Genomic DNA, 72,089 nt, shown 5'->3' on the forward strand with positions numbered 1-72,089 from the left:
AGGTCTCCGTCATAATGGTCTGCTGACAACAGGTTCTAGATTTTTAGCAAGTGTTCTACAGTTACACTTTCGGGTTTCTTCAAGCTTCTGTTTGAAAATAAAGCAATGGAAATTCCAAAAGTTTGCTCCTCTATAAGATTTTTTTCACCCCCATTTTTTCTTTCATTATTTGAAAGCTAGAAAAAGTTAATATTTCTGTGATAGAAAATTAAACAGATTGTGCTCTCAGAGCGTCATTTTAAGAAATTATTTTATCTAACATATATTTTCATTGTAGTTAAGTTGAAAATAGAGATAAACAGAAGGCATACATAACTGGTAAAATGTTATCATCAAAGGCTTGCAGCTTGCTTTCAAAAGATGCTCATTCACTAACTCTGTCTTTCACTCAGATATAAATTTCTAGTCGATCATTTGTGTATCTGTAAAATGTTTGCAAACAAAGATAATTTATGATGATATGTGCCAATTTCCAAATTACGCTGAATTTAACTTTCTAAAGTATGTTCTAACTACAATGAATCTTTCCATTGATACAATATTCAAAAAATTAAGACAATCCAAAAATCACAGCGTAACTCAAAATGCCAAATTTTGATCTGCTCTGTAGAGTGGAATTAGGCATTAATAAGAACTAATATTTTATGCTGAGCGAAATCAGTCAGAGGCAAAAGGACAAATATTGTATAAGACCACTATTATAAGATCTTGAGAAATAGTATAAACTGAGAAGAACACATACTTTTGTGGTTACGAGGAGGGGAGGGAGGAAGGGAGGGAGAGGGTTTTTTACTGATTAATTAGCAGATAAGAACTGCTTTAGGTGAAGGGAAGGACAACAGTCAATACATGGAAGGTCAGCTCAACTGGACAGGACTGGACCAAAAGCAAAGAAGTTTCCGGGATAAACTGAATACTTCAAAGGTCAGCGGAGCAAGGGCGGGGGTTTGGGAACCATGGTTTAAGGGGACTTCCAAGTCAATTGGCAAAATAATTCTATTATGAAAACATTCTGCATCCCACTTTGAAATGTGGCATCTGGGGTCTTAAATGCTAACAAGCGGCCATCTAAGATGCATCAATTGGTCTCAACCCACCTGGATCAAAGGAGAATGAAGAACACCAAGGCCACATGACAACTAAGAGCCCAAGAGACAGAAAGGGCCACATGAACCAGAGACCTACATCATCCTGAGACCAGAAGAACTAGTTGGTGCCCAGCCACAATCGATGACTGCCCCCACAGGGAGCACAATAGAGAACCCCTGAGGGAGCAGGAGATCAGTGGGATGCAGACCCCAAATTCTTATAAAAAGACCATACTTAATGGTCTGGCTGTGACTAGAGGAATCCCGGCGTTCATGGTCCCCAAACCTTCTGTTGGCACAGGACAGGAACCATTCCTGAAGACAACTCATCAGACATGAAAGGGACTGGACAGTGGGTAGAAGAGAGATGCTGATGAAGAGTGAGCTAATTATATCAGGAAGACACTTGAGACTGTGTTGGAATCTCCTGTCTGGAGGGGGGATGGGAGGATAGAGAGAGTTGGAGGCTGGCAAAGTTTTCATGAAAGGAGAGACTGGAAGGGCTGACTCATTAGGGGGAGAGCAAGTGGGAGTAAGGAATAAGATGTATATTAACTTATATGTGACAGACTGACTTGATTTGTAAACGTTCACTTGAAGCTCAATAAAAGTTAATAATAAAAAAAAAGAACTAATATAAGGCCGAAGATGAAGAAATGGAAGATTTTTACCAACTTCTGCAGTCTGAAATTGGGCAAACATGTAATCAAGATGCATTGTTAATTACTGACAATCGGAATGCAAAAGCTGCAAACAAAGAAGGAGGATCAGTAGTTGGAAAATATGGCCTTGGTGACAGAAACGACACTGGAGATCACATGATAGAACCTTGCAAGACCAGCAAGTTATTCATTGCAAATGCCTTTTTTCAACAACATAAACGATGACTATACACATGGACCTCACTGGATGGAACACACAGGAATCAAATCAACTACATCTGTGGAAAAAGGTGATGGAAAAGCTTGATATCATCAGTCACAACACAGGGGCCAGTTGCAGAATAGACCATTAATTGCTTATATGCAAGTTCAAGTTGAAGTTGAAGAAAATTAGAACAGGTCTACGAGAGCCAAAGTATGACCTTGAGTATCCCACCTGAATTTAGAGACCATCTCAAGAATAGATTTGACTCATTGAACACTAATAACTGAAGACAAGTTGTGAACTGACATCAAGGACATCACACATGAAGAAAGCAAGAGGTCATTAAAAAGACAGGAAAGAAAGAAAAGATCAAAATGGATACCAGAGTAACTAAATTGAAAGGAAGAAATGATGAAGTAAAAGAGCTGAACAGAATATTTTACAGGGCAGCCAGCTGGAGAAGACAAAGTAAAGTATTATCATGACATGTGCAAAGACCTGGAGATAGAAAACCAAAAAGGAAGAACACACTTGGCATTTCTCAAGCTGAAAGAACTAAAAATTCAAGCCTTTAATTGCAATAGTGAAGGGTTCTACAGGGAAAATATTAAATGACACAGGAAACATCAAAAAAAGATGGAAGGAATACACAGTCACTGACGTTGGACCCTTTCAGGAGACAGCATGTGATTAAGAACCAGTGGTACTGAAGGAAGAGGTTCAAGCTGCACTGAAGGCATCAGCAAAAAACAAGACTCCAGGAATTGACAGAATACCAATTGGAATTTTTCAACAAACAGATGCAGCACTGGAAGTGCTCACTCCTCTATGCCAAGAAATTTGAAAGACAGCTACCTGGCCAACTGACTGGAAGACATCCACATTGGTACCCATTCCAAAGAAAGGTGATCCAAGAGAATGCAGAAATTATCGAACAATATCATTAATATCACACACAAGTAAAATTTTTCTGAAGATCATTCAAAAGCAGTTACAATAGTACATCGACAGTGAACTGCCAGAAATTCAAGTCGGATTCAGAAGAGGACAAGGAACAAGGAATATCATTGCTAATGTCAGATGGATCCTGGCTGAAAGCAGAAAATATCAGAAAGATGTCTACCTATGTTTTACTGACTATGCTGAAGCGTTAGACTATGTGGATCATAACAAATTATGGATAACATTGAGAAGAATGGGAATTCTGGAACACTAATTGTGCTCATGAGGAACCTGTACTTAGACCAAGAGGCAGTCGTTCAAACAGAACAAGGAGATACTGAGTGACTTAAAGTCAAGAAAGATGTACATCAGGGTTGTATCCTTTCACCATACTTATTCAATCTGTATGCTGAGTGAATAATCCGAGAAGCTGGACTATAGGAAGAAGAACATGGCATCAGGATTGGAGGAAGACTCATTAACAACCTGCGTTATGCAGATGACACAACCTTGCTTGCTGAAAGTGAAGAGCACTTGAAGCACTTACTGTACTGATGAAGATCAAAGACCATGGACATCAGTATGGATTACACCACAACATAATGAAAACACTAAGCTTCACAACTGGACCAATAAGCAACATCATGACAAATGGAGAAAAGATCAAAGTTATCAAGGATTTCATTTTACCTGGATCCACAATCAACATCCATGGAAGGAGCAGTCAAGAAATCAAACAACATATTGCATTGGGCAAATCTGCTGCAAAAGACTTCTTTGAAGTGTTAAAAAGCAAAGATGTCACTTTAAGGACTAGGGTGCACCTGACCCAAGCCATGGTGTTTTCAATCATCTCATATGCATGTGAAAGCTGGACACTGAATAAGGAAGACTAAAGAATTGATGCCTTTGAATTATGGTATTGTCAACGCATATTGAGTATACCATGGACTGCCAGAAGAGCTAACAAGTCTGTCTTGGAAGAGGTGCAGCCAGAATGCTCATTAGAAACATGAACAACAAGACTTCATCTCACAAACTTTGGACATGTTATTGGGAGGGACCAGTTCCTGGAGAAGGACATCATGCTTGGTAAAGTAGAGGGTCAGCAAAAAAGAAGAAGACCCTCAACAAGATGGATTGATACAGTGGCTACAACAATGGGCTCAACCATAACAATGATTGTGAGGATGGCACAGGACTGGGTAGTGTTTTAATCTGTTGTACACAGGGTGCCTATGAGTCAGAATTGACTCAATGGCACCTTACAACATAACAACAAATGTAAAATGAGCACTTGCAATATGCCAGGCACTCACTAAGCCCTTTTATATGCATTATCTTATATCATTCTCACAATCAACTATGGGATCAGCACCATCATTTTAGCATCCTCTTTGTACACATGTTATGGATTTAATTGTGTCCCCCCCAAAATGTGGGTTAATTTGGCTAGGCCATGATTTCCAGTATTGTGTGATTTTTCATCATTTTGTTATCTGTTGTGACTTTCCTACGTATTGTAAATCCTACTTCTATAATGTTAATGAAGCTGGATAAGAGGCAATTATGTTTATAAACCAGGATTCAATCTACAAGATTGGGCTGTATCTTGAGCCAATCTCTTTTGAGATATTAAAGAGAGAAGCAAGCAGAAAGACATGGGACCTCATGCCGCCAAGAATGAAGAACAAGGAAGGGAGAGCGGCCTTTGGACCCAGGGTCTCTGCACTGAGAAGCTCCTAGACGAGGGGAAGATTGATGACTAGGACCTCCCCTCAGAGCCAACAGAGGGAGAAAGCCTTCCCCTGGAGCTGGCACCCTGAATTAGGACTTCTAGCCAAATTTCTCTTTGTTAAAGCCGTCCCCTGTGATATTTCTGTTATAGCCACACTAGAAAACTAAGACAACAGATTAGGTAATTAAGGAATGGTGAGACTAAATCATTATGCCTTAAATCACACATTAACAGTGGCAGAGAGGACTCCAGTTTTAGTCTTTTGCTCTCCTTCCCTTTCTGAACAATTTGATCAAAAAAACTTTTAGTTAAAACAATTCAAGGTAGGTGCCAGCTCCTGGAGGAGCATAAAAGCAGAACATCAAAGTCAGAGAGGGCAAAGAACTTGGGGGGCAGGCCAAAATGAGGATCATAGTCAGTACAAGTTGAAGGGAGCATCTACACAAAGTGTGTGTGACTAGGTGTTATGGATTTAATTGTGTCCCCCCCAAAATACATGTTGTAAAACCTAACACCTATAGTTGTGGTTATAATCTCATTTGGGAATGGGTTTCCTTTATTATGTTAATGAGGCAGTATTCATGTAGGGTATATCTTAAATCACCCTTGTTTGAGATATAAAAAGAGCAGACTGAGCAAGCAACAAAGCAAGCAAGTACCACTGGGGGAGGACAGATGCCACACCACATGAGATCTCCAAGGAACCTAGAAACAGAAGCTGAAAAGAGACAAGGACCTTCCCCCAGAGCTAACAGAGAGAGAATGCCTCCCCTAGAGCAGGCACCCTGAATTTGAACTTCTAGCCTCCTGAACTGTGAGAAAATAAATTTGTTTGTTAAAGCCACCCAATTGTGGAATTTCTGTTACAGCAGCACTAGGTAACTATGTAGGTTATTTTATGTTAGAGGCCAAGTGGGGTCACTTTCCCTTTGTTCCCTGAGCCCTAACTTCAGAGTTCTTTCCCATCTCAGGGTCTGTTGTATGCTGTTCCCTCTATCTGGGGTGTGATGGATTGGTGTCCCCCGCAAAGAAGATATGTTGAAGTCCTAGCCCCTGTACCTGTGAATGTAACCTTGTTCAGAAATAGGATCTTTGAAGATGTTATCAGTAAGGTTAACATGAGGTTATAATGGAGTAAGGTAGATCCTAATCCTATATGACTAGTGTCCTTATAAAAGAGAAAATGCACAGAGGAGACAGAGGAAGGGTGCCATGTGACGCTGCAGCTGCAAGCCAAAGAATGCCTAGGACTACCAGAAGCTGGGAGAGAAGCATCAAAGAGATTCTTCCTCAGAGCTTTAGAAAGGATCAATATGACCAACATCCTGATCTCAGACTCTCAGCCTCCAGAGCTGTGAGACAAACACCATCTATTCTTATAAGCCACCCAGTGTGTGGTATATTCTCCTGGCAGCCCTAGGAATCTAATACACAGGACACGATACCCCGCTCTTCACTGGACAAACTCCTACTCATTCTTTAGGTTCCAGCTGAAAAGTCACTTCCTCTGAGAGACCTTCCTGATACCTTCTTCACCTACGTCCCCCCCTCCACATTCCAATCTAAGTTAATTCTGTCACTGTTCTCTTCATAGCACTCCTCCTTTTCCTTCATAGAGAACTCAACAGAACTGAAACTGTATACTTGTCCACATGTTTGCTTGTTTAATGTCTGTCTTCGTCACTAGACTCAAGGTACTGAGGACCAGTGATATGAACACCAGTATCAAGGCACCATCTATGACACGGCTTCACATAAAATAGGCACATAGATTTTGTTGAATGAAGGAACGAACCATTAATTCATGAGTTTTTTTTTTTCCGCCAATAAATATTCTTCTAAAACATATTTGTTTATGATGCATACTACTCTACTGCATGCTGGACCTGTTAAAGACCACTTGGGTGCTACCCAGTGGAGATATACTGCAAGAAATGATGCATTTAAAAATTACTTTAAAAAGAAGAAAAATAAAAAGTACATTAACTAGTTAAAATAATTTTTAAAAAACCCAAGTGGCAGTCATGTGCTTAAAAGCCTAAATAAGTGGCTTAGAGTTCCAATTAGAGACACCCTGGCATCATAATTGAAAGTGGCCTTGTAGATCACCTTAGACAAACCATTCACCTTGACTTGTCCAAGGTCCCACAATGAAATACAGGAGTCAATGCTCTCTGAGTTAAACCCCAGTTGTTTCCTTAGCTAGTGCATTTTCCTGGTTGCTCTTCTTTTTACTACTTATGTCTGTCCATGAAAGAGCTTCCCATGCCTTTCTACCAATGAAGGCTGAAGACAGGAGTTGCAAACTCAAATGCTGTGGGGGCAGAAAGTACAGTAAAGCAAGGATGCATTCTTATGGGAACTGGAGGGAGCTGGGTTGGGATGCCCATCAGGAAAAGTCAACTGCTCCTGGGTTCCAGCAGAATTTTACCCTGTGGGAACAAGGTCCCAATACTGTCAGTCGTAGGATATTTCAAAAATCTGAATTTCTGGCTTCTCTAGAAAACTTAAAGTTTTAAATGTTGACAACTAATGTAATTTTGTAAAACACATTTTGAAAGCTACTTAGAACACATCTGATGGTCAAATTCAGCTTTGGGGTTTGAGGTAAAGGAATAAATGTTTATTTAGCACTTACCACTCATCAAGGACTATTCTAGAAGCTTTACATGTTATTTCATTTAAGTAATAATTAAAAAGATGTGTGTATTATATGTATGTATAATTTTATCAAATTACTATGTACATATTTTTATTACTCACATAGTTACTACTAGGCTTACAGTGAAGGCAACAGTTCCCTGCTACCCTATCTCCCCACTCTTAATTTCTTGCTCCCCTCATGCAAACATTGTCAACTCTTTTGGTTTTCTTCTAGCATTTACTTACCTCCAGAGTTCTAAATAAATTATTTAGCTATTTCTTGATTTTTTCCCATTTTGATCAAACACATCGTATGCTTGCCCACCTCCTATTCTTTCAACATAGTTACATCACTTTTGTGATATTAATATAGTGTTTACACTGATATACATCAATTATTCAAAATTGAACCATGTGACACACTTTGATTATATTTTTTCTCATACAATGTTTTGCTTTCCTTTGGAGTTAGAAATTGCCTCTTCATTTTGCTTTTTGTTTTCCATGTAGCAATCACTAACCCCCAAACCCACTGGCAGAGCTGAAATTCTCCTCTGAATATATTCAAATTCACTGGGTGAGCTGTTACTTGTTTTCTTCACAGAGACCTCCCTTCTGCAGCCTTCTGCCTTCCTGCTTCCTTTTGGACTAGCTGCTTTCTAAGATGGGAACTGCCTTTGCCCATCTCCTGTGGTGGAGTCCCTGTTACTATTTCTACTTCCTTCCTTTTTTGGCTTACTCTTTGGTTTGGTGAGAGCTCATCCTTTAGTAGAAAGGGTACATTGGAGAGAAAAAAAAAAAACTGCTTTGCATGTCTAAAAACATCTTTATCCTACCCTCCTGTTAAATCAATATTCTGATTGGACATAGAATTCCAAGCTGGAAATCATTTTCTTCGAAATTTGACTTTTAGACATTTTTCTATTGAATTCTGGCTTCCAGTTTTGCTCTGCTACTATTCTGATCCCCAGTCCCTGTACTGGATTATTTTTCTCTCTGGAAGCTTCTGGGATCTTACCTCCATCTACAATGCTCTGAAGCTCCAGAAGATGTGTTTTGGGTGGGTCTTTAGGTGGCTCTTTTTTATCTGGCAATTCACATCCTTCCAGTTCTGGGAGTCTACTGTTCTATTTCTTTGATAATTTAGCAATCTGACCCCATGGACAGAATGGTTTATGGCTTACTACCCCACCACACACTCTAGGTAACACCAAAGAGCTGTCTGGAAAGCGGAATGAGGCCAGTTGTCAATTTTTTACCTCTCAGCAACAAATACACTCTTCACTGCCTGCAATGCAAAAATGGGGTTGAGCCCTTTAAATATTTGTACTTTGCCAAGTGGCATGATGTTAAGCTTTGCTGGTAGAGGGTGATGGAGGAGCAGTGCAGGAGGAAGGGGCTTCTCTTCTCCTGGTTTTGGTGTGCTCTTCTCAGCAGGCCCTGGCAGCGCACAGAGCTTCCACGGAGCCCCATACCTGATTTCTAGCAGCCGGGCCCTGCAGTGCGTGAGCAGCAGCAGCACCCAGCGGCCGGCAGCTTCCCCTGCAGGCAGCTTCCCCTGCACCGCTCAGGCTTTCATGGCAGAGTGACATCGGCAAGACACCTCCCTGTGAACAGTTTTCCCTGGCATTCTAGAGGGCAGATTCCCAGCAAGTTCCACCCATGCAGCACTGCAGTGATTCTCTGCCATGAATCTGCCCTCTCCAAGGTCTGGATCTCGTCCTGGTTTACATGGGGGCTCTTCCTCAGGCACTAACTAGCTCAGCCCTAGGGGTAGCGGCTGCTCTTTCATCTGTTATTTCTGTTTTTTTAAAGAGTTCTCTTTACTTTTTACCAGCCATCCCTCATTACTACAGCCCCGTTATGATTAATGCATACCTTAATTTTTCCTGTTCTAATTAGTGTGGTTTCTGTGTTTGATAAAGAGAAACTCTGGGCTCTGTGACTTTTATATTTTTCCGATAGCAATTCTTGGTATGATGAACTGATTTAAAACTATTTTTTGTAAATGAATCTGTATGGAAAAGATCGACATTAGGAAAGGATCTCTAGTAAGTGTATCTTATTTAGCAACCAAGGAACATATTTCAAACTTTTTATAAACGAGGCTTAAGGCACACTATTGTTTGGACCTTAAAGATCTTGCCACTCAAGGATGGTAAAAGCATTTCATCTTTAAGAACAACTCTGATTAACTGTAGTGCCCCATCTGGGTTGAGAAGGCTCTTAAGGCCAGAAAGCAAGGACTGGTCTGTGATGTCTGCCACAGGTAAAAGAGAGGGAATGGTGGGAAAAGCAAGGTTATTTGTTAGCTGTTACCAAGCCAGTTTCACAGATTACAAAGAAACGGAGGTGCAGGGACCTAAATGACTTGCCCAAAGTGAAAATTTCATAATGTAAAAGCTGGGCTACATCCATATTTATGATTTCCAGTACAGTACACAGCCCATTACATGTTGCTGCTCTAAGTGATGATGTTTTGAGGAGATTAGGTAAGAAGACGGTACAAACGAGTGTAAGATGAGGCTGTTACCTTACACAGCTATGAGGGTCCAGGTGTGTATATCTGGGCAATCGGATATATTGCCCACCATAGCCACAGTAGACCTGAAATAAAATGGACGTATACAATTTTAAGCCTAACTCTAAAAATAGAAAGTCAATGATCTAATAGCATATGTTAATTTGGTTTTCAAACAAGTCAGTTTTAAAAAGGGTTCACATCTTAACAGGTTTCAAGAGACTACTCAGCATCAAAAGGGGACAGAACAGATACAGTACCTAAGTCCATTACATATAAACTTTATACAAATAAATGTGTCTGAGAATAATACTTTTTTAATTCACAGAAAAGAAGTTTTATCTTTACATTAGATGGTAAAGAGGATAATAGTTAATAATGGTTTTAACTTTAGAATACAGACAACATTTTTTCTTGGAAAATATTGTTTGTCCACTTCAGGTAATTAGAGCATGTTTATTGCACCTACTTGCACAAACTTTCTTATTCAGATGCTGAGTGGAAAAGAGCCTACCTTGAGCCTATGGAAATCAGAAATTCAAACCACTTAAAAGAGTATAACGTCTGAAACGCCAGTGAGATGCAGGCCTCCCATTCTCGCCCATGAGGGCTTAGTTATCCATCACCAGAGCACATGAGGGTGTGTTCAGATACTCAAGCTCACCTAGAATCTAATCAAAGGCAGCACAGTCCCGAACTTCCCTGCTGCTGTTGTTGTTAGGTGCCGTTGGGTTGATTCCAACTATAGTGACCCCATGTGCCAGAGCAGAAATGCCCCATAGGGTTCTCTAGGTGGGAATCTTTATCGGAGCAGATCGCCAGGTCTTTCTCCTGAAGAGCTGCTCACTGGGTTCAAACTGCCAACCTTTCGGTTAGCAGCCAAGCACTTAATCACTACACCACATAGAGATTATTTTCCTGCTAGACTTTGGAATTAGGAGATTTTTGAAGTGCCTTTCTCGCTTAAGGACATAGTGTCAGTATAAAAAAAAAAAAAAAATTCTTGATTCTTGTCTCTTTAAATGTTCAGTTTATCAGTTGCTAGAAACATGATGACCTGTTGTTGGCATTTGTTAAGCAGCAACAGTTTGGATAATGTGTTCTTTTTTACCTTAGAAATTGCTTTTCTGTACCTTCTGTTTACTGGAAGTTTTATCAGTCCATCAGTCTATTAAGTGTACGCCACGTGACTGGAGGTGACTGAAATGTTGATTGCGGAAGAAATTCTCCTTTTCAATGACAGAAAACTAGTTCAGCACTAGCATTCATTTCATTGTAGTTTTGACAAGAAAGTCACAAGTAATCAATTACTACTAGGAACAGTCTACTGTGTGTTTTAGGGACCAGGGATTAGTGTTGTTCTATTTTAAAGAAAAACCTATTTCAGTACATAAAATTATAGTATTTTAATTCAGATAATATTGAATACTATTAATATTTGTTACTCTGCTTGTTAAATGGACCACCAAGTGAATACAGGAGAAAATGCACAAATAATAATAGAAAAAATGTAAACAGTGGAATATCTGCCATCTTGTGGTGAAGTGAGGGAAATACAGTGATTGTTAAGCAGCTTCTAAATACTATAAACCCTCCTGAGTATTATTTCTCCATATAGCATTGCTACTCATTTGAATAACCAGTAACACCAATTATCATGAATTAAGTTGCATTCCAGAAAAACGTGTGTCAACTTGGCTAGGTCATGATTCCCGGTATTGAGTGGTTGTCCACCATTTTGTGATCAGATGTGACTATCCTATGTGTTGTAAAGCCTAACCTCTATGATGTTAATGAGGCAGGATTAGAGGCAGTTATATTAATGAGGCAGTACTCAGTCTACAGGATAGGCTACATCTTAAATCAACCTCTTTTGACAGATAAAAGGAGAGCTAAGGAAGCAAAGAGCTAGGGACCTCATGCCACAAGAATGAAGAGCCGGAGTGCAGCATGTCCTTTGGACCCAGAGTCCCCGTGCTGAGAAGCTCCTAGAGCAGGGGAAGATTGACGACAAGGCTCTTCCCCCACAGCCAACAGGGAGAGATAGGCTACCCCTGGACCTAGTGCCCTGAATTCAGACTTCTAACCTCCTTAACTGTGAGAGAATAAACTTCTGTTAAAGCCATCCAGTTGTATTTGTTATAGTAGCACTAGGTAACTAAGACATCAATAGCTTTATTTTTATTCAATCACTCACAACCATTTTGATTGACATATTATCCTGAGTAAGTCCCAGTGGCATTAATATTCCACCCAACTTGTCCATCTCATTAGCCTCCCTGAAAAAATGAGGTCTCAAAAGATTACTTCTCTATCAACAATGCCCTAGTAGTTTGATACTAATGTAGCCCATTCAGTGTGTACAACTACACCGTAGGATTTAAGACTTCTCCTGTAGCATGCTTTTGGTCCTCCTTTACCTGCCCTTAAAACAGCAGCAGCTAACACTTTAAAAAAAAAAAAAAAAACAGTTGCCGTCGATTCTGACTGATAGTCACCCCATGTGCTGATGGTGAGCCCCGCGCTCCATAGGGCTTTCAATGGCTCCTCTTTCAAGAAGCAGACCACTAGGCCTTTCTTCTGAGACACCTCTGGGTGGACTTGAACCTCCACCCTTTCAGCTGGTAGCCAAGCACTTTACTGTGTATACCACCCAGGGACTCTAGCTAACACCTACTGAGCACTAACTAATCCTTACAATGCTGTGAGATAGGAACTATTACTATCTTCCTCATTTTAAATTCAGAAGCAACTAACGCAGAGAGGTTAGTAATATACAAGATTATGGTGAAAAAAGATCTTAAGCTATTGAAACTGTGACTTGATAGCACACAGATCGAAGTTTTCATTTAAAATGTCAAAAACTTGTGTCATTCCGGATTACAGAAGACATTAAGGATGGAATAAAGAAATTCATAGAATCCAGTGAGAATGAAAACACTTCCTATCAGAACCTTTGGGACACAGCAAAAGCGGTGCTCAGAGCCCAATTTATATCAATAAACGCACACATCCAAAAAGAAGAAAGGGCCAAAATCAAAGAACTATCCCTATGACTTGAACAAATAGAAAGACAGCAACGAAAGAAACCCACAGGCACCAGAAGAAAACGAATAATAAAAATTAGAGCTGAACTAAATGAAATAGAAAACAGAAAAACAATTGAAACAATTAACAAGACCAAAAGCTGTTTTTTTTAAAAACTCAAAAAAAATTGATAAACCATTGGCCAAACTGACAAAAGAAAAACAGGAGAGGAAGCAAAAAACCCAAATAAGAAATGAGATGGGTGATATTACAACAGATCCAACTGAAATTAAAAGAATCATATCAGATTACTATGAAAAACTATACTCAAATTTGAAAACCTAGAAGAAATGGATGAATTCCTAGAAACACACTACCTAACTAAACTAACACAAACAGAGGTAGAACAATTAAATAGACCCATAACTAAAGAAAAGATTGAAAAGGTAATAAAAAAACTCCCAACGAAAAAAAGCCCTAGTCCAGACGGCTTCACTGCAGAGTTCTACCAAACTTTCAGAGAAGAGTTAACACCACTACTACTAAAGGTATTTCAGAGCATGGAAAAGGATGGAACACTACCCAATTCATTCTATGAAGCCACCATATCCCTGATACCAAAGCCAGGTAAAGACACCACAAGAAAAGAAAATTATAGACCTATATCCCTCATGAATGTAGATGCAAAAATCCTCAACAAAATCCTGCCAACAGAATTCAACAACATATCAAAAAAAGAATTCACCATGACCAAGAGGGATTCATACCAGGTATGCAGGGATGGTTCAACATTAGAAAAACAATGTAATCCACCACATAAATAAAACAAAAGACAACAATCACATGATTTTATCAATTGCTGCAGAAAAGGCATTTGACAAAGTTCAACACTCATTCATGATAGAAACTCTCAGCAAAATAGGAATAGAAGGAAAATTTCTCAACATAATCAAGGGCATTTATATGGGTTTTGGGATACAAAGCCAACAGCCAACATCACCCTAAATGGAGAGAGCCTGAAAACATTCCCACCAGACAAGGATGCCCTTTATCACCACTCTTATTCAACATCGTGCTGGAAGTCCTAGCCAGAGCAATTAGGCTAGATAAAGAAATAAAGTGCATCCGGATTGGCAAGGAAGAAGTAAAAGTATCTCTATTTGCAGTTGACATGATCCTATACACAGAAAACCCTAAGGAATCCTCCAGAAAACTACTGAAACTAATAGAAGAGTTCAGCAGAGTACTGGGATGCAAGATAAACATACAAAAATCAGTTGGACTCCTATACACCAACAAAAAGAACATCGAAGAGGAAATCACCAAATCAATGCCATTTACAGTAGCCCCCAAGAAGATAAAATACTTAGGAATAAATCTTACCAGAGACGTAAAAGACTTATACAAAGAAAACTACAATACACTTCTGCAAGAAACCAAAAGAGACTTACATAAGTGGAAGAACATACCTTGCTCGTGGATAGGAAGACTTAACATGATAAAAATGTCTGTTCTACCAAAAGCGATCTATACATTTAATGTAATTCCGATCCAAATCCCAACGACATTCTTTAACGAGATGGAGAAACAAATCACCAATTTCATATGGAAGGGAAAGTGAGGCCCCAGATAAACAAGGCATTACTGAAAAAGAACAAAGTGGGAGGCCTTACTTTACCTGATTTTAGAACCTATTATACCTCCACAGTAGTCAAAACATCCTGGTACTGGTACAACAAAAGATACATGGACCAATGGGACAGAATTGAGAATCTAGACATAAATCCATCCACATATGAGCAGTTGATATTTGACAAAGACCCCAAAACAGTTAAATGAGGAAAAGACAGTCTTTTTAACAAATGGTGCTGGCATAACTGCATATCCATCTGCAAAAAAATGAAACAAGACCCATACCTCACTCCATGCACAAAAACTAACTCAAAATGGACCAAAGACCTAAAACGATAAAGATCAAAAATCTGAAATGATAAAGATCATGGAAGAAAAAATAGGGACAATGTTAGGAGCCCTAATACATGGCATAAACAGTACACAAAACATTATAAAGAACGCAGAAGAAAAACTAGACAACTGGGAGCTCCTAAAAATCAAACACTTATGCTTATCCAAAGACTTCACCAAAAGTTTAAAAAGTACCTACAGACTGGGAAAAAGTTTTTAGCTGACATTTCTGATCATCACCTGATCTCTAAAATTTACAAAATACTGCAAAAAGACAAATAACTCAATTAAAAAATGGGCAAAAGATATGAATAGACACTTCACTAAAGAAGACATTCAGGTAGCTAACAGATATATGAGGAAATGTTCACGATCGTTAGCCATCAGAGAAATGCAGATCAAAACTATAATGAGATTTCATCTCACTCCAACAAGGCTGACATTAATCCAAAAAACACAAAATAATAAATGTTGGAGAGGCTGTGGAGAGACTGGAACACTTCTACACTGCTGGTGGGAATGTCAAATGGTACAACCACTTTGGAAATCGATTTGGCGCTTCCTTAAAAAGCTAGAAATAGAACTACCATAGATCCAGCAATCCCACTCCTTGGAATATATCCTAGAGAAATAAGAGCCTTTACACAAACAGATAATATGCACACCCATGTTTATTGCAGCACTGATTACAACAGCAAAAACATGGAAGCAACCAAGGTGCCCATCAACGGATGGATGGATAAATAAATTATGGTATATTCACACAATGGAATACTACGCATCGATAAAGAACAGTGAGGAATCTGTGAAACACTTCATAACATGGAGGAACCTGGAAGGCATTATGCTGAGTGAAATTAGTCAGTTGCAAGAGGACAAATATTGTATAAGACCACTATTATAAGAATTTGAGAAATAGTTTAAACAGAGAAGAAAACACTGTTTTGTGGTTATGGGGGGGGGAGGGATGGTGGGAGAGGGGTATCCACTAATTAGATAGTAGATAAGAACTACTTTAGGTGAAGGGAAAGACAGCACACAATACAGGGGAGGTCAGCACAATTGGACTAAACCAAAAGCAAAGAAGTTTCCTGAATAAACTGAATGCTTTGAAGGCCAGCGTAGCAGGGGCAGGGTTCTGGAGACCATGGTTTCAGCGGACATCTAAGTCGATTGGCATAATAAAATCTATTAAGAAAACATTCTGTATCCCACTTTGAAGAGTGGCGTCTGGGGTCTTAAATGCTAGCAAGCAGCCAACTAAGAGATGCATCAATTGGTCTCAACCCACCTGGATCAAAGGAGAATGAAGAACACCAAGGACACAAGGTGATTACATGCCCAAGAGACAGGAAGGGCCATATGAACCAGCGACTACATCATCCTGAGACCAGAAGAACTAGATGGTGCCCGGCTACAACTGATGACTGCCCTGACAGGGAACACAACACAGAACCCCTGAGGGAGCAGGAGAGCAGTGGGATGCAGACCCCAAATTCTCATAAGACCAGACTTAATGGTCTGATTGAGGCTGTAAGGACCCTGGTGGTCATGGCCCCCAGACCTTCTGTTGCCCCAGGACAGGAACCATTCCTGAAGCCAACTCTTCAGACATGGATTGGGTTGGAGAGGGATGCGGTGAGGAGTGAGCTTCTTGGATCAGCTGTACACTTGAGACTATGTTGGCATCTCCTGCCTGGAGGGGAGATGAGAGGGTGGAGGGGGTTAGAAACTGGCGAAAAGGACACGAAAAGAGAGAGTGGAGGGAGAGAGCAGACTCTCTCATTAGGGAGAGAGTATTTGGGAGTGCGTAGCAAGGTGTATATGGGTTTTTGTGTGAGACACTGACTTGATTTGTAAACTTTCACTTAAAGCACAATAAAAATTATTAAAAAAAAAAAAACCTGTGTCATTTATATCACAATACAGAATAAGGAATTTTATCAATCCCAGAAATCAGAGTATTTCTGCCAAAGCCATACAAGCCAGAAGATGCAAATGAATGACTTCAATATAAAAACTTCAAAGACTCTCCCATTGACAGAATGCTAGTAGCTGTGGTAGAAGAACAAATATTATTTAAATAACAACTTTGTAGCACTAATCTGATTTGGAACAAACATTCACTCATACAACAGGGAAATTAGAAAAAAACAAGGACAATACAGCAACCTCTTCACGAAACTAAAACATGCCCCCCTCCCTTTTGTTTTTTAGAATTTTTTCTTTTAAAATACCATTTTAAAAGCTAAAAATGATAGTAGTTACTTTTCCCCACCACAGATCACATGATTCTTCCAGAAAAACCCATTGCCAAGTCGATTTTGACTCATAGCGACCTTACAGGACAGAGTAAACTGCCCCATAGGGTTTCCAAGGCTGTAATCTTTATGGAAGCAGGTTGCCACATCTTTCTCCCCAGGAGCAGTTGGAGGGTTCGAACAGCCTGCCTTTCAGTTAGCACCCTATCGCTTAACAAAATCCTGTCTTCTGTTTTGGCACTTTTAGCCACCTAACAAGTCTTCCTCCCCCTGGGAAGAAATGAAATTCAGATCAGTACTATTGTTTCAGCGACACTAAACTGCATGAACCTGAAAGCACGGATCTGCAGTAATAATTCGCAAAAAGAAGGCAGCTCTAACGTTGTGTAAAATTTCTGCCCCTCTGTCCCCAACTGCTTTTCAAAAATGTTTTTCAGTTAAAATTTTTCTATAGGAAAATTTCACATGGTCCAACATTCAAATGGCACAAAGGGAATATACAGTGCAAAGTCTGTTCCCATGAAGGCAGCCAATTCTCCAATGCTACCAGTTTCATGATGAGCTTTCCTAAATAGTACGTAATCAAGTAATTCTGTGTATTTTTTTTTGCAGATAGTATATGAATGACATGTGGTTCTGCACCTTCCTTGCTTTTTCATGTAATATGTCTTGAAGATCTTTCCAAATAGTACTCTATGGTTGTATGGGGAAACCCTGGTGGCGTAAAGGTTGAGCTACGGCTGCTAACCAAAGGGTCAGCAGTTCGAATCTGTCAGGTGCTCCTTGGAAACTGTATGGGGCAGTTCTACTCTGTCCTATAGGGTCTCTGTAAGTTAGGACCGACTTGACGGCACTGGGTTTTTATGGTTGTATGGAGCCCAAAAGGCTGGCAGTTCAAATCTACCAGCTGCTCCTTGGAAACCCTACAGGGAACTTCTACTCTGCCCTATAGGGTTGCTGTAGGTCAACAGCAATTTTTTTTTTAAATTTTTTTGGTTGATAATATCTTTTCATACAGATGTATCATTTAACCCATTCCCTATGGAACGTTTAAGTCTTTTTAAACATTTACTATTCTAAACAACGTTGCATAATGAAGGCTGCTAAAAGTCATTTTACACATGAACAGGTTTATGTTAAATTTCTCAAAGTGGAATTTTGAATCAAAAGGTAATTTAGATACAGAATGTCAAATTAAGTTCGAGACTGTATTGACTTACACACCCTGGCAAAATGTTTCCTCAAACTTTTGCCGATTGTTTTTTCCAATCTTTAATGAGTTTTAAAAATTAGGTTAAAAATTATCTCCATAGCTTTTAATTTGCATTTCCTACGTGAGGTGAGCTTAAAGATTTTCATATTTGAGAACCATTTGTACCTTTCTCAGTTAACTGTTCACATTCTTTGTGCATTTTTATTAAAATATTTTTCTATCTTTAAATATTAGCCTTTTATAGATAAGTGGTTACTTTGGTGAAGGGTAAGACAGTGCACAATACTGGGAAGCCGGTACAACCTGTATAAGGCAAGGCCATGGAAGCTCCATAGACACATCCAAACTCCCTGAGGGACCAAATTGCTGGGCTGAGGGCTGTGGGGACCACGGTCTCAGGGAACATAAGCTCAATTGGCATAACAAAGTTTATTGTTCTACATTCTACTTTGGTGAGTAGCATCTGGCGTCTTAAGAGCCTGTGAGCCGCCATCTAGGATAATCCACTGGCCTCACCCCTTTGGGAGCAAGGAAGAATGAAGAAAACTAAAGACACAAGGGAAAGACTAGTCCAAAGGACTAATGGACCACATGTACCACAGCCTCCACCAGACTGAGTAGAGTACAACTAGATGGTGCCCGGCTACTACCACTGACTACTCTGACAGGGATCACAATAGAGCGTCCTGGATGGAGATGGAAAAAAAGGTAGAACAAAATTCTAACTCAAAAAGACCAGATTTGCTGGCCTGACACAGGCTGGACAAACCCTCAGAATATGGCACCCAGGCACCCTTTCAGCTCAGTAATGAGGCCACTCCTGAGGTTCACCCTTCAGCCAAAGATTGAACAGTCCCATGGAACAAAACAAGACTAAAGGGGCACACCAGCCCTAGGGAAGGGACTGAAAGGTAGGAGGGCACAGGACAGCTGGTAATAGGGAACCCAGGGTTGAGACGGGAGAGTGTTGACATGTCGTGGGGTTATTAACCAATGTCATACAACAATGTGTGTACTGTTTGATGAGAAACTAGTTTATTCTGTAAACCTTCATTTAAAGTTCAATAATAAAAATAATAATAATAATATTAGCCTTTTAACTGACAAGCTGCAATCCCTTCCCATCCTTCCAATTTATCATTTTCCTTTTGACTTGGCTCATTAGTTTTTAGCCTGCATAACTTGGCAAGTGTATCATTTCTTTTAGATTGGGTTTGACATACACAGAAAGGCCTTACCCACTCGAATTACTTTTAAATGTCTCCTATGGTTTATAACACATACAGTTTCACTTTCTTTTCCAATTGAAATATTTGATTCTACGGATATAAGGCATAAAACTTTTCCTTTTGACTACCTATATCCCAACACCACTTATGGAAGAATCCATCCTTTCTGGATTTGAAACAGTACTTTTATCTTACTATTAATTTCTAAAGGTATTAGGGTATTTTTCTGGATATCCTACACTGGTCTTTCTCACTAAACACCAGAACCATAGCTTATTCCCATTTCTATTTCTAAAAATGTTTGTAGTTGCTACTGTAAATGGGGTCTTCATTCTCCCCATAGATTTTCTGGTTGTTGCTTGAATATATAATAATCATTGATTTTTACATGTTAATGTCATACCAAGTCACCTTGATGAATCTGCTGGCTTATAAATTTCAGATAATTCTCCAGGTTTTAGTTTTACATACATAAATGTGTCTATTTGTATATAGGAAAACAAAGAAAACCTCCCAGATGTGCCCAAGAAGGTTCACTACAGCACTGTTAAAAACTGTACAGAAAAAATAATTTTTTAGAAAAGGAAATAAGAGTATGTCAATGAAGAGATGGGTTATTTTAAACATTTCTCATTATCTTCTTTTTTGTTTTTATACTGGAATATAATTACATGGTAGTTAAACTACAGTGAGATGGCAATAGTGATCACAACAAAGAATGAAAAAAAGCAAGTTACAAAAGTATATGTGATACCATTTGCGAACAAGTTCCACACACTAAGTACATTTCACTATTGACCTAATGATGGAAACCAGTTCTGTAATACCTAATGTTTTAAAGGTTCATGGATTGCTGATAGGAATACCAAACCAAACCCACTGCCAACCAGTCGATTCTGACTCCAGCAACCACTACAGGACAGAGTAGAACTGCCCTCAGGGGTTCCAAGGAGCAGCTTGTGGATTCTAACTGCTGACTTTTGGGTTCGCAGCCCTAATTCTTAATCACCGTGCCAGCAGGGCTCCAACAGATATACAGTAAAAGAATAAAAACATGAATAAGTAAAATACATACAAATTTCAGAATACTGGTTCCTTTTGAAGAGTGGGAGGGAGGAAAATGAAATGGCAAAGTGCATGAACAGGGCATCTTCAAATTCTTCATCACCTAAGTGCAAAAAAAAAAAAAAACTGAACTTGAAGCGAATATGACAAAAATTGAACATTTGTAAATCTGGGAAGGTGCATGGGTGTTCAGTCTAGGTACTTTTGCAATAATCAGAAATATTTCAAAATAGCAAACAGTTGTAGAGAAACATTTTTGACTGATCTGTCTTCTGGCATTCCATAATTTTTATTTCAAAAGAATCAATTTGAATCTGGCAAAAATAAGGAAGATTTCCCTGATTTTGACAAACTCCTAAAATGCTTTATTTTCTCCTTCACACATCTTTGTGTTGTTGTTGTTGTTGTCAGGTGCCGTCGAGTCAATTCCTACTCATAGTGACCCTGTGTACAACAGAAGGAAACAATACCCTGTCCTGTGCCATCCTCACAATCCTTGTTATGCTTGAGCCCATTGTTGCAGCCACAGTGTCAATCCATCTCATTAAGGGTCTTCCTCGTTTTCAGTGACCCTCTACTGGAAACCCTGGTGGTCTAATGGTGAAGTGCTACCGCTGCTAACCAAAAGAACAGCAGTTTGAATCCACCAAGCGTGATGTCCTTCACCAGGGATTGGCCACTCCTGGTAACACGTCCAAAAGGATGAGACATAGTCTCGCCATCCTTGCTTCTAAAGGGCATTCTGGTTGACTTCTTCCAAGGCATGTTTGTTTGCTTTTTTGGCAGTCCATGGAATATTCAATATTCTTCACCAACGTCACACTTCAAAGGCGCTGATTCTTCTTTGGTCTTCCCTATTCACTGTCCAGCTTTTGCATGCATATGAGACTACTGAAAACACCATGGCTTGGGTCAGGTGCACCTTACTCTTTAAGGTGACTTCTTTGCTTTTCAACACTTTAAACAGGTCTTTTGCAGCAGATTTGCCCAATGTGATGCATCATTTGACTTCCTGACTGCTGCTTCTATGGGTGTTGACTGTGGATCCAAGTAAAACGAAATCCTTGACAACTTCCACCTTTTCTATTTATCATGATGATGCTTATTGATCCAGTTATGAGGATTTTTGTTTTATGTTGAGGTGTAATCCATACTGAAGGTTATGGTCTTTGATCTTTATCAGTAAGAGCTTTAAATCCTCTTTACCTTGAGCAAACAAGGTTGTGTCATCTACATAATGCAGGTTGTTAATTAGTCCTCCTCCAAACCTGATGCGCCATTCTTTTTCATATAGTCCAGCTTCTCAAATTGTTTGCTCAGCATACAGATTGAATAAGTACGGTTAAACGATACAACCCTGTTACACATCTTTCCTGACTTTAAACCATGCAGCATCCCCTTGTTTGAACAACTCCATGTACAGGTTCCTCGTGAGTACAATTAAACGTTCTGGTATTCCCATTCTTCACAATGTTATCTGTAATTTGCTATGATCCACATAGTCTAATGCCTTCGCATAATCAATAAAACAGGTGTTCTCTGCTTTCAGCCAGGACCCATCTGACATCAGCAATGATATCCCTGGTTCCACATCCTCTTCTGAATTAATGATATTGTTTGATAATTTCCACATACAGTTGGACCACCTTTCCTGGGAATAGACATAAATAGGGATCTCTTTCGGTCGATTGGGCAGGTAGCTGTCTTCCAAATTTCTTGGCGTAGAAGAGTGAGCACTTCCAGCACTGCATCTGTTTGTTGGAACATCTCAGTTGGTATTCCATCAATTCCTGGAGACTTGTTTTTCACCAATGCCTTCAGTGCAGCTTGGACACACCTTCATAGACGTTACATGTCTGCTTCTCTGCTTCCTCTAGCTAGAATGTAATCACTGTGAGCAGCCATTTTTGTTTTGTCACAGTTGCATCCCTAAAGTCTTAAAATGAGTAGACACAACAAATAGTTGAATGAGAAACCACTTCTTTATTTCCTTGGTTTGGAATCCTGGGTATAACTGTGGGCCTTGAATACCATGTAAATATTTAAGAGCCAAGTTTTGTGTAAGTAGTATATTTCATTTTAGACTGACTTAGTATGAATACAGGAAAGTTCTAATTTATCTAGTTACCAGGTCAAACATAACCATACCGAGTTCCTTGTCTATTTGGTACACAGAGGAAGTTGGCAAAAACAAAACAAACCCAAAGATACGGAAGCTACAGTTTTTTTTTTTTTTTTCCTGATTATGGATTTCTTCATTATTTTCATTTATTCCTATTGCAGTTAGAAATAATAAGTACTGGACATACTCTTTTCTCCTAGCTGGGCTCTGATTGGTATGCATTTACACAGGTAATCTGGACTGAATTATATTATGGCAACATCCTTGGGGGTTAAATTAGAATCAAACATGTAATGGCTAAATACAGAATGTGGGTAATTTTAACAATTTATGAAGTATATGTATTTGATAACGGAAATATTGGGTGTGGGGAGAAAAACTTTTTTTTACATGCTACTGTCCTATCTGCATTTCACTCTGTCCCTGGCACAAATAATTGAATTCCTTAATTCTCCATCCAAATGCCCTTTTCTCACTGTTCACTGATAACCTTTATTTCAAACTTCGGTGAAAAGGCTCTTAACCCAATATATTTAATATTTTACAGCTGTTAACAGAGCTAATCTAATAATAATCTAGATCCATATATATATAATAATCTAGATCCATATATGTTGAAGATAAAATTATATAAATTGACAGTGCATGAGACAGCAGATAGACTACTATATAAAACTGATGGCACATAAGGATTAATACTGTATTCTGATAGGATCAGTATTTTATAAAAACTCCATTATATTTGAAAAGAACACTTAATAACACAGCTAAAAATTAATTCTAAGGCAAGCTTTAAATCTGTAAGTATACCTTACATAATCCAGGGTGTGATGCGAACTGAAAAGAAATAGTAAATGAATATCTTTCAAGTTATAATCAACGTCTTTCACCCCTAATATCCCGTTGCCGTCAAGTCCAACTCATAGCGACCCTCTGGGACAGAGCAGAGCTGTCCCCTAGAGTTTCCAAGGAGCGGCTGGTGGATTCAAACTGCTGACCTTCTGGTTAGCAGCAGTATCACGTAACCACTGCGACACCAGAGCTCCCTTCCACCCCCAGTGTGTCATAATTCTACAGAAAGGATCATGTCATTAGCCTCAAACAGGATTTTATGCTATAATAACAGACAAAAGACAATCCAAGTACAATTTTTTAATAAAGATAATTACAAAAGATGGAAAAAATCAGCTCAGAAAGGCCAATTACTTCTTTAATAGATCAGTTTTTGACATAATAACACATCAATTTTAAATACTATCACATAAAGCATGGTGGAGGAAAAAAAAATCTGCTTCATAATTAGAAAAACTCACAATAAAACTTGCCAAGAAAAACAAAAAATGAAAAAAGCCTTTTTGAAAATAAATACGGTCCATGCCAAAGTAGTATAAAATGAAGCCAGAAGTCCCCTTCAAAAAGAAAACGCTTTTCTTCCCAATATTTTCTCACTTTTTTATGGTTTCCTGAAATTGGTACGACTCAAAATCAAGGGTTGCTGAGCTGTTCCGATTTGGTTCTGTTAAAAGATGCAACATGAAATATTAAAAATGGCACAATCTCAGTTTAAATGCACTGACCTATTGATCAAGTCCCACAGGCTTATGCCAAGAAAAGCGTAAGCTGATAATGCCTTTACGTGTTTTTGGAGCACTGAATGCCTTAATCTTTTTCTAGTGGTTTCCCAATCTATTCCAAGATAACCTGCAAAGGCTAGCACAGTTATGTGTGGCCAAGCATTTATGTGCTTTCTGACAGTAAAAACCTATGTTTTTACTTAATAATTGTGTTTCTTAGTCCTGTGTTTTCTTTTAACAATTTATTTTACTTTTGTTATTACTGCTGAGAATATACACAGAGCATACACAAAATTCAACCATTTCTACATGTACAATTCAGTGACACTGATTACATTCTTCGAATTGTGCAACAGTTCTCACCCTCCTTTTCCGAGTTGTTCCTCCATTAACATAAACTCACTGCCTCTAAGTTTCCTACCTAATCTTTTGAGTTGCTATTGTCAATTTGATCCCATACAGACAGATCTTAAAAGAGCACAATGCTCAAGGTAGACATTCTTTACTAGCCTAAACTATGGTTTGGTTTTAAGAAGACATCAAGGGATATTTCTTCTGGTTTAAGGTTTCAAGATTATCTCAGGGCAATAGTTTCAGAGGTTCATCCAGCCTCCACGGTTCCAGAAAGTCTGGATTCCATGAGAATTTCAAATTCTGTTCCTTTTGAACAGGATTATTCTATAGGAATCTTTGAGCAAAACATTCAGTAATGGTAGCCAGGCACCATCCAGTTCTTCTAGTCTCATGGCAACTGAGGAAGTTGTTCCTTGGAGAAAATTAGCTACACATTCCATTTCCTCCTCCTATTCCTGAGTCTCCTTCCTCTGTTGCTCCAGGTGAATAAAGACCAACTGTTGTGCCTTGGGTGGCTGCTTGCAAGCTTTTAAGACCGCAGAAACTATGTAATGAACTGGGAGGTAGAACAGAAGCATTAAGCTCAGTATTAGGCCAATTAACTGGGATGTCCCATGAAACCATGACCCTAAACCTCCAAACTAAGGACCAAATCCCATGAGGTGTTTGGTTGTATGTAAGTCGTCTCAGAAGCTGATTTTTTTGTTTGTTGTTGTAAATATATCACGCAACTTTTGCCAATTCAACTTTGTACAGGTGTATAACTTATTGACATCAATTAAAATAATCAGCTGTGCAGCCCTACACTTAATCAATGAGATTTTTCACTGCTGCAAAGAGAAACTCAGTACCCCATAAGCAATACCCTCCCCCCTTTCCTCCCACGCCTAGTAACCACTATTAAACTTTGGTCTCTATACATTTGCCTGTTCTTTCTTTTTATGTAAGTGAGATCATACAATGTTTGTCCTCTTGTGGTTGACTTATTTCACTCAGTATAACGTCTTCTAGCTCCATCCATATTGTAGCATGTATCAAGACTTCATTTCTCTCACTGGCTGAATAGTATTCCATTGCGTGTATATACCACATTTTGTTTACACTTCATCCACTGATGGGCATTTATGTTGTTTCCAGCTTTTTGCTATTGTGACTAATGCTGCAATGACACTGGTGTACAAGTATCTGTTTGAGTCCCTGCTTTTAATTCCTTTTGGTATATACCTAGGAATAGAAATGCTGGGTCATATGGTCGTTCTATTTTTAGTTTTTTGAAAAACCGCCACATTGTTTTCTACATCAGCTGTACCATTTTACATTCCCACCAGCAATGGATAATGGTTTCAATTTCCCCGCATGTGTTTATTACTTTTATAGGGAAAGACTGACTTCACATGTCAATTAAAACTTGGGCTCATCACCATTACCTGCATACAGGTATAGTATATAAAAATTACTAGATAATATCATTTACCCTTTGGAATCTGTTTTTTCACCGCTACTGTCCTTGGATTTATCTTCTTCTTTAACATCTAAAAACAAATTTAGAAGACAAATAAAACCTTATTTTGAAATATAAAAGACAAAAACTTTACTTTTATAATATAAAAAGTTTTCGGTACAATCTTACCAACTATGAATTCAATAATGAAACACACTTTCTATGTTAGGTGCTCTGCTATGATAGAGGTTCAAGCTGTTAACGCAGCAACACAGTCCTTGCTCTTTTGGAACTTCTGGTTCTTTGGGATTACAGCATTAGAGTTGGGATATACGCTGTGAAGTTCAGTACAGTCATTAACACAGTGCTGTGGGAGGCTGGGAAAGTACCATGAAAAGTAACACTTGAGAGGTGTCCTGAAGAATGAATACATTTTGAGTGGGGAAAAAAAGAGAAGTATCTCAAACAGAAGGAAAACTAAGAAGAAATGGAGAGATAAAAAGAAGGCCAATGCGGCTGGAGTACTGTGAGAAAAGGGGTAAGTTAAGATAAGACCAGAGATACAATAAGCAGACAAATCCTGTTCCTTACACCTTTAGTTTTTAACTTTCACTATATAATTAAACATTGAAACTTTATAATTTTAACAGAATAACAGTACTACTATAAACTTCAAGATCACCAAAACAATTTATTCTAAATGTGCCAAGTTTCCTTAAATAAGCAAACGAACCAAAGTTAAGAGGTAATGACCTAATGACACAGAGTGAAATATCAATATTGCTAAGTATTCTCCACAGACATTTCAGGGACTGGTCAGACCTATAATAAACACACATGTTAACAATCTGGATTATATCATATTATTTCAACTTTTTGCTTCATTTTGACTATATACACTTAATAACCTAAATACGAAAATGGGATGGGGAAGGGAAGAAGAATAAAGAAACAGCTCCCATGCTAGGTCTTGGCCTATACATTTTTATAAAAAGGTTTCTATGGTAATACTTTTCTTTTTTTTAATCTATAGTCTGGGGGATTTTAACAATTACAAGGCCCTATGAGCTAACGAAAAGGTAGGCAGTTCAAATCCACCAGATGCTCCTTACAAACCCTATGGGACAGTTGCGCTCTGGCCTATAGGGTTGCTGTGAGTTAGAATCGACTTGACAGCAAGGGGTTTGCTTTTTTTAATGAGCTCCAGCACCATTTAAAAGAGTTAAAGAAAAAAAAAAAAAACTATCTATTAAAATCAGCAACAAAAACACTGAAGAGCTAAATGCTGGGAAATTGTTCCACCTCTGGGCCGTTAACCTAGATTAAAGGGCACTCTCATTTTTTTAGCTGAAATATCAATGAAAGACAAGCAACCTACCTGGAAGGAAAAGCACAGAAAAGAATTTTAAAAATTAGAAGCATCATCAAAAAAGACAGACAAGAAGACATACTGAGAGTGAGAGAAAAGAACAATACTATAAAAATCCTACCCTAAAAAGCTAAGTCCTCCTTACCTCAATCATAGCTAGGGGGTAGGGAGAATTTTTGGATGCCAATCAGTACATCAGAGCAGATTGTGAAGCCACCATTGTAATACGATGGGAATTTAAGTATAAAATGGTAGAGAACTGTAGCCAATAGAGGAGCAAATCTACAAGTAAAAGAACAAAACTAGATGCAACAGAGATGCTACAGATTCCTAACTCTCTAGTGAAATAGGAAAAAGAACAAGAGAGCCAGTTACTCACATAACTGCAACATGACAGATACAGAAAAAGGATGTTGGACTGGTTTTTCCACATGCTATAGGATCAAACTTCCCAGGTCAATTAAAACTTGGACTCATCACCATTTTCTGCATACAGGTATGAGGCATCTATCAGGAAATGCACCAAGTGCTGAGAATAGAGATATTTCAGATATTGTGTTCCCTAACTGTGAGGAGCTCAGTGTAGCAGGGAGATATAAAAAATCCTACAATGAAGTGCTGAAATAGGATGTGTTAAATAAAATGACAGAAGTATGTGTATGTGCTCTGGGAACTCAGATAAAAGATAACAGGTTCCTAACCTGAAATGTCTATTTTCTCATTAGACAGGTTTACATAGCATTTTTAAGATAAGGTATCAGAAAACAGTATCTCTTCCCCAGCCCAGTTTCCAAATCCCCTTCTATCTTTCCCTGACATTTTCCCCAGGTTATTTTCTTCAAATAATTTTTGAACCAAGTCTATCATCTGACTTTTTTTTTTAAAAATGGTGAAACTGGTCTAAGGATAATGTAACTCTTGTTTTTTGCTTTATTCCCATAAATAAAGTTTAGGTAGTTAAGAATTAGCTTAAAATTTCAGATCTGCTCACAGACTACAAATGGATCTACAACCACTTTGACCTCTCTCTCATCCAATCTGTATCACAGCATAATGCTCACTATTTTATGCCTATGTCATCAAGACAAGGTAAGGTTTCTTACATTATAAAAGCAAATGTAATAATATTTAAAAATCTCTAAATAAAAAATATTTAACTGCTAAGCACCAATTTAAAAAAAAAAAACAACAACAGTAAGTCATCTACCGAGTATACCCACCCCTCCTATACTTGTATAACTGACTTTAGGATGTCATAAAAATTGCAATGTAGCTCATTTTAAAAAGCTTACAATGAAAACACATTGACCAAAATACAAGTCTGACCTGCTTTTTTGTCCTCTGTCTCCTTCTTGTCTTCTTCAAGTCTAGCTTTCTTTGCTCCTTTCTTATGATCAGCCACATTTCTACGACCTCCTTCTCCTTCATCCTCAGAATCTGAGAATTCTTCATCACAGGCTATCCGCTTATCTGATGCTCGAACTAAGATATAAAGATTTTAACACTCTTTGACAAGAATAGCCATAGGCTTTACAACTGTTACAGTGCACTCACACAAATGTACCAACAAGCAGATGCTTAATAATTTTAAGATCTGAACTGAATGGACAGTCTGTTCAGTACTAAAAACTTAGCTTTGATTTAGGAAGAAATAGCTCAAAGAAACACGAAACACATTTGGGGATCTCATTAGAAAAGCAAAAAACAAAACTTTGGAGGAAAAACATTGTATTTTTCTCACTGGGGATGGGAATAATGTCTTTAGGTAAAAAGCAGCCTTTTAGTTCAGAGCTGAGAAAGAAAAGGCCCCTCCCCCCACAAAAAAAACAAAGAAAGCCACTAATGGCAAATATGTTAGAATCGTTCCACACCACTACAGCATACCAACACGCTACAAACCTAGCAACTACATTAAGTGGAATGCAAGCTTGCAGAATTAAATTGAAGATGCTTAATGCTATTCAACACATGCTACTTTGGATAAATGGGACGTTTTCCAATTTATTCCCAAATATTCACAAATTGTTAATTTGTGGAAACGTACTTTCAATTATATATGTAGATTCATATAAAGTGTAATTGTTGACACTCAAATTGGGCTTTGAGATAAACAAGCTAATCTACCTCAGATTAAAAATGGAAAAAGTTACAATAATAGTGAGCTCATGAAATTTAACCTACAGTGAAGTTCTTCAACTCGTTAGAATTGCTTTAACAAACCAGGAAAATGTAGCACGACACACATCAAAGCTTTATCTTACTAGAAATTCTCTTGTCTGGATCTTCTCCATCTTCGTCTCCACTATCTTCATGAACAGCATCTTCCGGAATAGCTTGCATTTGGACACCCGGTGCATGAGGTAACATGCGTAAATTTTCAAATAAACGCTGTCTAAATTACACAAGAAAAGCTATTAGACAAAATTTATTTTCTTTGAAGTTCCTCTTCTATGTAGGAGGAAACATCAAACAAGAAATTTCACTTTTTATCCAGCTAAATCTATAAATTAAAACAATAACACTAACGTTTATTGAGCACTGATACATTACGCCTATTAACTCATTTGATGCTCAAAATTTACGAGAGGTACTAGTATTATCCCCCATTTCAATGATGAGGAAACTTAAGCACAAAGACAAATTAACTTGTCAAATGTCGTAAAACTGGTCTGCAGTACAGAAGACAAACCCAGGAAACTAGGCGTGGATGCACACTATGTCCCTCCAACACTGCGTGTGGAGACAGGGTTTTATTTACCAAAATGTTTCAATGAAAAATTTCATTTTTGTATAAATCGAGAAAAGTGTAAAATTTATAGTCTCCTGCAAATTTTAAATTCATCTCAATAACAGAAAACAGAAACATTGGATCTATGAAGCCCATACATTTCCATTAATTTAAAGCTAAAATAATCTACTGTATCTAGCCCTCTAAACCCTCCTCCCTGAAGATGAAACGTTTATCAAAACAATTCAATGCTTTCTTACTTTATTTTTTCCATATATTCTGGAGTGTTCTGGTTTGTCATGTTTGATGGACTAATATGCAGTTTGAAGTCTGGTCCAAAATACTCAAAGTAATCATTATATGGCAACTCTATTAAAAACAATGAAATACAAGTTACATATTAAAAGCTCAGTTTTTACACAAATCAATGAACAAACCACGGATTCAGGTTATGAACTATTTCCAAAGAAAAATTTTAACAGTGAACACCAGTGATTCACTGAACAAATGCTCTTTTATACGGCTTTGAAATTCTAATCTCCATCCACCTATTTCTATATCTTGATAGTTCATAAAACAAAGGTATCATAATAACAACACTTACCATTAGGAATCTCACAATCAAGGGCAACCGCAGTCTCATACGTCCAACATCGAGCAACGTTACGGATTGTGTATCCGCCTCCCCCAAGCATCAGCAATGGTAAGTTGAAAGTTTTTACAACTTCTACACACTTAGCATGACCTAACACAAAGAAGATTTAGGTAATAAGAAATCTGCACACTGCAAATAGTTTTCAAAAATCAATTTTCATAAGATAAAAATGCAAACAAAATTTTACTCAAAACAAAATGATTTTTCTATTTTTAAAGCAAAGAATATGCTAAAATTAAACACTTTGTACACGATATACTTTACATAAGATATAATTGGCAAGTGTGTCTGATAGAATAGTCAAATATACAACTAAATTAAGATTAAAATATAAATACAAACTGATATTATTATTAACACAGGAAGATATTCATGTCAGATTAAGTGGGAAATAAATCAGTTTCCAATGAAACATTATGCACAATCTAAACTCATTTTCTGTTCTCACATGGAAGACCATGTAACAAAGTTTTAACAGGAGGGTATCTTTAGGTAGTGATATTATGGATATTTTTCTTAACATTGAAGATTCTAAAAAATAGTATCTGTTACTACAAAAAAAACTTCAAAAATCTTGCACATGTAGAAATTTGAATATAAAATCAAACCTAACATAAAAACAATTATTCCCTCTGGATAAATGTCACAGTACAAAATCAATTAAGTCACAAGTAACTTCTTCAAATATAATCATTTAGGTACATAACTCAATCTTTAAAAAAGAAAAAAAAAATCCCTTAATTATAGAAGAAATCCATGTTTGTAGAAGAATATTTAAAAAACTAAATTTAAAAAACCAGAACCCCATCGTCGAAAGATAGTTTTTTATATTCCCTCCCAATTCCTTCCATGCATTAATTTCATAAAGCTTAATTATCTGTTCTCTTCATGTAATTGCACATTGTGAGCATTTTCCTTAACTATTCTTCAAAAAAGAGTTTACATGGCTGTATTATATGATTTACAACCCCATTTTCATTACAACTGCTACTATTAGAAAAACACATTGTTTTTAAAAATATTTTCTTTTTCTTGTTGAAAATATACACAGCAGAACATATACCAATTCAACTGTTTCTGTACGTACAATTCAGCGACACCGATTACAACCTTCGAGTTGTACAACCATTCTCACTCTCCTTTTCTGAGCTGTCTCTTCCCCATTAACATAAACTGACTGCCTCGTCAGGATCCTATCCAATCTTTCTATTGTCACTTTGATCCCATATAGACAGATCTTAAAAGAGCATAATGCTCACGGAAGACATTCTTTACCAGTTAAGCTAAACTATTATTTGGTTTTAAGACTTTAGGCAATATTTTTGGTTTAAGGTGTAAAGACTGTCTCAGGGCAACAGTTTCCAGGGTTCATCCAGGTTCCATAGCTCCATAAAGTCTGGATTAAAAAAATGGTTTGTTAGACAAAACTGAGCCGTAAAATACATTTGGATAAAGAAAAAGTTTGGATATTTTTAAAGAGAAAAAACAAATAACAAAAAATTAAGTTACAAACTTCCAAGTAAAGATAGCTGGCTAAAGACAAACCTTTCCTTTTCCCCAAAATCTCACAAAAATGACAGTAAAAGGATTTTTTAAGGCTAAAATCCAGGAAAGCAGAGTGGAAGAGAACAACAGCAGAGCAACAAAATAACTGAAGATGGAAAGCAGATATGCAAGAGAAATCTCAATCAAAGCTGGCAGGGAAGAAAGAACAGAATCAAGTTTAAGATTTATAAACACAGGTCTTCTAAAATTTGGTGGCACTAAATATCCCTGAAATGAAGAAGAAGGTAGAGCTAAAATTAAAAGGTGTGCTAAGTACCAGCTAGATCCCCAGATCGCCTTTCCACATCTACACAACAGGAAGACTACCTCTTCTCTGCTCTCACAAAAGGCTCAAGATTATTCTCTGGATAGAGTGAAAACGAGAGGGTTTCCAGACTGTGAGACACCAGGCACAACTGAAGGCAGGGGTTCTACACTGAAAACACTACCTCCACTTAAGCTTAGAATTCTGCAACAGCTAGATAGCCTTAAAGCAGGAGAATGAAAACCTATTTTGGGGAAGCTGGACCAGTTTGGGAAGAAAGACCTAAATATACTGATATGGAGTGGCTCCCCATGAAATGGCCCTTACAAATCATCTTAGAGCAGCGGCGCTCAACTGGGGACAAGTCTACCTCCCAGGGGATGTTTGGCATTTTTGGTTGTCACAAGTGAAGGACGGGGAGGACTGGCATCTAGTGGATAGAGACTAGGGATGCTACTGTATGTCCTACAATACACAGGATAGCCTCTATAACAAAGAATTAGCTGGTCCAAAATGCCATTAGCGCCAAGGCTGAAAAATCCTGTTCTAGAGTAAAGCCCACAATTGACATACCGCAAACATAGGCTCAGAGTTTTCAATGACAATCAGGATCACCAAAAGTCTAAAGGCTCTGATAAAAATGATACAGAGGAAAATAAACAGAAAAACGAACTTGAAGAAAACACTCTATGCAAGGAAAAGAAAATTTAAAAAACAACCCTCATGCATATCCTCAGGGGGGTGAGAAAAGATATTCTATCACTGAAACAATAACCCCAGTGACCCAGTGCCATCGAGTCGATTCCAATTCATAGCGACCCTATAGGACAGAGTAGAACTGCCCCATAGAGTTTCCAAGGAGTGTCTGGCGGATTCAAATTATAGGATGCTATAAAAAGAAACATTGAGAGAATACTTGGAAATTAAAAATATGGGAAAGGAAAGACAACAGAAGGGCTAAAAGATAAATTTAAGAAATCCCCAAGTAGAGGAAAAAGGAGACAGAAAATAGGATCCCAAAAAGAATCAAAGAACCAGACCAAAACACCCAAAAATCTGACAATGGTTAAAGACAAATAAACAAAACGAGAGAGGAAATCAATAAAATAGTTCAAGAAATTTTCCCAGAACTAAATGAAAAAGGAAATGAGTTTCCTGAATGAGTATACATAGAGTGCCAAACACCATGGATGAACAGAAACCCACGCTGTCATGAAATTTCAGAATACAAGGATCAAAAAAGAAGATCCCACAAAGTTCCAGAGAAACAAAACAGGGATCAGGAGTCAGAAGGCTACAGATTTCTTAAGCAAGAGGACAATGGAGCAATGCCTTCAAAATTCTGAATTTCAAAGAAAATTATTTCAAGCTTAGAATACTATACATAGTCAGAGTTTAGTCAAATATGAGGGTAGAATAAAAGCTTTTTCAGAGATGCAAGGTTTCAAATTTACTTGCCATTATCATGATGTTTCAAAGTTTGGCTCTGGTCTTAAAATAAATTTAAAAAATTTTTATTTATTTACTAAAAAAAAAAAAAAGATTTTTTATTAGGCCCCCAAAATTAAAAATAAAGAAAAAACACTGAATGCCTGAATGACTACAACATTTCTGGCATTATGATCATGTAGATTACTATCATATCTCATCAGTAACACTGCTGGTAACATGAGCAAGGTATATCATTTGTATTTTTAATACCTGACCATTCACTTTGAAATACAGGTAAACATTGTAAAGGTAATTTGGAACTGTAAATAATACTTATGTCTTATACAACTGAAATTTTATCAGTCAGTTGAAATATAAATGTAGATTATTATAAGAATAAAATGGTATGGTTTATGATTATGAAAGCTGTTATTTTGAAGTATAAAAATATTAAGAGCTTTCAAAGAGTCAAACAAGAAAGCAGGCTGACAATACATTTTAAGACTACATTAGAGCATTTTAAGAAGATCATACCAATTTTGAGCCAACAGATAGTTATCAACACACTAAGATGAACAATATGAAGTTGCCGCAGTTTGGTCATTTCTGATTACCAAAAAAGGGGGGTAATTTCATATGGTTCAACCTAATCCCAAGCAGAAGGACACATTGTATCATGATTCTAATGCTCTCTGGTAGAGTAACAATCACTCATTAAGTCAGACAGCCTTTAAAATATGCATTTAGTTATTCAATTCCACTTAGGCCAACAGTTGTTCTGGACGAAGTTTTATTTGAGAATTCTTCATATCATATGAAAAAGAACTAAAAGTAGAACACTGACTTGCAACCTCAAAAGTTCACAAGGAAAAAATGTCAAAATAATGCATAACATCTTTGATAAATCACTTCTGATACACGTACAATTTTTTAAAAACTAGCAAATAAAATTTCTCATCTATTCATATATGCTAGAAGTTCATTCCGTAATGGTGATATTCTGCTTTGGCCTAGACTACAATCATAAATATATGTTCTCGTAATTCCAGGACACTTAATAGTGCTGATGAGGCACCTATACTTAGACCAAGAGGCAGTCGTTCAAATAGAACAAGGGGATACTGTGTGGTTTAAAGTCAGGAAACGTGTGCCTCAGGGCTGTATCCTTTCACCATACCTATTCAATCTTTATGCTGAGCAAATAATCTGAGAAACTGGATTATATGAAGAAGAATGGGGCATCTGGATGGGAGAAAGACTCATTTACAACCTTCAATATGCAGATGACACAACCTTGCTTGCTGAATGTGAAGAGGACTTGAAGCAGTTACCGATGAAGATCAAAGACCACAGCCTTCGGTATGGATTACACCTTAACATAGAGAAAACACAAATCTTCACAAGTGGACCAATAAACCAAACCAAAAAAAAAAAAAAACAAACCCCTTGTCATCGAGTCAATGCCGACTCACAGTGACCCAATAGGACAGAGTAGAACTGCCCCATAGAGTTTCCAAGGAGCGCCTGGTGGATTCAAACTGCCGACCTTTTGGTTAGCAGCCGTAGCACTCAACCACTACGCCTGCAGAGTTTCCATATAAACAAAATCATGATAAATGGAGAAAAGATTGAGGTTGTCAAGCATTTCATTTTACTTGGATCCACAATCAACACCCATGAAGCACCAGTCAAGAAATCAAACAACGCACTACATTCGGTAAATCTGCTGCAAAAGACCTCTTTACAGTGTTAAAAAGTAAAGATGTTACTTTAAGAACTAAGGTGCACCTGACCCAATCCACAGTGTTTTCAATTGCCTCATATGCATGTGAAAGGTGGACAATGAATAAGGAAAACTGAAGAAGAACTGACGCCTTTGAATTGTGATGTTGGCAAAGAATACTGAATAAACCACAGACTGTGAAAAGATCTAACAATCTGTCTTGCAAAAAGTACAGCCAGAATGCTCTGTAGAAGCAAGGACGGTGAGACTATGTCTCACATACGTTGGACATGCTATCAGGAGGGATCAGACCCTGGGGAAGTACATCATACTTGGTAAAATAGAGGGTCAGCAAAAAAGAGGAAGACCCTCAATGAGATGGGTTGACACAGTGGCTGCAGCAACAATGGGCTCAAGCAAAAGTACGACTGTGAGAATGGCACAGAACTGGGCAGTGTCTCGTTCTGTTGTACATAGGGTCGCTGTGAGTCAGAACCAACTCGATAGCACCTAACAACAACAATCACATGATTTTAACACTTGATCAAAATTCCGTGCACTCCTATCTCCACTTTTTTTCAGGAAGCTTCTTGGAAATGTGCTCAACGAAAATGAAAGACGAAATTAATCAAGGGGATCCAACACAACAGAGAAGCAAAGAAAAGCTCTATGTTCTGCCAGGTTTACAGAAAATACTCAGTTCAAACAGGAGCAGGTCATAAAGCTGTTTTTCAAGAAGGTAAAACTGACGAGAAGAGTGGATGTATACGAACATATGAAGACATTTAGCCAACTGGAAGTTTAGTAATGAGTAAAGAGAAAACTAAGCAAATGAAATTACTAGATAAGAAAAACAAGCCATGTAGGAAAGAAAAGTTTGTTAAGCTAAAAACTATTTTTAACGATGATGCTGCTGTAAATGCTGAATTCTACTGATGCTGCTGTAAACACTGAATACTACAACCACAATGCTCATATAAACGTACTGTGAAAACGGAGATACGGCAAGAGTGTGTGTTTTGGGGATAAAGTGGAGAGTTAAAATTCTCATTTTCTATGATGGGAACTGAAAGATAATGCAAAAATTAAAAATCCAATTAAGTACAAAATATGCATATTATTTGGAGAAAGAGAAACACCAAAAAGAATCAACCTAAAGAGCTAAAAATATAAAACTATTTGTTATACAGGTACATATAAATTTGACAAAATAAAAAATACCCAATTTATTGAATCAAGATTACTTGTGGTTATAAAAATCAATTTCAAATAATTCCACTTTAAACAACAGACAAAAACCCAAGAAAAATATGAAGCATATGCTTCAGTGTTAAAACAGCAACCAAAAAATTATAATGAGAACATTTATGGGAAGTTCTTGGAAAGAAAAAACCTGGGAATCAAAAAAAACTCAAACCAGTCACCACTGAAGCGATTCCAACTCGTAGTGACCCCATGTGTTGCAGACTAGAAATGCATTCCATAGGGTTTTCATGGCTATGACCTTTCAGAAGCAGATCGCCAAGCCTTTCTTCTGCAGCACACCTCAGAGTGGGCTAGAACCACAAATCTCTCAGGAAGTAGGCAAGTGTTTAACCGTTTGCACCACATGGGGACTCACTCACACTTTACACTGCCTACCTTTGACTGTTAGATTGAAGCAGCCAAGTCTATCACCAGATAATGAGTCTGCACCACACTGTAATACCACAGCACTAGGTTGATACATCTCCATCACTTTTGAGATAATCTATGTAGAAGATAATAGATGTTAATATCTCTGGTAACATTTTAAAATTGCATTTCAATTTTGAAAATAATACTACTTACTGGCTTAAATATCTGCCCGTATGACTCATCATCTATACCATCTCTCATTGGAAAATTAACAGCATAGTATTTGCCTTTTCCTGCACCAATATCCTAAAAGACAGTTCAAAAGACCTTAGAAAATATGTTACAATAAAAAGTTTGATATATTTATTAAAATATGTAACAAGTCTCAATTCTGAATTTCTTATAGATTGAGAAAGGAACTTAGAAAGGAAAATAATACAGAATGAAGAAGTACATGTTTCGATATTTATGGATTGCTTATAAAATCTAAAAGAACCATTTCCAATTAATTTGCAACAATTATTTTTTGGAAGAAAAGAAATTTAACACTAACAGTTAAAGGCAGTATGAAGTTATACATGATGAGGTATAAGCTTAGCTTGATGTTAGGTTGAATCCATTTTTTAAAATTAGTTTACCTTCAACATTAGTTATCATGATCCAACTTCTGATGAAAAAGCAAGCGGAACTGTGCACCTCTCTTCTGGAAATTTTTCTTAAAAGAGATCTAAGTTTTTTTTTTATCACTAAATACAAACTACTATGTAAATATGGATAAACTAAGAATCCCTAAGATTCTTTTACTAAAAACATGGATGAATATACTCTGTAAGATTTTAGAAAGTATTGACCAGAAAACTGGTCACACTTCTCACTCTAGCTAATAGCTGACAACTCAAAGCTGCTCCCCTGTCAGTCAGACCAACTTTATCCTTTCCATTTCTTATCCCACAACTGTTACTTCATCACACCTCTATTTTTTTCTTCTACCTAATTAAAGCAAGTGGAGGTTTAAAAAAATGATCTGAGCTCTGAATCGCCTTCTTCTCTGTTTTGAAATGAATTGTGAGGCAGAAAAAGGAATGTTTGTTGCTATAAATTTAACAACAACCCAAGATACACATGAGTTTCAGAGAATCCAAATGCAGTTATACATATAATGACTGATTTTAGTTTCTTCACAAAATTTTAGGGACATACTTATAATATTCAAAGCAAAACACTTATTTTTAGAATGGCATTTTATACAGTGGTTATAAGCTCTGAAGTGAGGAAATCAGATGTTGAAAGCCATTCTAAAATCTCTCTACAGCATTTTTCCAACTACTTCAAAGGGCCACAACAATTTATGAGCACTAATAGAACACAGTGACATCCATCTACTGTTTGAAATTAAAATGAAGGCCTCCATTGGTCATTTCTGAGACTAATTAGGTTTACATTGTAAAGACTATTTTGTTCTTTAAGCTTAAAGCGAGGTAGGTTTCTGTTTGATTTCTACTGGGATATATAGTGGTTGAAGACAAATTTATATTCTACTGGTTTTTAGCAGTGTTCATTGAACTGCAGAGTGCAGAATCATCCAGAGTTTCTGGATTCGAAGAATATGTACTTCCGACAAGTTCCCAGGTGATGGTCATACTGCTAATTCAGGGATTATACTTTGAGAACCACTGATTTGTAAGATAAGAGCAAGAAGGTGAGAGAAGTACATAGAAGGAGCTAACCGGTAAGGAACTCAAACTGTTAATCTGCAATTTTAAAAGCCTAACAATTTAAACTCAAAGAATAAACTATACATTTGACCTATCCATTTATAAGGAAAAGGTTTAACCATTATAACTCTTGGTTTACTGAAAGAGTATCACCTTGTGGTCAAATATAGAAAAGCCGGATGTGAAAAATAAGGTAATTTTTTATAAACTTTTGGTTAGTAAACAACTGTAACAACAAACCATAGCTTTGAAAAATAACAAAATTGCCTTAATAAAATAACTCAGAACTAATGCTGAATGGCATACTGAGAGAAATCTCCATAATCTAGGGCAAACTAAAAAAAGCTGCTGAAACTTCTGAATAAACTTCAACATGCATAGTTTGGTTCAAAAAAACTCTACGGAAGCAAAATAACCTGCAGAAACAGGATTTCACTGGTAGTTTACATATTTATAAACTATAAGAGCTCCAAACAGAGCAAGATAACAGAAATACAATAGAAATAAATGCACTTAACGTAATACGCAGGCAAGACTGAGCTATGGTATTCTTTCTCTCCCCAACTTGTATACACTATAAATTTCAGATACATAAGGCGGAAAAAGGCTAAAATTAGACCTTTTAATTCAAGATCAGTCATAAAGAAGAACAGAAGACTTTGATAAAGACCCAGTCAATTATTTTATTCTACCAATCTTTACGATAGCAACGGAGACTGCCTTCAAGTACATTTTGAAGATTCAAACTGAACACGAAGTGCTTCATACTTCATAGATATTCAAAAATATTTACTCAAACAAAGAAAACAGTTGAGCAAAAGAACAGTTCCTTAAGTTCTCATTAGTTTTTGCTTATACTCAACAAAACAGAATTCTAACAGATGTTATAGTTCATATAAAGTGATTCTATTAAGCATACACGCTTCAAATTAATGACAAGAAAAATATTAGTTCAATATACATTTAAGTACAGGATTACTAACCTCTTAGGGTAATATCATTCAGAGTTTAGTCTTACCCTCAAATCTCCAGTGCCAGGAAAGTATTCCCCGTATTTATGGAATGATACAGTCATTACACGATCTGTTGTATAAAAAGCTTCTTCAACACCATCACCGTGATGGATATCAATATCAATATATAAGACTCTCTGATGATACCTGAAAATAAAGTCATAGTATGTTTTTCGTTTTTTTTTTCTTTTAAGGTTATAAGACGGGAAGAATCACCACGGATTCAGGAAAAATATTCTTTCAAGCTCTTGTATTCCAGAATGGTTAATACTCTTTTTACTTCCAGCCTAAGAAACCATTCAGCTACATATTAATCTCAGACCTTTAAATACCCTCTTTGGGCCCAATCTAGGTGGGCAAATATTATTTACACTCTCTGTGAAATGTGCCATATTCGACATGCTTTAACAAGTTTCTATATACTAATGACTGAAAATTACATCATACTAAAGATTATTACTTCAATCAAAACAACCCTCTAGTTATTTCTGAGTATTATAAAACAGTGGTTGACAAATTTCTGCCCACACAACAAATTTGGCAAGCTGCCTTTTTGTACAGCTAGTAATAGCTCACAAGCTAATAATAGTTAATAAATGAAATCAAATAAGAATATTTTGTGGCATGTGACAACTACACGAAATAAAAATGTGTCCACTATTTTGTGTTAAAAAAGAATTATTTTGTGGCATGTGACAATAAATGAAATTCACATTTGTGTCCACAAATACAGTTTTATTGAAACACGGACATGCTCACTTGTTTCTACAGCTCTCTGACTTCTTTTGTGCTCCAACTGCAGAATTCAGTAGTTGTGACAGATACCACATGTGGTATTTTCATCACTTCACAAATAGCAGTGTTGTAGTTATAACTTGAACGCATTTTAAGAATCACATGTTTATCACTGTACTGTAACATTTTATTTTATTATCAGTACATATCTACAATGTCAAAACAAGAAAAGGGGACTCTGAATGTCATCCTTTTATGGCACAGTCATTTTTCCTGAGTTGAAACTGTAAATCAAATCTGAACTGTCAAACTAATACATTTTTAAAAAGAGTACTTAAGGAGAATTTTTAAGAAGCCCCAGTAGTATAGTGTTTAAAGTGCTTGGCTACTAACTGAAAAGTTAGTGGTTTGAATCCACCAGCCACTCAGAGGAAGAAAGATGTGGCAGTCTGCTTCTGTAAATTTTTACAGCCTTGGATACCCTAAAGGGCAGTTCTACCCTGTCCTATAGGGTCACTATGAGTTGGAATCAACTCGACGGCAATGAGTTTAAAGGAAATTTTAGACATTTACATACATTTCTCACTCTTAATAATCCAATAATTGGCGAAATTCCTGTATTTCTACATTGATTTATAATGAATTCATAGAAAATGCACCATTAACTATTAAAACACACACACGTTTTTATTAAAACATTTTATCACAGGGAAAGTAGAAAGTATCAATACAAATTAACTTACTTTAGCAATTCAAGGATGGCAAGCACAATATCATTAACATAACAGAATCCTGACGCTTCTGATTTCTTAGCATGATGTAATCCTCCAGCCCAGTTAACAGCCATATCAGTTTGTTGTCGGTTTAACTTCACAGCCCCAGCTAAAGAAACAGAAACAAGTCCAGGTACACTTTTAAAATGCTTAAGATAAAAATTTAGTATAAATAAATACTATAGATTAGAGTATGCCATGCGTAAGCAAACAGTTTAAAATTTGCTCTTTTTAGATCTTAAGTAAAAAGGTCATTAGAAAAGGTATGGCTCATTGTCTAGGTCACTAACAGAAAGCAGTTTTTCCTTAGATAAATATTTTCCCATAGCTGTGGCCCCCTCCTCTAAAAAAAAAAAATTATTAAATAATGGTATTCATGGAAAAATAAATGGTAATAATGATAACTGGAAGGGCAGGGGAGGGGAGAAGTGTCTAAGTGAAAAGACAATGAAAGAAACTAAAAGGTTCAAGAAAAATGTTTGCATCATTATGTTCATAAAACATGGAGGTTTTAAAGACAATTGTACTCTGGTATAAACATACTAATTCCTTTTTGTTAACAAAATCCACCACCATTAAAAATTCTGCTTTAAACAAAAAACCCAAAACATACATATCAAGTTTAAATCAACTTTTAAATCTGATCAAATCAGAACACTTACCAACTGAGCCACCAGTTGAGAGCTGACAAAACTCAAAGAGTCCATCAAACACTGGGCAATCTTCTCCAACATTAACTATGGAAAATAAAAATAGATTTCATTAATTTCGACTCATTCTGTAATTAACAAAAGCTTTTTCTTACAAAAACTATTTCCTACAAATACTTTTTCGAGTTTGATGCAATCATCAAAACATAACCTTTACAAAAGTAATGTGAGGTTTGCTATTAAAATATAATATCTTATTTTACCTAAGATAAAACATTACCTGTGAAATAATACCTCTAAATTCTTACCGGAATTATATGTGGCATAATTCTGCTCAATCAATAATCATCAAAATATAAAAGGTCCTTGCTTTTAATTAAAACATGGGCTTAATTTTTTAAGTATATCTCCTCAAATATACACAATAAATTAATCAAGTTTCTAAAATACATACCGATACATGCCATAGCATGATATATTTAAATGAAGTTGCTTAGTATTGAAAGAATGAAGGGAACACAGATGTTTATAACCCATTAGCAGTTTCCTTTTACTCTTCAGATCAGAAGGGTCACTGTTTTATATAGCTTTGCACACTCTTAATTTTCAAGTATTTAGTACTACACAAAGTAATAAATAAATCTTAGCTGCTTACAGCTCAGATATGATGATAATACAACTCAGTATTACGTAGGTTTTCAGTTCTGTTAATTCATTTGTTCTAAGACTACCCATGACCCTTCAATCTAAGCCTGACTCTACATAAAAAAAAAAAAAAAAAGGATAATACCTCTTCTATCCATATCACAGCATTTTACTGAATCAAATGAAACAATCAATGGGGGAATATATTATAAAGTTCTATGAATATGTGAAATGTCTGGCAACTATACTTCAGTATTATTGAAACTGTTTTTGTTTTTTTTTTTGGTTGGGGGGGGCCATCACTGTATTTTAACAATAAAAACTTCGATGAGAATGAGCTTTGGTACAAAGCTTTAAAAATCACTTGCAGATCCTTTTAGGATGACATTTGGTATTCCATCTTCACACCAATTTGTTACCAATCTCTGTAACAAAACACCATTTGTAATCTTACCAAAGACAACCACTATGCAGACAATCGAAAGCTTCACTAATACTACCATAAAGGGGAAAAACAGATTATATGTATCACAGTTAGATTAATTAAGGCACACAAATAGAAAAAAAGTGGTATACATCAAGCTAAGGCTAATCAAAAAATAATTTAAAGAAAAAAAAAAATTTTTTTTTTCAAAGTAAGGGAATTAGGGCTCCCCTACCAATATCCATTATCCAGAAGTTAACATGGGGTTAAAATAAAGAGTAGAAGAACATCTGAACAGTTCTTTGGCAGACCAAATTAAGTAGGACTTTTAGCTTTTTAATATTATTATGCCTACTTATCCAATCAACAAATAATTGTGATATTTTAGATCAACAAGAAAAATGCCCAGGTTTCGATAACTCTAATTACGAGTTTCTAAAAATACTCATTCGTATTTATCAATACTAATTAATACTTTAATACAAACATACATCTCTGCATCTGTTTACTATACTCAGACATGTTATCTGGTCTTATTGAACGCAGAAATTTGATGTACTCATCACTGTGGTATTTTGTCATTTCTTCAGCAGTTGCTTTATGGGGTCTCTGTGAAGAGAAATAAATGTCAAAATTGTGAAATTACAATTGGCTATGGCAGAATTATCAAACACAAAATATACAATTTCCTCTAATGGTCCTCTTAAAAAACCTACGTCCTCCTGAACAAAATAGTTAAGTTCCCAAACTAATCCAAATTTATACATGTGCATTTTAGAAAAGAGTAATCAATTCCAAAGCTAATTTCAAACACTTCTAAAGCATTAGCCAGGCCTAATACCAACTATCAATTAATCACTACTTATATTTTAGTAGAAATGAGTGAATTCTTTTAAAGTCAAATCCACGCTCATAAATTTTACTTTCTCTCATTTTCCATTATACACTTTCTGTTCTATATCCAGTGATTTCATCCCTGGCCTCCCAGGAAGAGGTTCATTCTCAATTCTAAGTCTTTGTTCACAATCTTCCTTTTTTTTCCTCTGCCTATCCTAATCATCCTTATTTTTAAGAGCTCAATTTTATTTGACACTTCTCCCACAGATTACTAGTCTTATCCATTTCCCGCTCTTTTCTAAACGTCTGTATCTGAAAGAATGTAGGATACATATATTACCTAAGATTGTTAACTGCTTCAAGTCACAACTAGACAAGAAATGTTGTCTCTTATATTTTAAACACACTCCATCCTTATGTCCAAAACATCTAAGGCAGCTGTTGTATCTTGCATGTTATCTGTATCCTGCTTGGCCCCTAACACAGTATTCTGTACATATTGTATGCCCAATAAATACCTGTAGGATTAATTTCCTGAATAATTCTTTCTTAGTTGTTTCAGGTCAACTCTTTTCAGCAGTGTAGGCAAATCACCAAGTATTGTAACAAATATCGTGACAGCTAAATGAGTTATTTTCAAGAAATGTCAAAGTCTGGGGTTAAGAAACTCTTTTGAAAATGATTCGGGAAGGGTGAAAAAGAGGCTACAACTCTCATACTCGGTTTTCTCTGATGAATACAACAAAAACAGGAGTCTTTTTCTAGACTTTTTTACCTGCTAAATTATTACTATTCCAAGAGCAACTATTAAACAAACCAACAAAGTTTCAAAATAATAGTTAAAAAAAAAAAATCGGGGCTAAATATCAATCATGAAAAGGTATACTTACATATATTTCCATTTTTCTATATAAGCCATAATTTAGGAGCAAGTTATGGGTCATGCGGATTCTGTGAGGTTTCATAGGATGGCCCTGTCCATAATAGTAATTTCCAATATCACCTAAAATAGGAAAACCCAAAAAGAGACAAGCTAAATACAGACAAAACAATCTTCATCAATTATCTGTGAATGCAAGTACATTCATCATTAAAAGGCATTTACCACTTACCCTCTGATTTTAGATTTATTTTGCAACCTTCAAACATCAGAAAAGGAGAAGATCCTATGCATACTTTTGCATACTGATAATTCTATTATTACATCATATTTATTTGTAGATTAGGGAAATTAAGCTTTTCTAATTTCTAATTCCTCCAATTTTATTTTAGAAATAGCCCAAATAAAATAATCTTCATTCACTTGCAAAAGTAGTTTTTGTTGTTTAAAATGATGCTCGCTTTTAGTATTCTCTGGTAAATTCAAACTCTTTAACGTATGGCATGAATTTTCATCAACAAACATTTCTTCTTCAGTAACTTACCAAACCAAAAACAGAACCAAACTCAGCGCCGTCGAGTCGATTCTGACTCATAGCGACCCTATAGGACAGAGTAGAACTGCCCCATAGAGTTTCCAAGGAGCACCTGGCGGATTCGAACTGCCGACTCTTTGGTTAGCAGCCGTAGCACTTAATCGCTATGCCACCAAGGTTTCCAGTAACTTACCAGCATCCCCAAAATCCTTTATAGCTGACATGATGTGGGTTAAAATGTTCATATCGTAGTCTATAAGGGAAGTCTTTGAGAACTTAAACAATACATGCATGATATTTTCAAGTTGATAAGGAATATGGTTTCATTCATCATTAAATAGCTATAATTCCTAATTTTAACAACTTATATCCCAATGTCTCAAAACTTACGCACAAGACTTATTTTAAAATAAGCAAATAATACCAACATCAATGATTTTCATTCACCAAATGTCAATTTTCCAGATTTCCAAATTTCAGAACACTTAATTGTGTTCATGAGGAACCTATACATAGATCGAGAGGCAGTCATTCAAACAGAACAAGCGGATACTACGTAGTTTAAAGAAAGGTGTGTGTCAGGGTTGTATCCTTTCATTGTACTTATTCAATCTGCATGCTGAGCAAATAATCCGAGAAGCTGGACTATATGAAGAACTGGCCATCGGGATTGGAACAAGACTCATTAACAACCTGTGATATGCAGATAACACAACCTTGCTTGCTGGAAGTGAAGAGGAGTTGAAGCACTTAACTGATGAAGATCAAAGCCTGCAGCCTTCAGTATGGATTACACCTCAACATAGAGAAAAAAAAACTGCTCTCAACTGGACTAATAAGCAACATCATGATAAATGGAGAAAAGATTGAAGTTGTCAAGGATTTCATTTTACTTGGATCCACAATAAACGACCACAGAAGCAGTAGTCAAGGAATCAAATGACTCACTGCGTCAGGCAAATCTGCTGCAACAGGCCTCTTTGAAGTGTTAACAAGCAAAGATGTCACTTTTAAGACTAAGGTGGCCTGACCCAAGTCATGGTGTTTTCCATTGCTCATATGCATGTGAAAGCTGGATAACAAATAAAGAAGACTGAAGAAGAATTGATGCCGTTTAATTATGGTGTTGGTAAAGAATATTGAATATACCATGGACTGCCAGAAGAACAAACAAATCTTTCTTGGAAGAAGTACAGCCAGAATGCTCATTAGAAGCAAGGATGGCGAGACTTCATCTCACATACTTTGGACATGTTATCAGGAGGGACCAATCCCTGGAGGACATCCATCATGCTTGGTTAAGTAGAGGGTCAATGAAAAAGAGAAAGACCTCAATGAGATGGATTAACGCAGTGGCTGCAAAAATGGGCTCAAGCATAAGAATGATTTTGAGGATGGCACAAGACTAGGTAGTGTTTCCTTCTGTTATACACAAGGTCGCTGTGAGTCAGAACCAACTGTACGGCACCTAACAACAAACAACAACCAAACCACACCCACTGCCGTCAAGTCAATTCCAACAAACAACAAATTTCAATAAAATCAGCAGTTTCAAGTAAAGGTAAAATGAAAAGTGGTAATAAACAAGTCTCTTAAATGGATACAATGTTTTCTAATGCAATGGCATTGCACACTTTACAGTAGCCTTTATTAAGTTGGTGCCCTGATGGCGCAGTGGTTTAGGTTTCAGTTGCTAACCAAAAGGTCAGCAGTTTGAATCCACCAGCTACTCCTTGGTAACTCTATGGGGCAGTTCTATACTGTCCTACAGGGTTGCTGAGTTGTAACTGACTGATGGCAACAGGTTTGGTTTTTATTAAGTTATAAATTACTTTTTGTACTGATTATACTATTTGAACAAGCATTCCAAAACTTTGTTAGTAAAGCCAAGCTGATTTTACGGAAACCCTCTAAAAACCTAAAACTAAGGCCATATTTTCCAACTACCAATCCTTCTTTGTTTCCAACTTTCACATTCCAATCACCAGTAATTACCAATTGTCATGGACTGAATCATGTCCCCCCAAAAATGTGTGCACTAACTTGGGTAGGCCATGATTCCAGGTATTGTGTGACTTTCCTACATGTTATAAATGCTGCCTCTATGATGTTAATGAGGGAGGATGGACGGCAGTTGTGTTAGCGAGGCAGGACTCAACCTACAAGTTTGGATTGTATCTTGAGGCAATCTCTTGAGATATAAAAGAAAGAAGCAAGAAGAGAGACAGGGGAACCTAATACCACCAACAAAGCAGTGCCAGAAGCAGAGTGTGTCCGTTGGACCTGGGGGTCCTACACAAAGAAGCTTCCAGTCCAGGGAAAGATTGATGAAAAGGCCAAGAGAAAGCCCTCCCCTGGAGCTGATAACCTGAATTTGGACTTTTAGCTTACTTTACTGTGAAGAAATAAATTTCTCTTTGTTAAAGCCATCTACTTGTGGTACTTCTGTTATAGCAGCACTAGATGACTAAGACACCATTGCATCCTGACTGCATGTTTGATCAATCTCAGACTGCAGAAGTTGATAAAAATCTTCAATGTCTTCATCTCTAGCATTAGTGGTTGGTACATAAATTTGAATAACAGTCGTATTAACTGATTTTCCTTGTAGAGGTATGGCTACTATCCTATCACTGGCAGTGTTGTACTTCAGGATACATTTTGAAATGTTCTTTCTGACAACGAATGAGATACCATTCCTCTTCAATCTGTAGACGGTTTATGACAGTCTGATTCAAAATGGCCAAAAGTAACCTATTTTGGCTCACTAATACCTAGACTATCTTCAAGTATTCCATTTCATTTTAAGAGGCAGTGTTTTAAGTACTTTATATATATTATCTTTTAACCTCCTCAACAACCCTGTGTCGGTTAAGGCTGTGTATCAACTTGGCTAGACAGACCATGATTCTCAGTGGTTTGGCAGTTATGATGTAGTATGACAGCTATGTAATGATGTAATCACCTCCATAATGAGATACGATATAATGCAATCACCTCCATGGTGAGATCTGCTACAAGCAGCCAATCAGTTGAAAGGGAGTTTCCTTGGATATGTGGCCTGCATCCATTATACATGGTCTTTCCGGTAAAGCTTGCTGGCTTTTGCTCACTCTGGATCCTGCATCTGGCTCATCAGGTTCTTAGGACCTGAGCTAGCAGCTTACCTGCCAATCTTGGGATTCATCAGCCTCTGCAGCCTGTGAGCCAGAGGCCTGCTGTCTAACCTCCTGATCTTGGGTTCATCAGTCCTGCAGCTATATGAGTCAGGAGAAGTACTGAACCAAGGACTTCTGACTTTCCAGCCTCTACAACCGTGCAAGCCATTTCCTTGATATAAACCTCTGTCTATATACAGACATATACACATACATATATACACACTTCATTGGTTTTGCTTCTCTAGAGAAACCAGTCTAAGACTAACTGTATGATACAAGTTATTATTATTCCTATTTCATAGTTGAAGAAAATAAGACACAAACAAGTCAGATAATTTTACCAAAGTCATACAGCTAGCAAGGGGGAGGGGGGCTGGACTGAAATACAGACAGGGCAACTCACATTCAATGCTTTTAAGTAGAAGCTACTGGGAGAGGAATGGCACTGATAATCACTATGAAGAAACAGGGGTGGGGAGAAGGTTTGACAACAAATGGGTGTAATATGGAATACAAATATTTTTTAATAAAGGCTTAAGGTCTTAATTTAAAGGGGGGAAAAAAAACAGATGAAACTACCTACCTAATCCTCCAAAATATTTTACTTCTTATTCACAGGGACCTCAGATTTTATATGAATGTATGTTTAACAGTTGACTAGTTTCTCTGCCACTATGTAGGGGCCCCAGTCCCTGCCTAAGTGGCACACGTATACAAGGGCAACCAAGCTAAGGATAGCCGATATTCAAATGTAAGGGGATTATAAGAGAACCATCTCCAACTTCTATGGCATGGGATAAACCTCCCTCTGTTTATATACAGACATACACACACACATATGTACACGCTACATTGGTTTTAATCTCATGTCACAAAATTCTCTGGATGGGACGCTTTGTAATCATTTAATTTTTAAAAAAGATAAAACGTTTTTTCTTAGTTTTTTATAGGTTTTATTTATTTAATTTAAATGGTCAGTGATGACGTGAGCATTTTAAATGTCATCGTCATTTTCATCAAAATACTTAGAAATACTTTACCAACGAAGTAGACATCCAGGAAAACCAGTTCAAGGTGGTTCCTTGGATGAACACAGCAAACTTAGTCAATGTGAAGAAATTACCACAAAGAATCAGTAACCGGCAAAACTTGAGAAATTGCTCACTCTTCTAGAAGCCCTCAGAACAGAAGTGGCCGCTAAGGTACACAATCTCTTATCCAAGACCCTTGAAACTAGATGTGTTTCAGATTTTACAAAGGTCATACTGAGTCCCCTGGTAGTATTTAACAATACTGACTTCCTTGAAACACTGAGTCTTGGCTTCCATAATACTGAAAAAAAAAAGAAAAGAAAGTTGCCGTGGAGTCGACTCCGACTCGCAGCGACCCCATGTGTACCACAGTAGAAACATGCTTCGTAGGGGTCAAGGGCTGATGTTTTGGAAGCAGATCACCAGGCCTTTCTTCCGAGCCACCTCTGGGTGGACCTCCACCTCTAATGATTAACACTCAAGCATGTTCAACTACTGACACTACCCAGCAACTCTAGATTCCTGCACTCCAGGATTTCATTCATGGCCATTCCTCCTGCAACCTTATTTAAACACTAGGTGATTTTCAAGTTCATTCATTTATTTAACAAATGAACATGTGCCAGGCACATTTTTCGGTTCTTGGGTACCTCCGTAAACAGGAGTTCTGTCCTAAACCCTCTTCTCTCAGGAATGAATCCTGGGCCGTTCTGTCTCTCTATAACATCTCCTTTTCCCAGTCTCAATATTATCAGCTATATAAGCCGATGAATCCCAAATTCCTATGTCTAGCCTCTCCTCCCTGGACTCCAGATTCTGAGAGCCAATTCTTTTATTAATATTTCCATTTCAACTGAAATAAGTGTTTCAAATATATATGAAACAGAGCTCTTGATCAGTCCTTCCAAGCTCAGTGAGTGGTTATCATTGCTCACCTAATTGCTTCTTCCAAATACAAGTGGATTCCAGAAACTTAGGAGTTATCACTACCATCCCTCAGCTCTATTTCCAACCCAGCAACACCTTCCACTGGTTTTACTTTCAAGTAAAACTGCCCCGTGATGTTTCCAAGGCTGTAAACTATAAGGTCGCTATGAGTTGGAATGGACTCAACAGCAATAGGTTTGGGTTTTTTTGGTTTAATTTTAGAGAAGCAGACTGCCACAGCTTTCTCCCATGGAGCGGCTAGTGGGTTCGAATTTCCAACCTTTCAGTTAGCGGCTCAGGACACTTAACCACTGCACCACCAGAGCTCCTTCCATTACCCCCTGCCAATCCTTTTTCCACTAACCCTTCACCGTCTTCCCACTCTCTCAATTTAATTCTACATCTCTTACCACAAAGTCTTGTGTGATCAGGCCCTTGATTATACAGTTTAGCACCCCATTATCCCTCCATGCCTTTCTCTGGGCCTTTCTGTTAAATGATGCTAACCGAAAGGTCAGCGGTTTGAACCTGCCAGCTGTTCCTCAAGAGAAAGACGTGGCAATCGGCTTCCGCAAAGATTAAAGCCTTGGAAACCCCACGGGGCAGTTCTCTGTTCTACAGTGTTGCCGTGAGTTGGAATCAACTCGATGGCAATGGGTTTTTGATTTTCTGTTAAGTGCACTGAGTTCTTTTATTGTGTTTTAGGTGAAAGTCTACAGTGTAAATTAGTCTTTCATTCAAAAATTTATAAACAAATTGTTTTGTGACACTGATTGCAATCCCTGCAATGTGTCAGTTTCTCCCCCTTACTCTTACTCAGTATCCATTCATCTGGTTTTCCTGTCCCTTCCTGCCTTCTCGTCTCTATTTTTGGGCAGGTGTTGCCATGTGGTTTCATATACTTGATTGAACTAAGAAGCACATTCCTCACAAGTCTTATTTTTTGTTTTATAGGCCTGTCTAATCTTTGGCTGAAAGGTGGACTTCAGGAGTGGCTTCAGTTCTGAGTTAGTAGGGTGTCCGGAGGCCATAATCTCAGGATTCCTCCAGTCTCTGTCAGAACACTAAGTCTGGTCTTTTTTTGTGAATTTTAATTTTGTTCTACATTTTTCTCCTGCTCTGTCCAGAAACCTGTATTGTGTTCCTTGTCAGAACAGTCGGTGGTGATAGCTAGGCACCATCTAGTTCTGGGCTCAGGCTGGTGGTGGCTATGGTTCATGTGGTCCCTTTATCCTCTGGATTAATATTTTCCTTATGCCTTTGGTTTTCTTCATTTTCCTTTGCTTAGGATGAGACGGGATCAATAGATATATCTTAGATGGCCACTCCTAAGCTTTTAAGGCCTCAAACACTACTCGACAAAATAGGATGCAGAACATTGTATTAACTATGCTATGCCAATTGACCTAGCTGTCCCCCGAGACCATGGTCCCCAGCCCTCAGCCCCAGTTAACTCTGTCCCTCAAGGTGTTTTGACATGTCCAGGAAGTTTCTATGACTTCAGCTTGGTCAAGTTGTGCGTACTTCCCCTATATTGTAAGTTGTCTTTCCCTTCACCTAAGTTAACTTATCTGCTATCTAGTCAGCGGTTTCCCTTCCCAACCCCTCCCTCATAATTATCAAAGATTATTTTTTCTATGTGTAAACCTTTTCTTAGGTTTTTATAATAATGGCCTCATACAATATTTATTCCTTTGTGATTGGCTTATTTCATTCAGCATAATGCTCTTCAGATTCATCCATGTTGTGAGATGTTTTGCAGATTCATCATTGTTCTTTATTGCTGCATAGTATTCCATTGTGTGTATGCACCATAATGTTTATCCATTCATCTGTTGATAGGCACTTAGGTTGTTTGCATCTTTTGGCTATTATGAACAATGCTGCAGTGAACATGGGCATGCATATGTCTATTTGCATGATGGCTCTTATTTCTTTAGCATACATTCCTAGGAGTAGGATTGCTGGATTATACGGTATTTCTATTTCTAGCTTCTTAAGGAAGCGCCATATTGTTTTCTATAGTGGTTGTAACATTTTACATTCCCACCAGCAGTGTATGAGTTCCAATCTCCCTGCAACCTCTTCAACGTTGTTTTTTTTTTTTTTTCATTAGTGCCAGTAATGTCAGAGTGAGATGATATCTCATTGTAGTTTTGATTTGTATTTCTCTAACGGCTAACGATCACGGGCATTATCTCCTATGTCTGTCAGCCACCTGACTGTCATCTTTGGTGAAGTGTCTGTTCATATCCTTCACCCATTTTTAAATTGAGTTGTCTTTTTGCTCTTGAGGTGTTGAATTATTCTATAGATTTTTGAAATTAGACCTTTGCCAGATATGTCGTATCCAATTTTTTTTCCCCAGTCTGTAGGTTCTATTTTTATGAGCATAAGTGTTTAATTTTTAGGAGCTCCCAGTTTTCTAGTTTATCTTCTGTTTGTGCACTGTTAAGGCTGGCCCATTCTGTTCCTTCAGGGCTTCCCTGATTATCATATCAAAGGTCCTCTCCATTACTCTCTAACATAGTCTATTACTTCATTCTTAAGACTGAAGCAATCTTTTGTATACTTGGCACACAGGAGGAACATTAAGCACATTTAATATTACTGAACCCAGAGATGACTTCATGAACAGGTACACAAGTGTAAGCAGACTTGTGTGGATACAGAGAAAAATAAGACTCACCAGTAGAAACAACATGCTTACATGTGAGCTTTAAAATCTGATCCGATTCATGTTTAGTGTTACTAACATGTACAACAGTGCTATTAACATTCCCTAAGAGGTCACTCCTCACCCCCACATTCCAACTGTTTTTCCTTTTAGGTTTTGTCAACAAAAGCATTTAAAGTTTTTGCTAAGGAAAAGAAAAAAATTACTAATACTTTTTTGGTAGCAGCAGAAAACACTTCCCTATGAAAGTAGAAAAAAATCTTTAGGTCTCAGGTGTTGCTCTCTCTTAGAGAAGAAACACTAGAGTCAACATGGAAAAGGACATTGTGGACTAAGTCAAACAGAAACACTAATCTGTTTATATCTACAAAATACACAAAATGCTACTTATCCTACACCTCTCTAACTCAGATTGGATGTAAGAATTATAGAGAATGATACATCTAAGTGCTTAATGTATAAAAATATATGCTATAATTATTTATTCACCAATAACACAAAACATATAGAAGCTTTTTAAGATGGTGGGGATAGACATAGAGCCCCTGTCCCTGTGAAGGTTATATTCCAGTGGGGAAAGAGATAAACAAAAGAGAGGTGGTGTAAGTGACAGGGAAAAAAAGCAATAATGGGGATTGATGTTTTACCTAAAGTAGCTGGAAAAAGTCTCTCAAATAAGGTGAAATTTGAGGAAAGTAAGAAGCAAAGGATATCTCGGAAAAGATGTTCCAGGGATAGGAAAACATCAGTCTAATTTATAGTGATGTTCTAATATATTCAAATATCTATGTGCAATTAATACCATTTCTATTTATGAATTAATACCATTTCTATTTCTGTAATTCACTCAGCACTCTGATTTTCCCCAGATAAATGATTACCTCTGCCACCTTTTTTTGGTATAATAAAGATTTATACTACAGCTAATAACATGTGGTTGTATTAAATGCTATCTAGCAAAAGAAAAACTTTGGCACAACTGTTACAAAGTCTAGGAAAATCTGACTATAGTTGGCTGCCAAGTAGAATCCTTATAATTTGCTAGAGTAAGTTAGGAGTATACTAAGTGCCACAGTCTTGGTAATTTTTATATTCTATCTTTGTGCAGTGTCCAGTGCTGTTCTGTAGACCACTGGTCTCTAAACATTCTGATTATGTATCCCTATCAAAGGAGGAAAACATGGAGTACAGAGCAATACACTATAATTCCATAAATTATACACATATTTTTTAATATATAGATATCTATGTAGATATATATACACACACAACCCTACTTACTATATTGTATACATCATTAAACACACTAAATGTGGTAGTCCTCAAGCTTAATTTAAAACAGTATGTGACTACTGTAATCAAAGCTTACACCAAACATACCTGCTTTGCTAATTAGATTTAGGTCCCATAAACCCGCTGCCGTCAAGTCAATTCCCACTGATAGCGACCCTATAGCACAGAGTAGAACTGCCCCATATGATTTCCATGGAGTGCCTGGTGGATTTGAACTGCTGACCTTCTGGTTAGCAACCTTAGTTCTTAACCACTACACTACCAGGGTTTCCAGATTTAGGTACAGCAATCATAGTTTTAAGGCCATAATGAACCTCAGTGACGAACTAGCCACATCATTTTACAATTACCTGATAACCTTGCAGTTATGTACAAGAATGATTAATTTTTTAGAAAGGTTTTTGGAAACTTTGGAGGCATGAGTTAACAGAGAAGAACATCTCTTACTTTTCTTCAAAGGTTTAAGGATACCTCATCCATCAATGCCTAAAGAAAGTTTCACTTGGAACCAGTATCCAAGTGATCTAAAGGGTTTAATACTGAAGGCTGTAAAGTGTACAACAAAAAATGCACTGTCTTTAGAGGTTCCTTTCACTGAGAGGCACACAGTCTCAACGGGAGACATTCTCTCTATATCCTCAAGATGCTCATCAAAAAAAAAAAAAAAAAACCAAACCTGTTGCCATCGAGTCCATTCCGACTCACAGCTACCCTATAGGACAGAGTAGAACTGCCCCACAGAGTTTCCAAGGAGTGCCTGTTGGATTCAAACTGCCAACTTTTTGGTTAGCGGCCATAGCTCTTAACCGCCAAGCCACCAGGGTTTCCAAGAGGCTCACAGAGCTTGCATAACGTCCCCCGTAAAATCTAAAGGTAGGCATCCTATAGTCATAGAATGTGTCACTTCTCTGCTTTCCTCTTTATCGTTCTTTTTTCTACTTTTTTTTACAAATAAGTTAAAACTAGATAAATTAGGCTAGAAGATTATTCAGGCTTATTACTACTGATAACTCCCCACCCACAATTCTATACACGTTCATACTTTCAGGTCATATAATTCTTTGGAGCGGAAGCTGTTTTACTTGTATACTATTTCTTTATAATTTAAAGAAAAGAAAAAAGTATTATTTACTACCTTTATAAGTTGACTAAATAGAGTTTTTTGGTAATGAAAATGTAAGCTTCTGGAATTGTGCCATTTAGCATACGCTCATATTAATAATTAGCATAATGGCTTTTATCCGATTAAAAAAAACTGCAAAATATTGTATCAGACACATACACACAAAAGGAACTCTTTTCCACAAATATTTAAAGTGTAAGCAACTAAATATCCCCTTCTAAAAATGAAGAGTCACGTAAGAGCCACAGACAAAAGACAGATGACCCACCAAAGATTTTTCCAAACTCTGTCAGTTAAACACCTGGTTGTTGGCCTTTCAGGTAAAGCAGTTGAATGATCTACAATAAAGTATTAAGCCACAATCATGAGACTCTCAGATATTCTCAGCCTATCAAGTCTGCACCCTGCCCTAGGACCCATCTTGTCCCTGCTCCTTCAACAAAGGTTCATCACAGATGGACCCAGGAACAAACAGCTGTTCAGAAAACTGCTACTCAAGTGAACCTCCTGGTTCTACAGTTCAAGCCTGGTGACCAGAAGTCGTAAGTCAGCTTGCTCCATCAGAGCCCACCACTGCCAACAGTAACTAACAGCTGCAGGAGGAGCCTTACCTCAGGTTCTCTGTCCTTTTAAAGTTTTCCCCATTCCCCAAAGCCTTGAGAAGAACATCAGAAACAAAATCATTTAAAAATTAACTTACTTTTCAATTTGACCAGGGAAGGCAGAGCCTGGATTTCACCAGTAACCTAAATATGCATGATTCTTAAACAACAAACTTTCAGAAATGTAATTTGTGATAAAATTAAAAGGTACTCCCATCTCCACCCCTACGACATTGCATAATTTCACATCAATTTATGTTACACATGTATGCAATCCTCTCAACAATTTTTTTTTAAATATGGCTGTTTCTGTTTTGTACTACCCACCATAAAACCAACTAGCTACCATACATCAGACAATTTAGATTTTTGATATCAGATCTTTCTGCAGACAACAAAGGAGGTTATTTTACATTGAACAGGCATAAAGACTACTTAATCCTTGCTCACTGAAGATACATGATATGGCTCTTTTCAAGTTAAGGTCAGATTTATTCTCACCTAATCCTCTAATTTTTTTTTTTTTTTTTAATCCTCTAGGGTCTTTTCCAACTGTAAGATTTTGTGATTTACAATACACCAAATGGAGGAAGCAGCATCCAAAATTTGTGCCTCACACAAATCAGAAAGGGTTTTCTGGCGATTGAGGCTCAACTCTGTTAAATTTTGAAATTTCTTCTCAAGCATCATGTACTAGAAACTATCAAGTTAACGTTTTTGCTTAAATCTGTAAAATAAGTTGCTACTCCATTTAGTATACTTTAGAGTGACACAGGAAATAGGATTCAGAAACTACTGAATTATCCAACTTTTATAATTCACTGTACTGTGAGTTCCAGTTTACCTGATGAAAAATTTTAGTACTTCTGCACTACTCCTCAAAGTGTTCCTACACCAGGATTCCTTTCACCTAGGACAGCCTTCTCAAGCCAGATGCCAAAGCTCTCCAAAACCCCAAAGCACGGTATAATTCTTGATCGAACAAAGAGCAACAAAGAGTGGGTGGGAACCACCTCTCACAGAGGCAAGCCAGGACCCAACGAGGCTGAGCTACAACGCAAGCATTAACAGCTCCACGTTTCCCCACCACCTCCTCTTATTTCCCGGGAAGGCTAACTGCCTCAAACTCGAAAACCCTAATTTTTCCTGCAGAAGTGGAGCCCTTTCATTGGAATCCCGCGAAAGTGGCGCTCAAAGAGCCCAGTGAACAAAGGAGAGGGATTGAGCCCATGCATAACACAGGTGGGAGTGTGCCACAAGCCGTACTAGGGGCCACATCCTCACTCACTGCTCTTCAGGAGCAACCCCCGGGTCGGCGGGTCGGGGGGGAGGCTGGAGGAGGAGAAAGGAGAAGACGCACCGGGCTGACACCGCGGGGGCAAGAGGGGAGGTTGGGGAGGGGAGGGGAAGGCGGGCGGGGACTGCAGACAGAGAGGGGGCTGGAGGGGCGGGGCTCCCGCGGCCGCAGGGCTTTGTGTGCAGTCAGGACCGGGGTAGACAGTTTGACCTGGGGGGGACGGGAGAGGGATCGGGTGCAGACGGCCAGAGCAAGGGACCCCAAACCTCCGCTCCCACGAGTGGCAGGCGTGAGAGGCGCGAGGGAGGGCTGTCCCCTTCCCCACTACCACTAAGCCGGGGTAGGCCGGCGCCATCCGCAGAAGCAGCCACCTTCGGGGCAGTGGGCCGCACTGCCAGAGAAAGGGGAGCAGAAGGGAAGTGGGGCGTCCCTCCAGCTCCCGTCCGCGGGGCCGGTCGCGGCGGAGAGATCTCCCACTGGCAGCGCCAGGTCGGGAACGGGTTAAGATTCAGTCAAACGTCTGTCCCTCCTCCTTCACACCCCCAGCACCGGCGCCCACTGGCGACCGCGGCCACCGTGCCGGGCCTGGCGCGGCCCGGACTTGCAGCCTCAGCTCTGCCCGCCCACCCTCCCGGCCTCTCACCATCGTAGTAGTAGCAGACTTTCTTTTTGCCGCCTCCCTGACTGTACGCCATGGGCTCCTCAGCCACCGCCGCCTCCGGGCACCGGCTCCTCCTCTTGCTGCTGCCGCCGCGGCTCGGCGGATAGAGAACAGAGCAGGGGCGAAGGTGGAGGTGGCAGTCCCTCAGGGAAGGGCAGGCCGGAGGGAGGATAGGAGGGGGTGTCGGGAGGGGTCGGTACCACCCAGCCGAGGGGCCAGGCACTCCGAGAAGGGGGTGGCAGAGGCGCCAACTAGCGACACTGGGGAGGGGGCGGAGGCAGCTAAACCACCTCCGGGGGCCGTGGGGAGGTGGGACGCGTCCACTGTGGCCTCTAGAGGGGAGCAAGGAGCACGATTAGAGAAAGATGGTCCACTCACTCTTACGTTAAGAGCCCTAACCCTGAACAAACTATTTGCGGAGGGCGGAGCCAAGTACCGTCACGAAACGAGGAAAAAAAGGCAGGCTTTTTTTCCGCAGGTGGATAAAGGGAGCCTGGAGACAGGTTGCCGTTCTCCCCCTCGGATCTTAGCACAGTCGTTGCGCCTGTCCCGAGCCTGCGCAGTCGCCGCCTTCCCAACCGTAGCCTTCGCCGCCTAGACCCCCTCGGTGTTGTCCCACGCCGCTGCCCTCCCCCACTGTCGCGAAGCTCCCGCTCGAGCCGACCACGTGCCGTGAGCCCGGCGGGAAGAGAAGTGCTGCCCACGGCCGATGTACTTGGTCCTCTTGATTTCCTCATTTGTTCATTCATTCTTTCATTCTTTGCTGTTAATTGGTCTGAGGTACTGGCCTGTTAAGAATCCAATAAAAATGTCAAGAACAGTGTACTGGCTGGGTTTGAATAAGCATTTAGGGAACGTTTACGTGTAAGGCACGGTTCTAAGCAGTTGTGTTTATATTTCATCTCTGCCTATCATAACCAAGAACCAAATCCACTGCCATCAAGTCCATTCCAGTAGGACAGAGTAGAACTGCCACATAGGGTTTCTAAGTCTTTAAACTTTACGGAAGCGGGCTGCCACTTCTTTCTCCTGCAGAGCAGCTGGTGGGTTCCATGAGATCACCAACCTTTCGGTTAGCAGCTGAGTGCTTTAACCACTGCGCCACCAATAAAACAAACCAAACCTGTTACCTTCAGTTGATTTCAACTCCTAGCGACGCTATAGAACAGGGTAGAACCGCCCCATAGGGTTTCCAAGGAGTGGCTGGTGGATTTGAACTGTGACTTTTTGTTTAGCAGCTGAAGGCTTAACCACCGTGCCACTAGGGCTTTGCTCCACCAATAGATACATGTTATATCATTATAGGAACCCTGGTGGTGCAGTGGTTAAAGTGCTCGGCTGCTAACCTAATTGTCTATGTTCTCATTGAACTCACCAGCTGCTCTGCCGGAGAAAGATACGGCAGTCCACTTCAGTAAAAATTTCAGCCTTGAGAACACTATGGGGCAATTGTACTCTGTCCTATAGAGTCACTATGACACTAAAAAAAAAAAAAAAAAATGACACTAGGAACCGACTTAAAGACAATGGGTTTGGTTTTGGGCTTATTATATCATTTAAGACTCCCAACAACGCTAGGATGTAAATACTATTTCTGTTATTTAAGACGGAGGCAGATTAAGGAACCTGATCCTCACAACTGCTAACTGGTGGTCTGGGGATTTGGACTCAGGTAGTTGCCCTGGTGGTGCAGTGGAAAGAGCTCAGGTTGCTTACCCAAAGAGTGGGCAGCTCACATTAACCAGCTGCTCCTTGGAAACCCTATGGGGCAGTTCTACTCTGTCCTTTAGGGTTGCTATGAGTCAGAATTGACTGGGCAGCAAGGGGGTTGGTTTTTCGTTTTTTGTGTTTTTTTTGGGGGGGGGGGTTAGTTTAGTTTTTCACCAAGGAGCCCTGGTGATGCAAAGGATAAACGCTTGGCTGCTGACCAAAAGGTTGGCAGTTCAAATCTCCAGCTCTGCTAGAGAAAGACCTGGCATTTTTCCGGAGAAAGACCTGATGGTTTGCGTCTGTAAAGATTACAACCAAGAAAATGCTATGGGCCAGTTCTACTCTATCCGATGGGGTCGCTATGAGTCAGAATCCACTTGATGACACCCAACAACAGTCTTTCTCTAAGATCCACGTCCCCTAGCTGCTACACTATACCAATTCTGTTGCTGGCTGGATACTGGAAGATTGGAGCAGCAACCTAAGAGAAAGGACTTTACAAACTCATATAAGTTATAAATACCTCTGTCCCCAGGTCATTAAGTTAACATGTATCAGGGACCTACTCTAAAAGAGCCCCGTATAACACTCTTATCCCAACTATATCATTTGCAATTGTCCCCACAATGCACACTCCCTCCCACACACCCTTTAACTGAAGCAGGAGCTATTTGGAGCTACTATCAAAAACTTGCATTTTGTTTTGCTATATGACTTGAAACTTCCCAGGGTATTCATCTGTACAGCAGCAATTTTCCTGGGCCTCACACACAAGAGGTTTAGTAAAAGTAAGTCCAGGGTAGACCTTCTCCCCACCCTCAATCTTTATTTTTAACGAGTACCACAGGTGCCTGATGCCCATGATACAGGAACCACAGTGTGAGAAACATTGGCTTAGAGGTAAAGTCAATTACATGGCATTGACTTTCTAAGTGTTGCTCTAACGAGTCCAAACTCAATTTGGTAGATTCTGAGAACAGAATAAGTTAATTTAGTGAAAACTAATGTTCTCCCCCATAGGCAACCTCATGAAGTCTGAAATGAGACTCCACTTCTTTCAGATCCCCTCTCCTAAGTTTATTCTCTGTGCCCTTAGCATGCTCCCTAGGGCCCTGTAGCCCCTCTAGCTCAACGTTCACCGTGTTATAGTGTCCATGTTGCCCACTTATCAGAATATCCCTTTGGAACAGAACTTTGTAAGAAGAGGGACTGTGTTTGTCTTGTTCATAATTACATTTCTAATGCCTGTGTGACTTTGGGCAAGTCACTTAAACTTCTTTTTTTCCACTCTGAATTGCCTTATCTGTAAAATGATAGCATTACTTGGAGAGTAATTTTTTATATGAATATTGACAGATTCAAATAAGAACTAATATGGAGACATTTTAAACTGTAAAGAAGTATGTGAATATAAGGGGCAACTATGATTATTCTTATAGTACAAATTATTATAATAATAATTTTTGTCATTTACATTCACAACACCTAGCCTTGACCTTTTGAGAAGAGCCTGAACATGAATCTTGATTGGTTAAGGACAGTATTAGTTATCTAGTGCTGCTTTAACAAATACCACAAGTGGATGGCATAACAAAGGGAAGTTTATTTTCTCACAGTAAAGTTGGTTAAAAGTCCAAACTCAGGGTGTCAGCTCCAGGCGAAAGCTTTCACTGTCCTCCTCTCTCAGCCTTCTCATCAATCTTCCCCTGGACTAGAAGCTTCTCTGCGCAGGAACCCTGTTTCCAAAGGACATGCTCTGCTCCTGGCACTGCTTTCTTAGTGGTATGAGGCCCTCTGTCTCTCTGCTTACTTCTTTTATATCTCAAGAGATTGCCTCAAGACACAATCCAGTCTTGTAGGTTGAGTCCTGCCTCAGGAACACAACTGCTGCCCATCCTCCCTCATTAACATCATAGAGGCAGGATTTACTATATATAGGAAAATCACACACTACCGAGAATCATGGCCCAGCCAAATTGGTATACAAATTCTTGGAACAAAATTCAATCCACGACACGGACCTTGCTATATTATCTGTTATCTAACTATTTGAAACAAATAGAAGCAAATGAATTTACCTTTGGAATCAGTACTGCAGCAGTTCGATCCAGTGATAAGAGCTGGCCATGAGAATTATGCTCCTAAATATCTATACTGAACTTTAGATCATGAGAACTAAGGTCAAAAGAAGGATCCATTATTGGAACCCTTTGATAAACTCCAAACTTCATTTCCCATATTGAAACATCTCCATCAACCCTTTTTCCATTAGAAAACAGAAAGTTTAAGATGATATGCAATAAAAGAAAACAAGCTGAGAGTGTGAATAATTGATAGAATTCATAATTGAAGATTGTCTTCATCCTTAAACTATTTTGCTTTAGTTCCTGCTCTGTCTATATAAACTTATTTTTTCAGTCTCAAAGATGTTTGGTGCTTTGAGCTTATTCAGTAAAATGATCTGTTAAACCTAAAGGGATTATTTAAACCAGGACTGTTTAAAAACAGATTGCCTGAGCTTTCCCTAAAAATTGTACCCTATTACCAACTATAGCAGGTAGTTTAATTTTTAGTTGCTATAAAAGAGCTTTTCGTATAATCTTGTTTCTACTCTAAAGAAATTTAGATTTCTTAGTGTTAAATTCTGTGCAGTAATTCTATAAAGTAATACAGAAGGTAGAGGAGCATAGCGACTGATGCTAGGGTGTTGTTACAAACTAAAACAGTCTCAAGCTGAATTCTGATCACTTCAGAGGCACGGTGACTATTTGGAAACCCTGGTGGTGTAGTGGTTAAAAGCTATAGCTGCTAACCAAAAGTCGGCAGTTCAATACACCAGGTGCTCCCTGGAAACTCTGTGGCGCAGTTCTACTCTGTCCTCTAAGGCCACTACAAGTTGAAATCAGCTTGATAGCAACAGGTTTTTTGGTTTACTACAAGTTGTAACTCATAAACCTGAACAGCACGCCAAACATGAGAGATTATGATGTGATTTGAACTGTGCATTTGTTTAACAAAATTTAATGATTATCCATTTACAGAAAACAATATATATTTCTGAACCATAAATTATCTACTAATTCACTCAGTTACTTTAAACTTTCTAAGGCACTACTGTTGTTATTGATTAATGCTTTGCTGGTGACCTTCAAAACACAGTATCACTTTGATCCCATCCACCTAATTGCACAAATTTTATGATACAATGCTACTCTCGGACTATGCCTGGGAGAATCTACTCACCAGTGTTTCCTCATCACCACAATGTGTGTCTTAGTTCTTCTTCCTTCTTATTCCAATTTTTAAAACTTCCTATTAAATCTGGTCATCATTCTTCTCCAGCTAGCACTAGAAGTCTACGGATGCGCTATTAATGTGGAGAGCTTTTTCAAAGCTTGTTAAATTGAGTCAATAACCTGCCGCTCACCATCTCTCCTGCACCTGTTCGCAGTCTCTGCTCATTCTCTCTCACCTATAACAAGTCTTCTTCCACCTACACGTTAAATGCTACTTCCCAAAGTCCCCGGCCCTTCTGTCATGCTGTAGCTCACTCTCCCTACATGTTCGCACCCACTCAATGAGCATGTTCACTGGTAACTCTCTCCATCACCATCTCCAGCCCTCACTCTCTTCTATGTTCTGCCCACTCTCCACTGTATGTCTCAAACTGGATTACATAGTCATCTCAAAGTCAATATGACCAAAACACAAATCCATTGTCTTCTTTCAAACCTCCTCTCTCCTTGGATTCTGTTTTCAGTTAATGGCAACACCATCAACCCAGATGCTGAAGTAGAAACCTCGTATTCCTCATGGGCTTCTCATTTCCACACCAAACCCATCCTGCCTGAGTCTGACCAGCTACCAGGAAAGCCTTTATTCAAGCCCTTTTTATCTCCTTTAGGATAATTTCAGTAACTTCACATCTGTCTTCTGATTCACTCTTACACACCTTCACCTGAATAACTTTCTAAATCTAATCAACACTCCTATGCTTAGGACATCTTTTCGAATTCATATTTTAACATTTGGAAACTTCAGGCACACCAACAACTGGGCACTCACCCAAACAATCCATATTTTTTTATACATTAGTGCCTATCCTTCCCTCTGCCTAGAATTTTCTCTCCTCTGTTGCCTCTTTTCTTCCTTGTGGACCTCCTTTTAGCTCAGATGACACATCCTTGAATTCCTTAATTCTGTTCCCTGACAACTTTGCCTACATTTGTCTTTTGACTTTGTCACACTGTGTGTTAATTTGTTTACATTTTTAGGTACTTCAGTGACTGGAGTTTGTAAGCTCTTACCCGGTCTAAGCTGCTTTTTATTCAGCTTTGTATCCTAACTCAAAGAATGTTTGCTACCTGGAAGAATAAAGGAGCTCCATTAAGGACTTGCTCTTCTGAGTCTTGATTAACACTTAATTATATCACCAAAAGAAGTAAAGCTAACGTGATAGACACACAACATGGTGAATATAATTAATGTCACTGCATTGTGCATGTAAAATGCCTGAAATGGAAAATGTTATATATAGTTCATCACAAAAAAGAAAAAAAAAAAAGATCAGGTGACAGAGCCATGACAGATTGATTTTTTATCATAGCACCCAAATATTCAACTCTGTCTATAAGATGGCCTAAAATTTCATCTTGGTAAATAACCCCTGTGACAATCACTGCTAGTTCCTTACTCGATAACCATTGTCTCCATCAAACTTGCTTTTGCTCAGAGTGGCAGCGTTCCCAGTTAAATGCACTCTTGAAATAGGGGAGGTCTGTGACCAAAAGGCCGGCAGTTCAGATTCACCAGCTGCTCCTTGGAAACCACATGGGGGCAGTTCTACTCTGTCCTATAGAGTCGTTATGAATCGGAATCGACTTGACAGCAATGGGTTTAGTTTGGGTTTTTGGTGATAATTCTGGCCAATGAGGTATAAGCAAAAGTCTGTGAAGTGAGACTGCAGAAAAAGCTTTTGTTTTTCTGATGAGCACAGTGTGCTCTGCTCTTTCTCCTTTTTTCCTTTTTGGAACATGGATGCTGCCTGAAGGTGGAGTATACTTGTGGCCATGAAGTATAAAGCCAAATGGTGAGGGCGAATTAGGCAGAAAGATTGGAACCTAGGTCCTTGATGACCTCATACTTGGACTGTCCACAGCCAGCCTTTTGGTTACATGCAGGAAAAAAAAAAAAAGAAAGAAAGAACAACAACCACATTTGATTAAACCACTGTAGTCAGGATTTTGTTGTACGGATCTGAATACAATCCTACAAAATAGGAATTAGTAGTGGGTTCCGGTAATTTCTACTAAAACTATAGGTTTCTGTTGAGAAACAACTCTCCATGGGTTTCTGAATATTTTGAGAGATAGATACTGACTGCTCTTTGTTCCAAACTATCTTTTCAAAGGTGTTTGTAATAGTAAATAGCTCTGGAAGACAGAGATAACTCCCTCTGGAACAAAGGCAAGGCATGCTCCTACCCATTATAAAAGATACAGATTCCATAAACTCCTTTCCTGTAATGCCACTCACTGTGAGCACAGATATCATCTGACCTTCTTCGTGCAGGCGTGTAGAAATTGGGGCTCAGGGCGCCAGCACAAAAAATAATGCTGATACTCTGACCACTTCTATCGGCAGTTAATAGAGAAGAATGGATATGTTCTTATCCCATTTGTGCTAATTTAATACAAAGAAGTTAAGGTATTAATCGAAAGCACTTAAACTGAATAAAATCACAGATTATTGAAGATTCAACGTCTTTTTCGTGTGAACATAGACATGGAGTTCTGCTAACCCAGGACAGATGTTATTCAGCGACGCTAGAGGCTAGGTTATGCCCACTGACTTTTTCTTCATTTTTTCTTTCTCTTTTCTAACTGACCTTCTTTTCTTTTGTATCCAAATTTTTCAATGTTGTGCTTCAAAATATTAAAGCACCTTCTTTAAGGTTACCAATAACTTTCCAGCTGAGCGTGAATAATCATAGAGACTCCATCCTCTAGTGCCACTGCCTCTTCCTTTCTTCATCTAAAATAAAGTTTTCATGTTTTCTAAAGCATTTTCCTTTTCACAGAGGATTCTGTCCTTAGCTGTGCTAATATCAATCTTTCTTCATAGGATGTTCGGTATAGTAGCCTAGTATCATCATAATTCGACCACCTTGCTTTATGGGATGATTCCATATTAGTTTTATATTCAATATGTTGACATTGTGAATGCTCACATTTGTTGGTTTGTTAGCATGTTAGAAAGTATTTTTCAGGCAAAACTTTAAACAGGATGTTGAGGCTTGTTTTTATTTTCTTCCTATCAGTTGCTTTATAGTTTGTTTTTATTTTGTGTAAAGACTTCCATTTCAGTGATGATGATCGGGTCATTAGCAAAAAAAATTTCCATTTCCTCTTAAGCTTAGACAATCAGTATTTACATGAGGTTCAAGAAAAGATCTTGCCTAAAAATAAGACATAAATAATACCTGAATTTATATAACATTTTCCTAAACTCTTTTTCGTGACTCTGTAAGTTTAGCTTCCACTACCCTCTACGCAACTGATATTTTAGCACCTATATGTTTTTTCATATTTATTTATTCACATATTTATCTCCTTTTTCAAGTTTGTAAAATCCTAGAAGGCAGGAACCTTGTCTTATTTGTCCTTATATTGCCACTCCTGGCACACTAACTGGCACTGTATTTGGTATCTGGTGGGTCCTTAGAAATGTTTTAGTTAATTTATCAATTAACGAACACACTCTCAGAGTTGCTTCATTTATATTGTCACATTCCATCTGAAAAACCTCATTACCTTATTTGGCTCAGGCTGGCATCGTGGATAGGGTAGAAGTTTTGCAGTCAGAGAGCCCCCCACCTGCAGTCAAGTCAATTTCGACTCATAGCGACCCTATAGGACAGTGTAGAACTGCCCCCATGCAGTTTACAATGAGCACCTGGTGAATTTGAACTGCCAGCCCCTTGGTTAGCAGCTATAGCTCTTAACCACTACATCAGCAGGGTTTCTGGTCAGAGAGCATCGGGTCAGAATATCCTTGCTTACCCACTGATTAGGCTTGAGTGAGCTATTCAGCATTTAAATTGTTGGAAATAATTCGAATCTCACCTTTAAAGTCTGGAAAATAGTTCCAGTGTCCTGGGGTTGTTGTTAGAATTAAATGGAAAGATGAATACGAAGTACTAAATTCAGCAGTACCTGGTCTTCACAGAAAACCTGGTGGCACAGTGGTTAACAGCTCAGCTGCTAAACAAAAGGCTGACAGTTCGAATCTACTAGGCACTCCTTGGAAACCCTATGGGGCAGCTCTACTCTGTCCTATAGGGTTGGCATGAGTCAAAATCAACTCAATGGCAAAAGGTTTGGCTCTTCACAATAAGCCCTCCACAAATGTGACTTCTCTTCCCCATCATTGGAATTTTACAGCCATGATTTGAAGTCGGTTGGACAGTTGTACTGCAATGGCTAGCACTCCAAGTGCTGGACTCAGACGCTCTGGGTTCACATCCCGCATCTGTCATTTAGTAGCTACTGTAGAATCTTTAGCAAGTTTCTCAACCTTATGTTTCATCTCACTTTCTGCATCTATAAAATTATTTTGATCATAATGACACTATGACAGACACCCTTACCTGCCTTTTACCTATGGTGAGTTTATTCCTTACTAAGGGGAACCCTGGTGGCGTAGTGGTTAAGTGCTATGGCTGTTAACCGAAATGTTGGCAGTTCAAATCCACCAGGTGCTCCTTACTCAGAGAACCTTGGTTAATTTTGTTTAGGACAGAAATATGCCCTATTAAAAATATTCACTTATTCAGCCTCCACTGCAGTTAAAGATGGCCTAGTCTGGGCAATGAGATGTAAGCAAATGTCTATTGAGGGAGGCTTCTGAAATAATTATTGTTTTCCTGATAAAAAGGGACAGGCTCTTGTGACATCTCATCCTTTACTCCTTTGTCTTTCCTTTTTTCCTGCTTTGAAGGTAGATGTGATACCTGAAGGTACAGCAACCATAGTATGACCGTGAAGAAGCCACATTCTAAGAATGGCAGAGAAAGCTAGAATCCTTACATCCTGGAGGACTTGCTGGAGCAGCTGCACCAGCCCTGGATTACCCACCTCAGATATCTTGTTACGTGAGTGAAATAAGTGCCTTGGTAGTTTAAGATACTTTGTATCAGGTTTTCTGTTGTTGTTGTTAGGTGCTGTTGATTCAATTTTGACTCCTAGCAACTCCACGTGACAGAGTAGAACTTCTCCGTAGGGTCTTCTTGGCTGTAGTCTTTACAGAAGCAGGTTGCCAGGTCATTCTCCCATGGAGCCACTGAGTGGGTTCAAACCACCAACATTTCAGTTAGCAGCTGAATACTTAGCCATTTGTACCACCAGGGCTTCTTTGTGCCAACAGGTTTTCTATTATTAGTTTTCTGTTATCGGTACACAAACGCATTCTTAACTGAAACAGGTAGGTATTTACCCATAGGGCTTATCTTAGGCTGGGCTCTTTAGAGAAGCAAAACCAGTGAAGTGTGTGTATGTTCATATAGAGACAGAAAGGGGACAGGGATACGTCATGGGAGGGGGAGAGAGAGAAAAAGAGAAAAAGACAGAGAGGGAGATTTATATCAAGAATATGGCTCACGCAGTTGTAGAGATTGGAAAGTCCCAGGTCCATAGGTGAGGCTGGAAACTTCTCCTGACTCATGTAGCTGCAGGGCTGATGAACCCAAGATCAGCAGGTAAGACAGCAGGCTGCTGGCTCACAGCCTTTGGAAGCTGACGAATCCCAAGATCAGCAGTCAAGCTGCTAGCTCAAGTCTCAAGAACTGGTGGTCAGATGGGGATCCAGAGTGGGCAAAAGCCAGCGAGCTGTACCAGAAAGTCCACATATATTGAATGCAGACCACACCTCCAAGGAAACTCCCTTTCAACTAATTGGCTGCTCATAGCAGATCTCATCATGGAAGTGATTACATTGTATCAAGTCTTGTTATGGAGGTGACTACATCATTATGTAGCAGCCAAACTACATCATAACTGCCAAACCTCTGAGGGTCATGGCTCAGCCAAGATGACACACAACCTTAGCCACCACAGGCCTGCTGCTGTAGAATTAGATGAAACAATGCGTATAAACTGCCCAGCACAGTGTCTGGCACTGAGCAAATGCTCAATATATCTTGGTTATTATTAGCAAATGCATTTTGTACAGCAAAAGTCTCAGGAAACAGGAAGTTAAGTGATTTGCCCTACAAAGTGACAAAGCCAGGACCTTAAACCAGGTTATAGGACTCTGGTCTTCCACTCTTTCCACATATCATGCTGCCACAAATACCCTGTTTCTAAGGAAATGCAAAAATTAATAAGGGTCGTAATCTCTCTCTGTATCTGTATCACAAGAGTGAATTCAGAGGTCATAGAGAGGCAACTCACAGTCCATGTCTAGACTTCAGATATACTTTCTTAAAAACTGTGTTTAAAAACTTTTTATTAGTTGCCAACATTTCAAATTCTTAATTTTAAAATGTTGGTAACTAATAAGTTTTTTTATTAGAATTATTCTTAATTAGTTTAAATTCTTAATTTCCTATAAAAGTCCAGATTTTCAGCTTGTCTTGAAAAAAAAAAAAAAAGATCTGGGCATACCCAGACTTTAATTACCGTAGGGGAATAATCAGCTGGAGTGGAGCAGGGGCTGATGGTACAAACTCTAATTTACCACAGTCCCCATGACTTTCAGTTGTACCCCTGGCACTTGAACTGAGCAGCAGTTGCCATTTGGCATCACACTTGGACTATTATGTTCCTATAGCAGGATTGGAAACCCTGGAGGTGTAGTGGTTAAGTGCTGTGGCTGCTAACCAAAACGTCAGCAGTTCGAATCCACCAGGTGCTCCTTGGAATCTCTACGGGGCAGTTCTACTGTGTCTTATAGGGTCGCTATGAGTTGGAATCAACTCAACAGCAACCGGTTTGGTTTTGTTTTTGATAGCAGGATTAAGAGGAAAATGAAATATTTCTCGAACCACGTCTCTGTCAAAAGTGAGTAAATTAATGGTAAACAGTGTTACATGTGATAAGAATATTGTAAAGTAGAAGTAAAGCATTTTTTTAAAGCATATGTATATGTTGAAGATGCATCCAAAGTGGGTGTAGCCCAAAAGAACACAACCTGCTTGTTTCACTTAATTACCTCATCTGTCTGGCCCCCGTAGACGTTTGGATTTTGGCTGACTGATATAAATGTACACAGGTCATTATGTTCTGAGGTTAATCCAAACTTTGTAAGATATCAAAAAACTCTACTTTTCTACCACTACTTTATACAATATATTATAATAACTTTCCTGGAAACTTTCTAGAAAAGAGTATTGCACTTGTGAGTCTTCTTGCTTGTCAATTCTGGTTACACAGCATAAAAGGAATATATTAGAATGGTGTAGGTAGCTCACAAAATTGATAGGAAAGCCAGAGTAATACACTTGGAAAACTGACAGAACCAACCAGTCTGCAAGGCAGGCTGAACCATAGCTAAATATCTTCATGTGAGGAGTGTGGTTATGATACTGCTCCAGCAATGGGGCACTGGAAACTACCATTACCACCACCTCCAGGTGTGGACTCCAGAGTCTGCAGCCACTCACATTGTCTTCATCATCTAGTGCTGCTATAACAGAAATACCACAAGTGGATGGCTTTAACAAAGAAAAGCTTATTCTCTCACAGTCCAGTAGGCTAGAAGTCCGAATTCAGGGCCCTGTCTCTTTCGGCCCTGGAGGAAGGTCCTTGTCATCAGTCTTCCCTTGGCCTGGGAGCATCTCAGCACAGCACAGAAACCTCAGGTCCAAAGGACGTGCTCTGCTCCCGGTGCTGCTTTCTTGGTGGTATCATGTCCCCAACTCTCTGTTTACTTCCCTTTCCTTTTATCTCTTAAGAGATAAAAGGTAGTGCAAGCCACACCCCAGGGAAACTCCCTTTGTATTGGAACAGGGATGTGACCTGGTAAGAGTGTTACAATCCCACCCTAACCCTCTTTAGCATAAAATTACCATCACAAAATGGAGGACAACCACACAATACTGGGAATCATGGCATAACCAAGTTAATACACACATTTTGGGGGACATAATTCAATCCATGACACACAGCATCAGGATAAATTCTAACCTGCCTCCTTTCTCTGTGTCATTTACTTCAGGATAAAAGTCTGGAGCAGGAACATCCAATAAGCTGTTCTTAGGTCATATGCTGTAGCTGTTTGGAATCAACAGGAGCAAGTACCTGGCCTTTCAGGAGGGAGATGGGGCCCAGGCTCCCATCAAAGCGCACCGTTGGCGGACTGCCTAACATAAGCAAGAGGGCTGATACGTTAGGCAGCCAAAAACTATATTAGCCTCTTGATAGAGATGTTGGGTATGCTTAACTCTGATGGTTTTCTCTATCTTATAGTGGAAGTTTCTCTTTCTTTTCACAAACAAATTGAAACCTTTAATTCCAATTATAATTTTTCAGTTGGAAAGTGAACTATTTCTAGATAAAATTTTTAAAAATTACTGTTAGAAAAACGTGTTTGGTCTTATTACTTGGGTGAATACTATGTCGCTTAAGAATAAGCTGGTGAAATCTAGTGCAGCTTAGCTCTCCTTCTTTCAACTGTTAGGACACCATAGAAACTAAAGAAGGAAATAAAGGTAATTTAATTTACGTATTTTGCTGACTTTTCCCTTACACTGTATTTCCAAGGACTTTGGTAATAAAGTTTTTTGCTATTCTCAGTGGAAAATTATTCACTGTCTTTATAATAAAGATTTTCCAGAATTTAGCTTAGCTCATTTATTCTATTAAACAAAAGGTTTCCATTGAAATGTTTCCTTTATCATTCACTGTTTTCCATTAAAATACTTGCTAGATAGCCTGAAGCAGGGTTCATTACTTATCTTACTTTTATCTCTTCATTTGATTATCATTCTGCCAGAATTTTAGGATAATGGGAAACACCTA

The 72,089-nt window shown here is 38.4% G+C and overlaps 1 protein-coding gene across 1 annotated transcript; it reads right to left on the reverse strand.

The window, feature by feature from the left end:
- Positions 1-23,818: 23,818 nt before the first annotated feature.
- HDAC2 (histone deacetylase 2) lies at positions 23,819-58,500 on the reverse strand. Its single transcript, XM_003404279.4, has 14 exons — positions 58,345-58,500; positions 45,066-45,178; positions 43,830-43,947; positions 42,282-42,356; positions 41,590-41,728; positions 40,117-40,258; positions 37,597-37,689; positions 37,408-37,516; positions 30,752-30,892; positions 30,408-30,516; positions 29,681-29,811; positions 28,746-28,901; positions 26,084-26,141; positions 23,819-24,197 (listed from the first exon to the last, which is right to left on the reverse strand). The coding sequence occupies exons 1-14, from the start codon at positions 58,394-58,396 to the stop codon at positions 24,167-24,169; spliced, it is 1,467 nt and encodes a 488-aa protein (XP_003404327.1). The 5' UTR covers positions 58,397-58,500; the 3' UTR covers positions 23,819-24,166.
- Positions 58,501-72,089: the final 13,589 nt, after the last annotated feature.

Source organism: Loxodonta africana, chromosome 1 (genome assembly GCF_030014295.1).
Source record: "Loxodonta africana isolate mLoxAfr1 chromosome 1, mLoxAfr1.hap2, whole genome shotgun sequence".
In the NCBI taxonomy this organism is placed as follows: Eukaryota; Metazoa; Chordata; class Mammalia; order Proboscidea; family Elephantidae; genus Loxodonta; species Loxodonta africana.

Coding starts and splice junctions, on each gene's coding strand:
- HDAC2 (XM_003404279.4), bottom strand. CDS start 58,396: ATGGCGTACAGTCAGGGAGGCGGCAAAAAGAAAGTCTGCTACTACTAC. Junction 40,259..41,589: donor GCCATCCTTGAATTGCTAAA/GTAAGTTAATTT, acceptor CTTTATTTTCAG/GTATCATCAGAGAGTCTTAT. Junction 28,902..29,680: donor TCCAGACAAGAGAATTTCTA/GTAAGATAAAGC, acceptor TTTATATCTTAG/TTCGAGCATCAGATAAGCGG.